The sequence below is a fragment of the Bos taurus genome, chromosome 3 (genome assembly GCF_002263795.3).
Source record: "Bos taurus isolate L1 Dominette 01449 registration number 42190680 breed Hereford chromosome 3, ARS-UCD2.0, whole genome shotgun sequence".
NCBI lineage: Eukaryota > Metazoa > Chordata > Mammalia > Artiodactyla > Bovidae > Bos > Bos taurus.
The window spans coordinates 106,079,394-106,151,283 of NC_037330.1; the positions used below are offsets into that span (position 1 = coordinate 106,079,394).

The 71,890-nt window shown below is 44.4% G+C and overlaps 1 protein-coding gene, 1 long non-coding RNA gene and 1 other non-coding gene across 7 annotated transcripts; 2 read left to right on the forward strand and 1 right to left on the reverse strand.

Annotated features, from left to right (window-relative positions):
* Window positions 1–16,682: 16,682 nt before the first annotated feature.
* LOC132344935 (uncharacterized) lies at window positions 16,683–31,614 on the forward strand. Its single transcript, XR_009494024.1, has 3 exons — window positions 16,683–16,822; window positions 24,834–24,982; window positions 30,518–31,614. It is a non-coding gene; the product is annotated as an uncharacterized lncRNA (long non-coding RNA).
* Window positions 31,615–43,557: 11,943 nt separating this feature from the next.
* On the reverse strand, window positions 43,558–56,387 carry MFSD2A (MFSD2 lysolipid transporter A, lysophospholipid). 5 transcript variants are annotated; one of them, XM_059883605.1, is made up of 14 exons: window positions 56,139–56,387; window positions 54,530–54,661; window positions 52,874–52,998; window positions 48,819–48,942; window positions 48,631–48,709; window positions 48,134–48,276; window positions 47,591–47,681; window positions 47,351–47,472; window positions 47,060–47,143; window positions 46,224–46,307; window positions 46,017–46,129; window positions 45,436–45,579; window positions 45,169–45,345; window positions 43,558–44,078 (listed from the first exon to the last, which is right to left on the reverse strand). In XM_059883605.1, exons 1-14 carry the CDS (start codon window positions 56,223–56,225, stop codon window positions 44,015–44,017), a joined length of 1,569 nt encoding a protein of 522 aa, XP_059739588.1. In that variant the 5' UTR covers window positions 56,226–56,387; the 3' UTR covers window positions 43,558–44,014.
* Window positions 56,388–71,598: 15,211 nt separating this feature from the next.
* LOC112446162 (U6 spliceosomal RNA) lies at window positions 71,599–71,705 on the forward strand. The gene has a single exon (XR_003034223.1). It is a non-coding gene; the product is annotated as a U6 spliceosomal RNA (small nuclear RNA).
* Window positions 71,706–71,890: the final 185 nt, after the last annotated feature.

Genomic DNA, 71,890 nt, shown 5'->3' on the forward strand with positions numbered 1-71,890 from the left:
GCTCAAGAGAGCCAAGGGAAGAATATACTTCAAAAAGGCAGTGTACCTGTACTAAATGCAGCAGAGTGACTAAATAAAAAGAAAATGGGTTGCTTCCATGTTCTGGCTATTTTAATTAGTGCTGCAGTGAGTACTGGGATGCATGTGTCTTTTTGATTCTGGTTGTCTCAGGGTATATACCCAGGAGTACGAATTGCTGGATCATATGGTAGCTCTTTTATAAGTTTTATAAGGAACTTCCATACTGTTCTCTATCGTAGCTGTACCAGTTTCCATTCCCGTCAACAAGGAGGGTTCCCTTTTCTCCACACCCTTTCCAACATTTATTGTTTACAATAGCCAGAACATCGAACAACCTAAATGTCCATCAACAGAGGAATGGATACAGAAGGGGTGGTATATATGTACAATGGAATATTAGTCAGTCATCAGTTCAGTTCAGTTCAGACGCTCAGTCGTGTCTGACTCTTTGTGACCCCATGAACGACGACACGCCAGGCCTCCCTGTCCATCACCAACTCCTAGAGTTCACCCAACTCATGTCCATTGAGTCAGTGATGCCATCCAACCATCTCGTCCTCTGTCTTCCCCTTCTCCTCCTGCCCTCAATCTTTCCCAGCATCAGGGTCTTTTCAAATGAAAAGCTCTTCAGCTCTTCGCATCAGGTGGCCAAAATATTGGAGTCTCAGCTTGAACATCAGTCCTTCCAATGAACACCCAGGACTGATCTCCTTTAGGATGGACTGGTTGGATCTCCTTGCAGCCCAGGGGACTCTCAAGAGTCTTCTCCAACACCACAGTTCAAAAGCATCAGTTCTTTGGTGCTCAGCTTTCTTTATAGTCCAACTCTCACATCCATACATGACTACGGGAAAAACCATCAATTCACTTCAGTTCAGTCACTCAGTCATGTCTGACTCTTTAACCCCATGAACCACAGCACACCAGGCCTCCCTGTCCATCACCAATTCCCAGAGTTTACCCAAACTCATGGAAAACCCATAGCCTTGACTAGATGGACCTTTGTTGACAAAGTAATGTCTCTGCTTTTTAATATGCTGTCTAGGTTGGTCATAACTTTCCTTCCAAGGAGTAAGCGTCTTTTAATGTCATGGCTGAAATCACCATCTGCAGTGATTTTGGAGCCCGCAAAATAAAGTCTGACACTGTTTCCACTGTTTCCCATCTATTTCCCATGAAGTGATGGGACGGGATGCCATGATCTTCATTTTCAGAATGTTGAGCTTTAAGCCAACTTTTTCACTCTCCTCTTTCACTTTCATCAAGAGGCTTTTGAGTTTCTCTTCACTTTTTGCCATAAGGGTGGTGTCATCTGCATATCTGAGGTTATCGATATTTCTCCCGGCAATCTTGATTCCAGCTTGTGCTTCTTCCAGCCCAGCGTTTCTCATGATGTACTCTGCCTATAAGTTAAATGAGCAGGGTGACAATACACAGCCTTGACATACTCCTTTTCCTATTTGGAACCAGTCTTTTCTTCCATGTCCAGTTCTAACTGTTGCTTCCTGACCTGCATATAGGTTTCTCAAAAGGCAGGTCAGGTGGTCTGGTATTCCCATCTCTTTCAGAATTTTCCACAGTTTATTGTGATCCACACAGTCAAATGCTTTGGCATAGTCAGTAAAGCAGAAATAGATGTTTTTCTGGAACTCTCTTGCTTTTTCGATGATCCAGCAGATGTTGGCAATTTGATCTCTGGTTCCTCTGCCTTTTCTAAAACCAGCTTGAACATCTGGAATTTCACAGTTCACATATTGCTGAAGCCTGGCTTGGAGAATTTTGAGCATTACTTTCCTAGCGTGTGAGATGAGTGTAATTGTGCGGTAGTTTGAGCATTCTTTGGCATTGCCTTTCTTTAGGATTGGAATGAAAACTGACCTTTTCCAGTCCTGTGGCCACTGCTGAGTTTTCCAAATTTGCTGACATACTGAGTGCAGCACTTTCACAACATCATCTTTTAGGATAAAATAGTTCAACTGGAATTCCATCACCTCCACTAGCTTTGTTCATAGTGATGCTTCCTAAAGCCCACTTTACCTCACATTCCAGGATGCCTGGCTCTAGGTGAGTGATCATATCATCGTGATTATCTGGGTTGTGAAGATCTTTTTTGTACAGTTCTTCTGTGTATTCTTGCCACTTCTTCCTGATATCTTCTGCTTCTGTTAGGTCCATACCATTTCTGTCCTCTGTTGAGCCCATCTTTGCGTGAAATGTTCCCTTGGTATCTCTAATTTTCTTGAAGAGATCTCTAGTCTTTCCCTTTCTGTTGTTTTCCTCTATTTCTTTGCGTTGACTGCTGAGGAAGGCTTTCTTATCTCTTCTTGCTATTCTTTGGAACTCTGCATTCAGATGCTTGTATCTTTCCTTTTCTCCTTTGCTTTTTGCTTCTCTTCTTTTCACAGCTATTTGTAAGGCCTCCCCAGACAGCCATTTTGCTTTTTTGCACTTCTTTTCCATGGGGATGGTCTTGATCCCTGTCTCCTGTACAATGTCATGAACCTCAGTCCATAGTTCATCAGGCACTCTGTCTATCAGATCTAGTCCCTTAAATCTATTTCTCACTTCCACTGTATAATCATAAGGGATTTGATTTAGGTCATAACTGAATGGTCTAGTGGTTTTCCCTACTTTCTTCAATTTAAGTCTGAATTTGGCAATAAGGAGTTCATGGTCTGAGCCACAGTCAGCTCCTGGTCTTGTTTTTGCTGACTGTATAGAGCTTCTCCATCTTTGGCTGCAAAGAATATAATCAATCTGATTTTGGTGTTGGCCATCTGGTGATGTCCATATGTAGAGTCTTCTCTTGTGTTGTTGGAAGAGGGTGTTTGCTATGACCAGTGCATTCTCTTGGCAAAACTCTATCAGCCTTTACCCTTCTTCATTCTGTACTCCATTGCCAAATTTGCCTGTTACTCCAGGTGTTTCTTGACTTCCTACTTTTGCATTCCAGTCCCATATAAAGAAAAAGACATCTTTTTTGGGTGTTAGTTCTAAAAGGTCTTGTAGTCTTCATAGAACCATTCAACTTCAGCTTCTTCAGTGTTAGTGGTCGGGGCATAGACTTGGATTACCGTGATATTGAATGGTTTGCCTTGGAAACGAACAGAGATCATTCTGTCATTTTTGAGATTGCATCCAAGTACTGCATTTCAGACTCTTTTGTTGACTATGATGGCTATTCCATTTCTTCGAAGGGATTCCTGCCCACAGTAGTAGATATAATGGTCATCTAAGTTAAATTCACCCGTTCCAGTCCATTTTAGTTCGCTGATTCCTAGAATGTCTAGTATGCTACTGATCTCCAGTATGTCTACTGATCTAGTATGTCTAGTATGCTACTGATCTCCAGTAGCATACTGGGCTCCTACCAACCTGGGGAGTTCCTCTTTCAGTATCCTATCATTTTGCCTTTTCATACTGCTCATGGGGTTCTCAAGGCAAGAATACTGAAGTGGTTTGCCATTCCCTTCTCCAGTGGACCACATTCTGTCAGACCTCTCCACCATGACCCGTTCATCTTGGATGACCCTACACAGCACGGCTTAGTTTCATTGAGTTAGACAAGGCTCTGGTCCATGTGATCAGATTGGCTAGTTGAAAAATAATGCAGTTTGCAGCAACAGGGATGAACATAGAGATTATCATACTGAGTTAAGTAAGTCAGAGAAAGATAAAAATTATGGGTAAGCTGTATGTGGAATCTAAAAAAAAAAAATGGTACAAATGAACTTATTGACAAAATAAAAAGAGTTACAGATTTAGAAAATAAACTTATGGTTTCCAGGGGATAAGAGAGAAGGGATAAATTGGAATATTGGGATTGGGACACTACATATAAAATAGATAATAATAAAGACCTACTATATAGCATGGGGAACTCTACACAGTAACTGTGTATGGTCTATATGGGAAAGAATCTAAAAGTTAGTGGATGTATATATATGTATAACAGATTCACTTTGCTGTACACCTGAAACCAACACAATATTGTAAATCAGCTACACTCCAATATAAATTTTTTAAAGTAAAAAAAATAAAAGAGGATGGGTAAGTGTCCATTGGATTTAGAAATACGGTGGTCGTTGGTAATATTGTCAACAGCAATTTTGCAGAGGTAGTAGGCAGAGACTAGGTGTGGGATGACAAAGTGGGAGTGAGAAAATGGAGACAACGGTGTAGGTCATTCTGGAAAATTCTGCTCTGAAAGGAGGCAGACGAAAGGGGTATGAGTGGGACATTCATTCACCTGGTTCTTCCAGGGCTTCATATTCAACTCTTCTTTTTTTCTCATGTCCTAACTCAAAGCCAACAGACTGGTTCCAAATAGGAAAAGGAGTACGTCAAGGCTATATATTGTCACCCTGCTTATTTAACTTCTATGCAGAGTACATCATGAGAAATGCTGGATTGGAAGAAGCACAAGCTGGAATCAAGATTGCCAGGAGAAATATCAATAACCTCAGATATGCAGATGACACCACCATTATGGCAGAAAGTGAAGAGGAACTCAAAAGCCTCTTGATGAAAGTGAAAGAGGAGAGTGAAAAAGTTGGCTTAAAACTCAACATTCAGAAAACAAAGATCATGGCATCTGTTCCCACCACTTCATGGGAAATAGATGGGGAAACAGTGGAAACAGTGTCAGACTTTATTTTGCGGGCTCCAAAATCACTGCAGATGGTGACTGCAGCCATGAAATTAAAAGACGCTTACTCCTTGGAAGGAAAGTTATGACCAACCTAGATAGCATATTCAAAAGCAGAGACATTACTTTGCCAAAAAAGGTCCGTCTAGTCAAGGCTATGGTTTTTCCAGTGGTCACGTATGGATGTGAGAGTTGGACTGTGAAGAAGGCTGAGTGCCGAAGAATTGATGCTTTTGAACTGTGGTGTTGGAGAAGACTCTTGAGAGTCCCTTGGACTGCAAGGAGATCCAACCAGTCCATTCTGAAGGAGATCAGCCCTGGGATTTCTTTGGAAGGAATGATGCTAAAGCTGAAACTCCAGTACTTTGGCCACCTCATGTGAAAAGCTGACTCATTGGAAAAGACTCTGATGCTGGGAGAGATTGGGGGTAGGAGGAGAAGGGGATGACGGAGGATGACATGGCTGGATGGCATCACTGACTCAATGGACGTGAGTCTGAGTGAACTCCAGGAGTTGGTGATGGACAGGGAGGCCTGGAGTGCTGCAATTCATGGAGTCACAAAGAGTCGGACACGACTGAGTGACTGAACTGAACTGACTGAACTCAAAGCCTGTTGGCTCGGATTTCAAAATACATTGAATCTCACCACTTAATCACTTTTTCCACTGCTGCCTATTCAAAACCACCACTATCTCTTGCTTGGGCTATCTTAAGAGCTTCTGAATTTATCTCTTAACTGGTCTGTCCCTCACACCCCTTCTCTGTATAGCAGATCTGTAAACTAAAGAGGCAAGTTATCTCTTCCCTACATACGTTGTTCATACCATACTGGGAAAGGCATCAGATAATCTCAAAAAGAGGGGAAGAAGGAGGTACACAACAGAGCCAATTCTGAAATGTTTGTTGGATTAGTCCTTTGCCCAACTGCCTGAGAATCATTCTTGTTCACTGTGGTTTCTGGCTCCAATGTCTGGGTTCTTGTTTCCACCCTCTGAATCATCCTTCCTTTCCCAAAAGAAAAACTGAGTTTGCAACCAAGTAGTCTTCTCAGCCTGCTTCTTGCCTATAAAAGGGTTGCAAAGGCCTCTTTTCATTTTGTGCCTGTTAGTCTAAGCTGATAATGCTGCTGGCAGGGCAGTTCTCTTAAAGGCGCTGTGGGGTTTTAATGCATTGATTTTTATCCCACTCCTTTCAACAAAAGCCATAACTCTTTGAGATCAGCTCTTCTCTACCTTGGGCTCACTAAAAGACTACTGTGAGTGAATATCCTGAAGATACCTGGGGAGACTTCTTTCTATCTGACAGGTTCTGTTGGACACCTCCTTAGATCGTTTTGTAGTGTTAACCTTTAATTTCATTTTTAGATAATGTTTTCCTAATAGTGTCTTGGATTTTATTTTTGCAAAGAGACACTATTTTTGTACCCCCACACCTCGTGGTTTGAAACATCTGAGTTCACTGATCAGGGATTGAACCCAGGTCATGGCAGTGAAAGTACCAGAGTCCTGACCACTGGACCACCAGGGAATTCCCAAGAGATACTTCTTAATTTTAGAATAATTTACCATCTGGAGATGCCAACAATGAAAACCAATTTTAAATTTGAGTCCAAGTCCTGGTCCTGAGTATTCAGGAAGCCTTTGTTAAGATGTAGTTCACATTCCATACGATTCATCCATTTAAAGTATACAATCCAATGGTTTTTAGTTCACTCATAGAGCTTTTACAACCATCACCGCTGTGAGTTTTAGAACATATTCATCACCCCAAAAAATAACCCCATACCCATTAGCAGTCATTCCTCATTTCCCCACAGTCCTCAGTGTCCACCTATAGCAACCACTAATCTCCTTTCTGTTTCTATAGATTTGCCTGTTCTGATTCCATTTCATATAAATGGAATCATACCATACGTGATCTCCTTTATTTTGCTTTGCACATGTGCTCAATCGTGTTCAACTCTTTGTGACTCCAAGGATTGTAGCCCGCCAGACTCTGTCCATGGAATTTTCCAGGCAAGAAATACTGAAGTGGGTTGTCACTTCCTCCTTCAGTGAATCTTCCTGACCCAGGTATTGAACCCGAGTATCCCGCATTGGCAGGCGGATTCTTTACCAATGTGCCACCTGGGAAGCCCCAGTCTCCTTTACAGTTAAGTTATTTTTCAGTTTCTCTCTCTCCTTTCATGTTTCATCACAGGCAATTCGTAGAAAGCAGGTAACACCTTCAATATTCTACCTAGAAATCTCCTTGGTTGACTCCTTGAGTTCAACAAAGACATTTCTTCTTTTCTGAATTACTTCACGTGACAGTGTTGCCAACCTTTCTGGGAAAGGACCCCCTTTCCGCTCTGTCCTTTGTGTCCTCCAACAATTCTCTTCAGGTCCTTTAGGTTTTAGCTTACACTCTCACTGAAGCTCTTTGAAAGCCTTTGACCGCAGGCTCCTCCAGCCCCTGCCGGGCAGTTTCAAAACCAGCGCCACACATTTTGGGCGTTTGTTATGGCAGCACCCACATCTAGCTGCACAATGTATTGCTGCACAATGAATCACCCCAGACTGAGTCCTCTAGCAAGCAGATGCCAAAGATGGAATTGGAAGTTCAAGGGTAAATGCCTGTAAAAGATAAAAATGAGAAGCCAGAGTAGACAGGGAGAACCTTCACATCATGACACAGGACTGGCCCATAAAAGGAGGAGCGGCTAAGAAGAGCCTCAAGGGCAGTGCAGACAGCACTGAGAACACCCTGGCCAGGCTGATTTCCCATTAGCTGAACACTATGCGAGGCACAAATGGCCCAGCGCTAGGCCTACTGGGCTCAGCCATGGACTAAGAATAACCCAGGGAGACTCTGCCCTGGCACGCAGGTTGTGGCAAACCCCAGCAGTACTGCAGCTGGAAGCTGCCAGCCACCTACACTCCTCACAGCAGCATGGCTGCACTGGGTCTTCCTTGATGTGCATGGGCTTTTTCTAGTTGCAATGAGTGGGGGCTATTCTCTAGCTGCCGTGTGAGGGCTTGTTGTGGTGGCTTCTCTTGTTGCAGAGCATGGGCTTTAAAGCATGGGCTTCATTAGTTGTGATGCAGGAGCTTTTTTTTTTTTAGCTCCCTGGCACGTGGGATCCTTCTGGACCAGGGATCGAACTTACGTCCCCTGCATTGGCAGGCGGATTCTCAACCTCTGGACCACTGGGAAGTCGAGCAGTTCTCTATTTGAGTATAGATCTAAGAGGTCATGACATGACTGAGCAACTGAACTGAACTGAACTGAAGAGGTCATGGACACAGTCCATCCCTTGCTGACATAGTCTGTTCCTTGCACAGCTCAAGGATCCACTCTTCCACACAGCTTTGGAAAGCAGCTTCTCCTCCAAGGCTCTCCTAGGCCCCTCTTCCTGAGGGCGGACAGAAGAGGGAGGTTAATGGGATGAACTATAGCCTCCATTGCTACAGAGCGTGGAGTTGTCTTTTTAAAAAATGTTAATTTATAGACTCTTATTGTATATTGCAGGTAATAATCCTTATTCAATTTCATGCACTGCGAACATTTTTTCAATCTACTTTTTGCTTTTGTTATCTTTTCACATTAAAAAAATATTTTTATGAGCTATAATCTAACTTTTTCTTGATTTTCTGAATTTTTCTCCTATTTAAAAGGTCCTTCTACTCACAGTCATAGAAATCAGACTTTGGTTGCCATGCTTGGGGGGAGGGGAAGGAGGGAGAGGGAAGGTTTGGGAGTTTGAGATTAGCAGATGCAAACTATTATATTAATATAAAGAATGGATATGTATAATATAAAGAACAGGGTCCTACTGTCGAGCACAACACAGGAAATTATATTCAATATCTTGTGATAAACCATAATGAAAAAGAATATGAAAAGTATACACATATATATGCATAACTGAAACACTGCTGTACAACAGAAATTAACACATTTTAAATCAACTATACTTCAATAAAATAAAAAATAAATGAAAGATCTTTCTAAATCTTAAATTATATGTTTAGACTCTAAAATATTATTAACATTTTTTTCTTATCTTTGAAGTTTCATGCATCCAGGCTTTATTTCTGAATGTAGTGAGTTTGGGAGTCCAATCTTATTTTTTTCTTCTCATGGATGGCTAATTGTGCATTTATTAAATCACTTATAGCTTCCTGCCTGAGGAAGGATGACTGTTTTTTCATTCCTAAAATTTTCATGTACACTGAAATGTACGTCTGAGTTCAATCTTTTTCTATGCTAACATAAACTTTTTTATAACCTTTTAAAAATTATTTTTGTTTGATGATCAGAACATAGACTGTGACCAGTTTGCACATAATTCTTAATCTAAGTATTGAAAATCTCTACAAATTACATGGTTGCAATAATTTCTTGAACAATTTTACAATGACATTCCAGCTTAAAATTTGATGTCAATTGTTTCATATAAAGAGGATATCAGGGGAATTCCCTGGCAGTTCAGTAGTTAGGACTCTGGACTTCCACTGCAGGGGACCCAGGTTCAATCTCTAGTTGGGGAACTAAGGTCCTACAACCTACATGGTGCAACCAAAAAAAAGAAAAAGGATATAAAATATCAGTATCTTAAAATACTAACAAACTATTAGGTATAAAACTCCATTAATTAATAGTTTAATATCAAACATACTGCCTACACCATAAAAGTTTGGAGTATTTTATATCATATTAACAAAAAAAAGGAAAACTGGAATGACACCTGCAAAAGATGTCACAAATGGCATACAGTTATCACAGGGGGACCCAAGACGAAGACACAGTTGTTGTTTTTTAACTTCTTATTTTATACTGGCATATAGCTGATTAACAATGTTGTGATAGTTTCAGGTGGACAGCAAAGTGACATGTGACCATTTTCCCACAAACTCCCCTCCCATGCAGGCTACCACATAACACTGAGCAGAGTTCCCTATGCTATACAGTAGATTGCCCATTTTAAATAGAGCAGAGTGTACATGTCCATCCAAAGGAGCATCATTTTAAATAGTGGCACACAGTTTTAAGGGGTGATTTAATATATCTTACTTAGAAAATTTACCTAATATTAGAGAGTATGTATTTTCATTGATCATGTCCATGGAGCTGCTGTAAATATTGACCATACTCTAGACCATTCTCTAGCCTTGTTGAAAAATCTCAAATACCAAAGAATCAGTATTATACTTACCACATTGGGTGTCTAAATCTTAATTAGAGGACAATAAGAGCAACAACTAAAAATGCCCTGTTTGTTTGGAAAATTTTAAACATGCTGCTAAACTCATAGCAACCCACTCCAGTATTCTTGCCTGGAAAATCCCATAGATGGAGGAGCCTAGTAGGCTACAGTCCATGGGGTCGCAAAGAGTCAGACACAACTGAACGACTTCACTTTCACTTTCAAACTCATCAAAGACATCAGATAAGAAATCAGAAAATGCTTTTAGAATGAAATGACAAAAAAAAAAATACATTGATACTTGTAGGATATATTTCATGCAAAGCCTTGAGTACTAATGTTAGAAAAGAAGATAAGGTACAAACTTAAAGAGCTAAATGTTTAAGTCAAGAAGTTAGGCAGAGAGTTCGTTCCCTGGTGGTCTATTGATTAGTGTTCTGGGATTTCATTGTCCCTGGTTGGGGAACTGAGTTTCCACAAGCCAAAGGGTGTGGCCAAAAAAAAGGGAGAGAAAGTTAGACAAAGAACAACAGAACTAACAAAAAGAAAGTGGAAGTAATGAGTTAATAAAAGTAAGAGGAGAAACTAAGCAAAAAGCAAATACATGTGATTTTCAAAGACTGACATAGCCAAAAGTTGATTTCTTGAGAAGAATAACAAAATAGATAAATCTTTGGTGAAATGATGATGAGAAGGCACACAAAATTTTTGGAGTAAAAAGAAACTACGGAAGAGATTGAATGTGTAACAAATTTAAAAACTACCTACCACCACCCACCCTTTGGACAACACAATTCACGTCCATTGAATGTGAATCCTTTTCCCAGGATTCCTAAAATCTCATCTCATGATAGCATTAGCTCAAAGTTCAGGATCTCATCATCTAAATGAGGTCTAGCTATAGATGAGTCTCTTTGGGCATGGTTCCTCTTCATCTGAATATCTATAAAAAAATAATCAAGTTGTCTGCAACACAAACACAGCAGATAGTGGTGTTATGGGGATAAGACAAATGCAATAAATACTTTTGTTTAAAAAAAAAACAACAAAAAAACTTCTGTTCAAAAGGGAGAAACAGGAGACATATGACAGTGGTCCACAGCAGTTCTGAAATTCCAGTCAGGTACATGCTTCCATTTCCTTGTTTGGGACCCAGTCCTGCTTCTGTGTGGAATAGGAAATGGCAACCCACTCCAGTATTCTTGTCTGAAAATTCCCATGGACAGAGGATCCTAGCAGGTTACAGTCCATAGGGTTGCAAAGAGTGACTGAGCACTCATGCACGCCTGCTTCTGGGGAATGATTCTCTGTAGCTTTAGGCTCTGCCTTCTGGTCTGGTTCTTCACATTGACTCATCCTTCCTTTTTCCTGAAAAGTGCCTTCACATCCTGCTTCTTGCCCACAGGAAGTTGGGTGTTTCAAGGGCTCTTTACATTTTGAACTGTACTCTTTACTTGAAGCTGATGTTATTTCTAAAAATGCAGTTCTCCTGAACATTTGTGTTTTCTGGGAATTTTATTTAAGTTCTCAAAAGTCACATCCACAAATGTCTTCAAAATACCTTGGTCTGCCCTTCTCTACCTTGATCTGAGATTCAGTATGCTATAGGAAACACCCTTAAGATTCTTAAAAGCTCTCTTGTCTAGTTAAAAAAAAAAAAGTCTAAGAGGCATTCTAGCATTCTTAGAAGTGATTTTGTTTACTTGAGAGAAGCTATAAAATATGTACTTAAACTTTCTGAAGTCTTAACAGAGAGTCTTACAGATGCACTCTTGACTTCTTCTTTATTTGAAGAGCATTCCTCTTTTGAGAATTTTTAATGGCAGAAAGACTGTCCTGTGTCCTTCATATATCCTCCAAATTTTTCTAAAAAGCTGACTAGTTCCCTTTTAACTTACCTCTCTCTTAGCTTATCATTGACAGCTTATCGTTGAAGCTTGTCGTTGACAGCTAAAATAAACCAGTCAGGCTTGGGACAGTCTACCTAGAAACCTCCTTAGCTAAATTCACCCAAATTCACTACATTTTCTATTTTGTGTTTTACCACTTCTGAACTTTTTGCTGCTACATAACAGGAGTTGCCTTTTCTCTGACTTCCAATCACAATTTCCTTTCTCTCCTTCAAATCTTCACTAACAGTCTCCCTGAGGCCCTTTCAGCTTCCAAAAACCTCGTGGTCCCAAGCCATTGCCACATGTCTTAGGTTTTTGTCATAGAAGGATGACACTTTTGTTATCAATTTCTGTTCCAGTTATATATTACTGCATAACAAACCACACTAACGCTTAGTAAATTAAAACAATAATTTGCTATCTTTCGTGCTCCTGTGGGTTGTCTGGGCCCAGCTGGACAGTCCGCAGTTGGGCAGTTCTCTCAAGTGATTACTGGGGCCCGAGCCACCTGAAGGCTTGACTGAGCTGGATATGGCCAGTCAAGGATGGCTCATTCACATAACTGGGAATTCATGTTGGCTCTCTGCTGGGAGCTTATTTGGGGCTGTCAATCAGAGTGCCTATAGATGATCTAGCTATATGGCTTGGGATTCTCACACCATGGTGTCTGGGTTCTGAGGGGAAATATTTGAAGAGAAAACATTCCAAGAGATCCACATGGAAGCTGCAATATTTCTTATGATCTAACATTGGAAATCCCAAAATGATACTTTCTCTGCATTCTATTGATTAAGTAAGTCAGCCTTTTATTCTACTGATGAGTCATTAAGTCCAGTCTAGGTTTAAGGGGAGAGATAACTCTCATCAGCAAAAGAAGGAATTAATCACATTCATCTATGGAGACTATCTACAAAATCAGCTTAAAGATTGTTTTGTCCATTTCAAAAAATATTGTTTATAATTATAACTGTATTAAACTTTGATAGACTGGACATTTTAAGTCTTCCCTTCCAAGAATAGGACATGTTTTTCTGTTTGTTTAGATTTTGCTTTATACCTCAGTTGTATTTAGTAAGAGAAACTTCCTGTTTGGGATGAGAATGTAAAAGAAACAAAGCATTGTGTATACTTGGAATATATTGTATTCCCTTGAATCCCTATATGAAGCTACATTATCCAGACTTATAATTATTATGTTTAAGAAATTTTTATAATTATAGAATAGACCTATCAGTAACCTTGTGGGAATAAATGTCTTCATGAATTTAAATAATGGATGATGACTAAGACAGTGGCTTAAAATCAGGAAAATGCAGTGATTTCTGGATTTTCATTCATTCATAAGTTGACTGAACTGAGAAATAAGCCACTGTCCTCTACTACACCTGACTCCCCGTTTCCAGCCCACAAAATTAAACCAAAGTCAGATTATTGGTCTTAGATGTACTCTTTGAGGGCAAAGATAGGTAATCTCTACCATGATTAATATCATTTAATGAGTACCTACTCTATGATAGGTAATGGCCAGGTATTTTGCATCTATTATCTCATTTAAGATTAAATCACACCATTAAAAGTAAATCTCAGAGACAGACCTAGGTATAAATACATGAATTTAATATATGATAAAAATACAGCACAAATAAATGAGAATATGACTGTAGCAGACAGGGTCCCACCACGGGACAGAAACTATACATTATTATGAACAGGAAAAATTTTACATATAGATCCAGTAACTATAGCAGGAGATGAAATTACAGGAGATTAAGTAGTAAGAAATAAAGAGAGCACCTAAATAATACAACAATCTCAACTGTCGGGAAAAGCGACTACCTCTAGGGCAATGCTTGCAGAAGAGTATTCCTTGCCCTCCAAACTGAAACCCAGAATGTGTTGACAAAGTAGTGTCCTCTTCACTGGATGATGAAGTGGCACCAGTGAATTTTGCTGGAAATATACCCAAGAAGGTGCCAGGGGAAGTTGCTATATACTGCGCATTGCAGGCTGCTGCACAATCCAGGAACCAGGTGCTGGAGAAGTTATGTGCTGCAAACCTGGTATCACAGAGATTGCATACTGCAAGAGCCTGATAAGAAAAGGAAGCAGGAAAAATCTTTTTTCCTCCAGTATTCCCCTGGCATCCTCTACTGACTAGCTTAACATTATGCCGGATGTTAATAGAGAATGGAGAAATATTTAAAGGGATCATCATAATTTTTGCTGAGCAGGCAAGGGAGGGTAGATTTGGAACTATGAGGCAATACATTGAAAACTGGCACAAAGGCTAATTGGATTGTTTAGTAGATAGTTTTTGATAAATTGTCTCTCTATATGGAGAAGGAAATGGCAACCCACTCCAGTGTTCTTGCCTGGAGAATCCCAGGGACGGGGGAGCCTGGTGGGCTGTCATCTCTGGGGTCGCACAGAGTCAGACATGACTGAAGCGACTTAGCAGCATATGGAGAAAAATGCTAGATTTCTCTATTTAACACTGTATTTAAAGGTGAGTTCCAAATGGGTTAAAGACCTAAACATTAAAGGTAAGAGTATGAATTAAATAGGAAAAAAAAGTAGGAAGGTAGTTTTGTAACCTAGAGGCAGAACAGAAATCATTTTTTAAACGTAAAAAAAGTGTAACCTGAGGTAAAAAAGAAAATATCAGTGGATTTGATTACATTAAGTAGAGATTTTTGTTGTTGTTGCTGTTCAATAAAGGACTGTATAGACAAAGTTCAAAGATAACAAAACGGGAAAAGAGGTTTGTCATGTCTGATGCCAATAAGAGATTATTAACTAGGACAGGATTTGGCAAACTTCCTGTAAAGGACCGAACAGTGAAAATTTAAGTCAGCTTAGTAGAACAGATGATCTTTGACATAACTGTTCATCTCTACTCTTCTAGTAGAAAAGCAGCAGTAGATAAGTGAATGAGTGTGACTGCGTTCTAACAAAACTTTATTTACAAAAACTGGAGATGTGCTAAATTTGGTCTGTGGGCCATTGTTTACTAATTCTTGATCTAGAAAAAAACAAAGAAGTCCTGAATGTTTGCTAAAAGTACAACAACTTCAATTTTAAAAATGGGAAGGGATATGAGTCGGCAATACACAGAAGAGGCAACTCAGAAGGGTAGCAAGCATATGAAGAAATGTTTAAACTAAATTATAAGGAGAAAAAATAGAAATGAACAATGAAATATTGCTTCACATCTAGTCAAACAGCAAAAATTCGAGACTAATAATGAGCTTCATTGGGGAACTAGGAACTCTTCATGAGGGGAATAAATACAGGTGCAACCATTCCAGAGCACAGTATGGTGGCGCATAGTCCGGTACTGTGAATGTCTACCTAATGACCCAGCAAATCTGCTCCCGAATCTATAGTGCAATGAAGTTCCCATACAAGCTTGTAAAGAGTCAAGAACTTGGCTGTTCATTCCAGCATTATTTGTGATGCAGAGGAGTGGAGATGATCTGAGTTTCTGCATTTGAAAAGTAACTATGTAAAATGTTTATCATGAGTACTACATATAGCAGTTGGGAACAATGGATCAGATGTGTACTCAATAACATGGATGGATCTTAAATTAAAAATAGCATTGATTTTAAAAAGTCAGAATAAGTTATACATATAAAACATGCAAATTTAAAATATGTGATCACAAAGCAATATACATTTTGCAAGAACACAAAGACAAAGGTATGTATTAAACCCATTACAGAGGTGTCTATAGGGTGGGAAGGAAGTGGGTTATCTAATGAAGTGAAGTGAAAGTCGATCAGTCATGTCCAACTCTTTGGGACCCCCATGGACTATACAGTCAATGGAATTCTCCAGGCCAGAATACTGGAGTGAGTAGCCTTTCCCTTCTCCAGAGGATCTTCCCAACCCAAGGATCGAACCCAGGTCTCCTGCATTGCAAGTGGATTCTTTACCAGCTGAGCCACCACGGAAGCCAGCTGAGCCACAAATGGAATGAAAGGGAATATAAAATATGCATGAGAAGCATTGCATGAACCAATGATGATAATGTGCCACGAAATGAAGAAAATGATGAACTGCATCTGAAGCTAATATTAAAATATCAGACAATATAAGAGGACAATGAGTGTCAAGAGGAAGAGGAATGTCAGCAGGGCTGTGAAATTCCCATTCGATTCTTCTCACTTGGGATTAGCCATCCACACAGCAAGCATGTGAGAGAGTGCTGGGTAGTGTCCGTGTCAGCATGAACACTGAATAACAGTGCTGGAGCTTAACAAGGTTTGAACCTCTGTGTTCTTAAATTCTGAATGTATATGGATGACAAGTACGTGTAGGTTTTATCTGAATCAGCGGCCATGCATAGTATCTGATGTGCATGGTGTGATTCCATTTTCATTACAAAATATTGTTATATATTAATGTATGCATACAAAGGAAGCTGGAGGACTTTGCTCTAAACTGTTGATAGAGTTAACCGAGGGCTGGGTGTGGGCAGAGACTGGTCAGCAATTTAATAAATCTCTTTCCTCTTCCACTGGGGCCCTCATTAGCTTACATTTCTTGGCCCCCTTATAGAGACAGATGGCCTTGTGCCTGGGATCTGGCCAATGGAATTGTGGACAGTTCTCCATGCTTTTTCTCTTTCTGTGAAAGAGCAACTTTGGAAGCTCTGTGTTGAAGATGGAGACACCAGATGAAAGGAGTCGGGTCCCTGAGTCATTGCTTAAGGGAGTACTGCTTATTGATCAGTGAGAAAATCCTGTTTTGGAATTCTAAATTAAAAAATAAACTTTTATTTTATTAGGCACTTGATATGTGAGGATTTGTTTAACTACCACTATACATTAGCTTATAAAACAGGGTTTAGGAGACTTTAACTTGCTAAGGTCTGCATTTCGGATTGTTTATATTTAGTAGAATTTTATATGGCATTTATAATTAGCCTTGTATATAATATAGATGCTTTTAAAAATAATGCTCTGTAATTTATAATCAATTATTTCTCCTTATTCTCTAAGTCCGTGAATTTGGGGAGAAAATGCAAAGTGGATGGAGTTACCAAATGGCTGATTGTCTAAGATGTGTAAGTATAGAAGTCAGCTTGCTATCCTTCCTGGTTTTCTTCATTGAAGTATAATTCACATAGTAAAAAATTCATCCAAGTGTAAAATTCAGTCATTTTCAGTATATGTATCAGAACTATCTAATTCCTGAACATTTTCATCACCCCAAAATGAAGACCCATGCTGGAACTTCTCTGGTCAGGGAACTAGGATCCCATGTGCTGCTTGGCTAAAAAAAAAAAAAAAAGCCCCATACCCATTAGCAGTCATCCTCCTTGTCTCCTACACAGCATCTGACAAACACTAAACTACTTTCTGTCTATGAATTTACTTGTTTTAATTTTTTTAAATTAAAAGTGCCCGGTGTGGCATGCAGGATCTTGTAAGTTTCCCCCAATGAGGGGTGGAACCCGGGTCCCCAGGAAGCACAGAGTCTTAACTTCTTGACTACTGGGGAAAGTCCCTGAGCATCTCATACAAATGGAATCATACAACATGTGGCCTTTTGCATCTGGCTTCTTTATTAAGCAGAATGCTCTTGAGGTTTATCCATGTTCAGCATATATTACTAGTAGTTCATTCTTTTTTATGGCTGAATATTATTTCATTTATACCACATTTTGTTTATTCATTATCAGTTGAGGGACATTTCTGTTTCTTTCCACTTTTTGGCTATTATGATAGTGCTACTATGAACATTTGTGTACAAGTTCTGGTATGAACGTGTTTTCAACTTCCTTGGGTATTAGAAGAAAAAAGTATTAGTTACTCAGTTGTGTCTGACTCTTTGTGACCCCATGGACTATAGTCCTTCAAGCTCCTCTGTCCATGGAATTCTCCAGGCCAGAATAGTGGAGTGGGTTGCCATTCTGTTCTCCAGGGGATCTTCCTGACCCAGGGATTGAACCCAGGTTTCCTGCATTGCTGGCAGATTCTTTACTGCCTCAGCCACCAGGGAAGCCTTAGGAGTAAAGTTGCTGGGTCACATAGCAACTCTGTGCTTAACTTTTTGAAAAAATGCTGAACTATTTTCCACAGCAGCTGCACCATTTTACATTCCTACCAGCAATGGATCATGGTTCTAATTTCTCTGTGCTCTCTCTAAAACTTGTTGCTTGTCCTTTTTATTATAGCCATCCTAGTGGGTGTGAAGTGGTATTTCATTGTTGTTTCCATTTTCATTTCTCTGATGATTAATACAATTTAATTTAAGCACTGTTCTAGTGCTTGTGTGTGTGTGATTGCGGTGGTGGTGGTCATGGTGTGATAATTACTTTGACAGAGTATTTATGGATTATATGTTGAAGAAAACATGAAACAGAGTCGACTCCATTCTCTCTCATATTTTCCATTCACCTGTCCTCACCCACAACAAACCAAAAGACACCTAATCAACTCATTTTTTCTTCTTCATGTAGCAAGGTGGCTAGATGGGACACAGTTTGGGAGTCAGTACTTCTAATAAATGAAATTCATTAATACCCTTCTCTCCACCTCCACATATCTATTTAAATCTGTCTTAGTTGGCTTGAGCTGCCATAACAAAATACCACAGACTGGGTGACTTAAAAATAAACCTCACAATTCTAGAGACTGGCAAGTCTAAGATCAAGGTGCCAGACAATTCAGTTTCTCGTGAGGGCTCTGGTCCTGGCTTGCAGACGACTATCACCTTGCTTTATCTTCACATGACCTTTCTTCAGTGTATGTGTGTGGAGAGAAAGAGAATGAGAGTTCTCTGGTATCTCTTCTTATAACGACACTAACACTATTGGACAGGAACCCACCCTCATGATCTCAGTTAACTCTAATTACTTCTTTAGAGGCTCCATCACCCAATACAGCAATGCTGAGTTTAGGGATTCCACTTACGAATTTGAGGGGGACACAAATATTCAGTTTATCCATTGACCTCCTAGGAACTTCTTGAGAAAGCTTTGAATACTATTCACTATTTGATTTATACACATACAAACTCACCTGATGGATTGGTTTAGCCCTGACTGATTGGAGGGAAAGTCAACTGTGCACTTGAGGGAAAATTCAAAAGAAGGCTGTATGAGGCTGACACAAAAAGCCAAATCCAGCAACAGGACTATGAGAGGGGAGTAACAAGTCACTGCACTACATATCACCAAGGGTACCATTCACATCATAATCTATGTAAATGGCACTCCCTGGAGTTTTTTGTAGTGCAAAATCTTTAAGGCCATATTCTAGGTGGTGGTTCTGCATACAAGGTATCAACAAGTACTGGTACCCTTCCTGAAACCTTTTCTAGTCCAGACACCACAGCATAATGCTTGGGGAGAAACCTACTATATGTAGATGCTGAAAAAGCTGAATCACTCAGTATCATCTTGTTTGGGGGACCTCTTTGATACAAAACCCTTCTACTGAATTTAGTGTTCTTTTTGCTATGGGATTCTTCTAATTGAACTTAGTGTGAGGAATTAACTGCCAAATACATTTCTTTGGCTACAAGCAACAGAAACTAACTCTGGCTGACTTAAGGAAGCAGAAAATGTAAAAATTCACAAAATCAAAAAATACTCTGGGGGCTTCCTTCGTGATCCATTGGTTAGGAATCTGTCTGCCAATGTAGGGGACATGGGTTCAATCCCTGGTCCAGGAAGATGCCACATGTTGCAGGGCCCATGCATTGCATCGACTGAGCTCTAGCGCCTAGAGCCTGTGTTCCACAACAAGAGAAACCACCACTGCAATGAGAGGCCCATGCACCAGGACAAAGAGTGGCCTCCCCTCCACTCTGCAACTAGAGAAAGGCTGAGTGCAGCAACCAAGACCCAGAGCAGCCAAAAATAAATTAGTATTTTTTTTAAAAAGATAATCTCAACAGTTAACTATCAAGATAATCAGGAATCAGGGCAGTTCTGGATTGGTAAGTGACAGAAACAGATAGTCTCTTCAGGACAGTGTGTCAAAATGAATCAACTTTAAGAGTTTTCTGTCCTCTTGTCTCCCAGCGAGATATTCTTCCAGAGAAGGAACTTCTAGGTGGCCTAGTCGGGACTGGACCCCATCCCCCCTCTCTCCAACTAGGGAAGAGCAGAGAACAATGACTGACAGCCCCACCAAGCCAGCATACAGTGGGGGTGGAAGCATACTCCAAAAGAAGGAGATAGAATGCTGATAGAGGAAAACAACAGATGTCCTCTGCATTCCAACCATGGGTTGCCAAGCAACGCCCTCCCACTTTTTTCATGCCATATACAATTTTTTAAATGCCTCTGCCTAACATAATGCAATTGTCTCACATACAAACAAAAAATATACTCAACTCCTTCTGAAAGGAGAGAACCCATGTCCAGTTATGGCATCCATTTCTCCCCTGGTTCCATTATGATTTTGCAACTTAACAAAACGACAAATTTAACCATCACACTTCACATCGTGCATAAGTCTAAGGGATGAGAAAAAGAAAAAGAAGGATAATTACTTTCAAAATACATCTGACTTTCTCCATATTACTCTATGTCAGCTTGAGAAGGAAAAACCCAGCTTTCTTCCTGTGTTTCTCCCTGACTCTCACACCACTACCACACTCGCAACATTTCTGACACCAGATGTATGAGGTTTATCTCCACAACAAGCAATTCTCTGTGATATTACCTGGGTGTCCTACTGCTGCTGCTGCTGCTAAGTCGCTTCAGTCGTGTCTGACTCTGTGCGACCCCATAGACAGCAGCCCACCAGGCTCCCCTATCCCTGGGATTCTCTAGGCAAGAACACTGGAGTGGGTTGCCATTTCCTTCTCCAATGCATGAAAGTGAAAAGTGAAAGTGAAATCGCTCAGTCGTGTCCGACCCTCAGCGACCCCAAGGATTGCAGCCTTCCAGGCTCCTCCGTCCATGGGATTTTCCAGGCAAGAGTACTGGAGTGGGGTGCCATTGCCTTCTCTAGGGTGTCCTACAATAGGTGTCAATTCTGACACTATCTTCTTGAAGTTAATGTCTGATCCCCCAGTTTAAGGGCTCAGTCCTACAAGAAAGACTGCCCCTCCCCCACATACTTCAGCCACCAATTGCAAGTCCAGGTTGTCACCTGTGTTTCTGACCAACTGGCTATCAATTGGAGGTATGCATGCCTTCCTCCAATCCAATTGTGGTGCTGGAGAAGATGCTTGAGAGTCCCTTGGACAACAAGGAGATCAAGCCAGTCAGTCCTAAGGAAATCAACCCTGAATATTCATTGGAAGAACTGATGCTGAAGCTGAAGCTCCAGTAGTTTGGCCAACTGATGTGAAGAGCCAACTCATTGGAAAAGACCTGATACTGGGAAAGATTGAGGGCAGGAGGAGAAAGGGGTGACAGAGGATGAGATGGTTAGATGGCACCATTGACTCAATAAACATGAGTTTGAACAAACTCTGTGAGATGGTGAAGGATGGGGAACCTGGTGTGCTGCATTCCATGGGGTCACAAAGAGTTGGACATGATTGAGCAACCAAACAACAAATGGCTTCCTCGTAAGATTCAACCAATTTGCTAGTATGGCTCACAGGACTCAGAAAAACCATTTGCTCACCTTTTACTAGTTTATTATAGAAGGTACAATGAAGGACACAGATGAACACCTGCAAAGCAGAGATGCACAGAGCAAGGCACCAGGGGACGGGCACAGAGCTTCCATGACCCCTTTGGACATGCCAATCTCCCTATACCTCCACATGCTCACTGACCTGGAAGCACTCAGAACCTCATACTATTGGGGTTTTTAAGGAGGCTCCATCACACAGACGTGATCAATTATTAACTCCAAGCCTCTCTTTCCTCTCTAGAGAATGGAAGGTAGGACTGAAAATTCCAGGCTTCTAATCATGACTTGGTCTTTCTTGTGACCAGCCCCCATCTAGGAGCCTACTCAGAGTCATCCCATTAGAACAAAGGCCCTGCTATCATTCAGGAAATTCCAAGAAACTCTGTGTCAGGACCTGGAGTCAAAGACCAAATGGTAGACAGAAGATGTTCCTAATGCTCCTATTAATTATAAATTAATGGATTCCTTGAAAATAGGAAATTACAAAGGCTTTAGGAGCTCTGTGCCAGGAACCAGGGGGTAGAGAAAATTATATATATTTTTCTGTTGTCTCATAAAATTATACCTCAATAAAAGAGAAAAAAAATTCATGACACAGCAAGAAAGAAAATTCAAGAAGAGGCAACAGTCCTCACTTAATGGAACTGGTCATGATATTTGTGATTCCTCTCCTCTCCCACCAGTCCAGATTGTCTTGTCATTGGCTGGCATCTTTGTTGGGCTAATACTTTGCCAGATGGGTTGTGGTAGTCAGCCTTCAAGGTGGCCCCCAGTGATTCTCACCCCTGGAGATCATGTCCTTGTCTAGTCCCCTCCCACACTGAACATACCTTGGAATATTTTATTTTATTTTATTTTTTGGCCTCGCTGTAAGACATGCAGGATCCTAGTTCCTCAACCAGGGATTGGATCCATGCCCCTCCTCCCCACAACAGCAGTTTGAAGTCTTAACCACCGGAATGTCAGGGAAGGCCTAATCCTAGACTATTTTAGATTCCTGGAATTCAGTCTTCCCCAGGGTAGCTACGTCATCTGCCTTCATGGTTACCACTCTGGTTTTCAGCTGTCTCTTTACTTTGGACCCTGGAGATTACTCTTTCTTCTTACCAGGTCATTTATGCGTTTCCTTACATTTTTTCCCCTTAAAATTTTGCCAGCGTTTCTAAGTGTTAACCATCTGAACATTTTCAGGTTATTTAGTGCTCCTGATTGCTGATATTGGAAGTTGCCACGTGTTCACTTTTCTATCTCCCCAACTAGACTGCAAGCTCCACAAAGACAAGGAAAATGTTTTATCCATAACTATGTTCTCATAATTTAGTACTGTGCCTGGTATAATGTCTATTCATTACATGTTTGTTAAATGAGCAAATGTAACCAGAGAAGGAATGGATGCCGAAACTGGACATGGATTGGCACCTTTTGGAAGGAGCTGCACTTTTTGTTTGCATGTGAGATTATTAATAATCAATTAATTAATGAGAAGGCACACAAAACTTTCCACACTTAACAAAATTCTCTATCAGAATTGTTTGTTGTGATAATTAAACCTTGAGACTTGCTTTGTAGATATAATTGTTTGGTCTGCAAACATGGTGGTCATTTGAGTTTTACTTCTTGTTTAAAAACTGTTTATTTTGTTGAAGTATAGTTGATTCACAGTGTGTTCATTTCTGCTGTAGTTTTACTTCTTTGTACTTTATTTAACCTTGAAAGTCTCCAGAGGAAGTGGAATTTGGTTATGTTGACCTAGTTATAACACAGACCAGACATGGACTTCTCTATGTCAGGGTAAAAGAAACAAAACTTACTTATCTAAATATAGTATTTGCATTGGTTTTTATAGAGCTTGCTCTTTAATGAATGGATATTTTAGTGATTGACTTGAAAATTTGCACTGTTTAGAATAGCTTTTCCATAGTCTATGGAGTTTGACTTGATCAATTTCATGATCAAAAGAGAATTCTTGATTCTTTTTTTCTATACTTGCCCCCATCTTCCCTTTCTCTGAAATTTTATCTAGTGGTTCAGGCCAAAATCCTAGGAAGCTACTGTGACTCCTCTTTTCCATCCCATCCTATAGCCCTCATCCCACACCCAATTCACTAGCTGTCCTGCTGACTCTCCTTTTTAAAGACTCTAACCTCTTCTCTGAAGTCCACCTACCAAGTCTAAAGCCCTATCATTTCTTGCTTAGCCTACTACAGAGCCCCCAGCTCACCTGCCTGCTTCCATTTATGTCCCACTAGCAAGAGTCAGAGGGAACTTTTCAAAATATAAATCAGATCAGATATCCAGTCATGGGCAAATTTGAAAGGCAACTGGAAAACATATCCTCCTATGGCTACATTGCAGGAAGCCAGGGACAGTTGCAAAAAAAAAAAAAAGTGTGATGTTCTATCTCTAGCAAATAATGGAAAAAGAGGGAGGCAAAGCTGCATGAGAACTTTATGGGAAGTTATAAATTGCAGAGATTAGCCTGATCATCTTGGCTCTCCTCCATCCTTCATTGGTATTCAGCTAGCACAAACAACCTCTAAGCAATCAGCATGAGAATGCTGGGAAAATGGTCATAATAACCTGATGTTTTCCAGATAGATCCCTGCTGTTCTTTTCGCTTCTCTCATTACAAAGTTGACCTTTGATGAGCTAGTGAAAGGCTAGTTCCTATGATGGCCCAGGGTTGGTGCTCTGATGTTATGCCATCACTCCACAGGAATGAATATGGTGGATTTTGATCTTTTTCTATGATGCCTTCCAGAAGGACCAATGGCCAGAAATACAGCGGGCAGAAAAAGGTTTTCTGACTCAGGCCAAAATAGAGACACACTTACTGTGACGCTAATGAAGCTTAGCTTCATCCTTCCCTTCCTGTGTGAGACCCTTCCAAAGCCCCGGACCTAAATTTTATTCATATTTAATGTATCCTTTTTCCTTAAAAAGATCATCCCCCCACCCCTTTTTGCAACCAAGTTCACAAGCCCTCTTCTCAGGTTTTGTGAAGCTACCAGGGAAAGGAGATTCAAGATGTCGATGATATGGGTTGGGGGAAAAGAGCAGCCAATACTGTGTCCCTGGAACCTTCTATTTTGCTGACACCCTGAGAGACCTTCTGTCCCAACCATTCCAAGCTACTCAACATCCACACCCTTAAGTCAGCCATCCCCACTGTTTTTCCTTCCCAAGAATCCTGAAAGATTGCCAGCTGTGTGGTTATCCATGAGACCCTGTTGAAAAAGATGATCCTAAATATCTTTATTATACAACTCTATGTCAGAACTTCGCTGGTGGTCCAGTGGTTAAGACTCTGTGCTCCCAATGCAGGGGGCCTGGGGTTCCAACCCTGGTTAGGGAAGTAGATTCCGCACGCAGCGACCAAGATCCCCAGGACCACAACTAAGACCCAGCATAGCCACATTAAAAACAACAACAAAACACTTCTATGTCAGCTTCATCATCACTTCTCCACAGAACAGAGAGAGACCAGTTTGCAATAGTTCCTCTTGGCCTCGCCTCTGCATCATCCAGGATACAGACTGTGATTCTCTAAAGTCCCGGCAGGATGTATTTGAACTTCTTGGAACGCAGCACACTTTCTGATTTATTAAACTTAACTCCAGGTAAGATCTTTTGCTTTGATTTCTATGCCCAAATCATGGACAATCAAAATACTCTGGATATGCATGGACTCTGATAGCTCCATCTTTAGGCAAAACTGCGCAGAACGGCTTAACTTGTGACAGCTCTTCCCAGGTGCAGCATCCTTCCCCTTCATCATTTCCAAAGCAGGACACTGAAGTCGCACTGAGTTGCATTTATAAGAACAATTTTTTTATTGTTTAAGAACCAACATTTTTAAAAGGCAGCAGTAAAGGAACTTTCCTGGTGGTCCAGGGGTTAATACTCTGCTCTTCCACCTCAGGGGGCGCAGGTTCGATCCCTGGTTGGGGAACTAAAATCCCACATGACTTGCGGTCATAAAATAAAATAAAAAGCACTCGGTAAAACTATATAATCCTCAGACCCTACAAAGCCCATCTTCATCTCTTCCATACTTTAGTGAATAACAAACTGAAGACTTCAAGAGACCTTATTCTGTCCATGGGGTTTTCTAGAGAAGAATACTGGAGTGGGTTGCCATTTCCTTCTCCAGGGGACCTTCCAGTCCCAGGGATCAAACCCATGTCTCCTGCGCTGGCGGGTGAATTCTTTTCCTCTGGGCCCCAAGGAAGGCCCCTAGTTTCTATTTAAAGGTCACGCTAATAGAAGACCAATATATTTCTGACTGAAACTAACCTTACCTGATATTCTACACCTCCTATTTGTTAAGTACCACATTACCCAGGAGGTTTACCAGCATTTTATGGTAAATGAAGCTTTTTTCTTTAGGTTCTGGCAACTACATCATATGTATGGTGTTATAAGAAGGATGGATTCCATTAAGACCCCCACTTGATGACTTTAGATATCCATGCTGCATATTCAGAGCTGGGGAAAGCTGAATTGCTCTGCATAACAGAGAAGGACACATTGGAGAGCAGAAGGGGATTCTAGAAGGAGGAACGTATAGGAAAGGAAGAGCGATAGGAGCTAGCAAAATTCTGGAGGATTGGATGTACACAGGGTTAAATGTGAGCGAGAAACCCGTAAAATGGTGGAATAACTGAAAAGAACGTTAAAATTGGAGCGTTCCCTTTTTCACTGCAAATACTTCCCTGAACCCCACCCCCACCCCAGTTTTAAACGTGCTTCTCAACTTTTTGTAAAAGTTGGAGAAAGAAGTGAGGTCATGCATGTGGAAGAGATCAGGAACCCAGTAGGATAACCTGAGAATGTAAACCCTAGGAATTCACAGGATTCTTAAGGATGCTGTGGATTTCCTCCACAGGGTTTAGAATCGGAGGTTAGAGGCAATTTTTTGTTTGTTTGCTTTGTTCTTTATTTTTTTGGTAGAAGCGATTTTAAGTAATCTCAGAGGGTAGCAAGTTGGCCTGAATGCTTGGTCTCTCCTTTTCTCATCTCAGCAGGTGTGTCTTGAGACAGGGCAGAGCTCTGGGCATCACCCTTGTCTTGGCTCAATTTGGGCCCGTCTTCTAAGCAGATCTTCCTGCGGCCCACTGGTCTACACTGATGGCTGGCCCTCAGGGCTGCTGAGCATAGCCTTGGAGACCATAAAGTGTGTAGGCGCCTGTCCAAGGAATTTTCCAGGCAAGAATACTGGAGTGGGTAGCCACTCCCTTCTCCAGGGGATCTTCCTGACACAGGTCTCCTGCACTGTAGGCAGATTCTTTACCACCTGAGCCACCAGGGAAGCCCCCCAGTTCACACTCCACTTTCCAAACCCTGCACGCTGGCACAGAGCTGCACCCACTCAGGGAAGGGGCACCCTTTACTAAATTCCTCTGCTGCTGCTGCTAAGTCGCTTCAGTTGAGTCCGACTCTGTGAGACCCCAGAGACGGCAGCCCACCAGACTCCCCCGTCCCTGGGATTCTCCAGGCAAGAACACTGGAGTAGGTTGCCATTTCCTTCTCCAATGCATGAAAGTGAAAAGTGAAAGTGAAGTCGTTCAGTCGTGTCCGACTCTCAGCGACCCCATGGACTGCAGCCTACCAGGCTCCTCCATCCATGGGATTTTCCACGCAAGAGTACTGGAGTGGGGTGCCATTGCCTTCTCCGAAATTCCTCTAAGGAGTCCCATTAGATTAGATTAAAGGTGGCCTGCTGCCACTAACTGGGTCAGAACAGGAAGGGGAAACCTACCCCTCCCATACTTGTCCCTGTCGCCTACCTTCCCCTAGAGGTTTATATAATTCTCCCCTCTTGGGTTTCACTAATTGTTCCTGACTTAGCTCTCTCACCTCCGCTACCCTCGAAATTTGCAAGGCCGTCTCTCTCACAATGGAATAGGACTTCTATTTGCAATGCAGAACAGTTTTATTTCTTTCTTTGATCTTTGGCCTCCCCAACTGTGTTCACTTAAGCCCGCTGGGAATAATGAGTAGGCCTATTGAAGGGCCAGGTACTTCTTAATGGCTTTTCCTTTTCCTACAAAGACACAAAGACCCTGCCAAAGCTTTGAAACTAAACCCTTAGACTCCTCCCATCTGTGCCTGTGTGTGTTACATCAAAAGGAGCCTAGTAAAAAGAAGGGGACAAAGAAGGTAGTTTTCTTTTTCTAGTTAGAATTGTTTGCATTTTCTGATTTTTCTGAAATGACTACACAGAGGCTCAGGGAGGTTATATAACTTACCCGAGGTCACACAGCCAGTAAGTGGTGACCTGGACATTGATCCCATCCCACAACTTCAGATTGCAGTTTCTTTCTACTATAATTGGACTGTCCCTGGTAGATGAAGGCTGGCTGCCAGGCCTGGAGAAGAGATTTTTCAATAAAGAGAGAGACATATTATTGCCCCTGAGCTGGTGATGAAGGAGGAGACAGAACAGGCTCCATCTTGAAAGCAGGACTTGTCTAGGGCCGGACTGTGGACTTTGAGCTATATGCTCAGTATCTATGGAAACGACACACCAACTGGAAAACCAGACCCCCACCCCCACCCCATGGAAGAGCCCCAGGGCTCGTACCTAGACTCTCCGTCGCCTAAAAGAAACCCTAATTGTCAGGCGAGTGTATTCTCCTCGGTTCTGTCTCGTCACAACAAAGATTTGGAGTGATGGACATTAAAACCCTCGGGATGTCACAGCTCTCAGGTCTTGGACAGAACGTGTTATAGCTCTCAGGTCTCGAACGGACCATGTTATAGCTCTTAGACAAATCACTGTTACAGCTCCGTATTACAGCTCTATTTTATTTAGATAATAACAGGAAAATCCATCCTCGAGGCGTGAGGGCATGTCGACCCAAAGACGCGAAGAGAAGAGCGCCCAGGCGCATGGCGCGGGGAGGGGGCGGCAGTGGGGGGTGGGGGCTGGGGATAGGGGGAGAGAGAGCCCTTTGGCTCCTCTTTTTATATGTTTTTCTTTTCCCCCTGGGCTGGCCCTATGTAAACTCGGTTAGCCAGGAGTGTTGTTCTACCTGAGGTCCTGACTCCGGTCCTCGGACCTTCCTTTGTTCTATTTTCACGGGCTTTTCTCTTCCTTATCTTTTAGCCGCCACCATTCTGGACTCCTTTTCCCTATTCTAACTACCTAATACTAATTATCTGTGTAACCAAAAAGAATCATAAATTCTATTATGCTTATTGGGGTATGACCACAGGTCTATTGATAATTGTCCCCTGTTAACTACCTAGGCTTAAGGCACACCAATCCACAGGTTTAAGGCATATGCATCACGGGTTAACTTTAATTGTCTCTTTCTTTTCCTTTGTTCAGACTAGTTTCAGGGAATTGGGGGAGGTGGGTTTGAGCATATACACTTAGGGAATATAAGGTTTTCATAAAAACTAGTTGGGGTCCTTGGCTAAAAGGAGACTGCCTTGGGCCCACCGGTGTAATAAATTGCACCCCACTATCTGCATTGTCCTTTGGAGTGAGTTTGTTTCCGGAATGCGTGGCTACAAAAGTGAGAAAGGATCTAAATATCTTTACAGTCAAGACAGCGAATGTGTCGCCTCCAAGTGATTGGAGAGCAATCACTTCCAGATTTTAGCCAGGCTGATAGGGTCTCTCTCGGGGAAATCACTAATTAGAATTAAGAGCGGCCAACTCAAATGTGGGAGGTCGCTTGAACAGAAAAGTATGTTTCAGAGCTATGAGCTGGCCGTCTTCTACCTGTTAGTGGGGAAAAAAAGCTGAGCAAAGATGTGCAGAGAGACATATAAGACAAAGAAACGGAATAGTCTTTAGTTTCTGGATCCAGTGAATTCCTGCTTTGTGTGGGGAGGTCAAAGAACTTGGGACAAAGGTCACTACATCTCCAACGAGCCATTTCCAAGCTGTAGATAGGTTGCCATTTCAAAATTTCATTTATTTATTTTGGCTGTGCTGAGTCCTCGTTGCTGTGTGGGCTTTTCTCTATTTGTGGCGAGCAGGGGCTACTCTCTAGTTTCAGCGCGCAGGCTTACTGTGGTGGCTTCTCCTGTTTCAGAGCACGGGGCTCTAGGCCCATGGACTTCAGTAATTGCAGCTCGTGGGCTCAATAAGTTGCAGCTCCTGAGCTCTAGATCACAGTCTAGTTGTGGCGCAGGGTTACACCTCAGCATGTGGGATCTTCCTGGATCAGGGATTGAACCCATGTCTCCTGCATTGGCAGGCAGATTCTTTACCACTGACCCACCCAGGAAGCCCTCAATTGCCATCTGTCACACATTTTCATGTAACAAGGGGCCAAATAGCTTACTGGCTAAAACACGCTGTGACTTCCTGGGCGCCTTGGGTAAGTTTCTTTCTTTTCTTTTTTTAAAAAGAAGTGTATTAAAAAAAAACAATTTAGATTTGCTTTGTTTTTTTCTTCAGTATTTACTTATTTTATTGGTTTATTTGGCTGTGCTGGGTCTTAATTGTGGCACATAGGATCTTCGGTGTTAGTTGTGGCATGTAGGGTCTAGTTCCCTGACCAGGGACTGAAGCCAGGCCTCCTGCATTGGGAGCTTGGAATCTTAGCCACTGGACCACCAGGGAATTCCCTTGGGTAAGTTTCTTAATATCTGTTGCCCCAAATGTAAGATAGAAATAGTACCTTTCTCATATGGTTTTTGTGATGATTCAATGAGCGGATGTACAAAAAGTCCTCAGAATAATGACTGGAACATAGAAAGTAGTATGTAAATATTAGCTATTATTCAAATGTGTTTTCTTCTTCTTTCTCCCATTTTATATATGGGAAAAGGAAGATCCCAAAAGATAAGGATTTTGCTCAAGGCCATGTAGCAATCACCTAGGCTGGGCCTAGAACTAAGGACTTCTGATCCTAGCGCAATATTTAATTCATCTCCTTAAATGTCCTGCAACCAACCACCAGGTGCAGAGTTCCCTTGGGAAAAATGTCAGACTCCAAGTCCTGAGGGTGTTATGAAAGCTCCCGGCCTCTGCTCCTGGTTGGAGAACCAGGCTACTGCACATTGCCCTGCCCAGTTTGGTCTCCATGGCTGTACAATTGAGGAAGAAGAGGGCTTCGTAATGAATAATATGAGATTTGGGGAAGTACCTTGCAAAGAATCCTGCAGCCAAAAATATGTCTGCTAATGTTTAGGAAATCAAGACGTACAGAAATCATAAGGAACCAACACCAAGGAGCTTAGCTACCGGAGACACGAAAGTGGGTGAGTCACAGGAGGATATCTGAAGTCACATCCCAGATCACCTGCTGCCTGCAGAAGCTATAGCTTGGTCACCACTGCTAGAGTAACAAAAGCTTCTCCTTTCCTCTGCCTTGCAAATCTCACATGCACATCTCTCATTTGCAAGACCCAATCTAGAACCATGCTGTCAAAGGAATCTGGGAAATGTAATCCTAAATCTTCCAGCCTCCAAAATATAAGGGAAGTGAGGATGAATCTTAGAAGGAAGTTAGAATGATACTGGGATGCCAACAACCTGGTGTGGTCTATCCCTTTGGCCAGTCAGTGAAATTCATACACATTTTCTGTCTATATTTAACTTTCAAATTATAGTAATGTTCTCCTTAATACAATGCAACTGTTATAGGCTGAACTGTGTTCCCCCAAAATTCATATGATGGAGGCTTCTGCAAAGGCTCAGTGAGTAAAGAATCCACCTGCAACGCAGGAGACACAGAAGATGTAAGTTCAACCCCTGGGTTGAAAGATTCTCCCAGAGAAGGAAATGGCAACCCACTCCAGTATTCTTGCCTAGGAAACCCCATGGACAGAGGAACCTGGCGGGCTACAGTCCAAAGAGTCAGACACAACGGAGCAACTAACACTTGAATGTGGAGCCAACAGAATTGACTGATGAATCCCAAGTGGAGTGTGAGAAAAAGGGAGGTGTCGGGAATGATTCAGATGTTTTTGGCCTGAACAACTAGGAGAATTAAACGGTCACTAAACTAAAATAAATCTGGGAAAGGAAAAGGGTGGGGATGTCTGGGCTGAGGAGTAGATTCAAGGTCTTAGTTTTAGAGATAAATTTTGAGATACCAGCTAGTGATGTAAAGAGACACGTGAAGTAGAAATTGAATCTACAAGTGTGAACTCAGGAAAGAAGATGAGCCTGAATGAATAAATCGGAAGCTGTCAGTGCACTTAAACCCATGAGACCGGAGGAGATCATGTAAGCCAGTGATTCTCCAATAGGATAATCCACCCACTAAAGAAAATTTTGGAAAATTGCCAGAATTTTTTTTTGGGGGGGAGGGACTGGGGGTTAGGTAATGTCATGGTGATTAGGGTGGGGAGCACTCTGGGGCTTTAGTGGGTGGGGCCAGAGCTCCTCAGCATCCTGCAATGGACGGGACAGTCCTGCACAACAGAAATTGTCCCATGTTCCATACGATTTTCAAATGTCCTATCAGACATTCATCTGATGAAAAATATGCTTATTATTTATCTCAACATAGAGCCTAAATTGATTCTCCACATAAACACAGAGTATTCAACATTTTTTTTCTTTTTTCTTTTTAATTTTATTTTATTTTTAAACTTTACAATATTGTATTAGTTTTGCCAAATATCGAAATGAATCCGCCACAGGTATACCCGCGTTCCCCATCCTGAACCCTCCTCCCTCCTCCCTCCCCTACCCTCCCTCTGGGTCGTCCCAGTGCACCAGCCCCAAGTATCCAGTACCGTGCATCGAACCTGGACTGGCGACTCGTTTCATACATGATATTATACATGTTTCAATGCTATTCTCCCAAATCTCCCCACCCTCTCCCTCTCCCACAGAATCCATAAGACTGATCTACACATCGGTGTCTCTTTTGCTGTCTCGTACACAGGGTTATTGTTATCATCTTTCTAAATTCCATATATATGCATTAGTATACTGTATTGGTGTTTTTCTTTCTGGCTTACTTCACTCTGTATAATAGGTTCCAGTTTCATCAAGTTTCCCAAGAACACCCTTTCCACGTAATTGATGGAAGAGGGTGTTTTGCCTTGTTCAGAAAATCAACCACACAGCTTTTCTCTGTATTTGAGATGCCACTCCAGTTCTGCTGGATCATGTGCAGCTTCGGCAGACACAGTGATTCTGGGAAGCAAGCACCTGATGGTTCCATTAGGACTTCTGGTGAAGTTGTGCAAAATTTTTGCATATAAATAAATATATAACTTTTTTTGCATATAAATAAATATATAACACTTTATGCATTAGTTTTCCTCTTGTTTCTCCTTGTAACAGGAAATTCAATTCATTATTCTGAAATTATGTGTATAAATTGCTATGAGTTTTCTCCATTTGTCCCTTCAGACCAGATCTCTGTTATTCTGCACTCTGCTCTCTGCCCCAGAAGGCGGACTTTCATACATGACATCAACCAGCTTCCTTGCCCAGTGGCTTCTGGTTGTGTTCAACCAAAGGGAGCTACCACTCCCTCATCTTGGTCCTTCAGGCCCAGGGATGAGACACGCCCTCCACTGCTTCCTCATTTCTTGTTGGTTCCCTTAACTTTGCCCACATCTTTGTCAATAATCCCTTCATAAAACTGAACTCAGTTGGACTCGGCTTGAGTGTGCCATCTGTTTCCTGCCAGACCCTAACTGATACAGTAGCTACATTATTTCTGAATCTTATTTCAGGACAGTAAAGGGCAAATTACAAAAGATTTGTTATAAAAAGGAAGTGGATCCAGAATGTGGAACATTCTACAGGGCATTTGAGCTGGTTTCTGCAATAAGTCAATCGTGAAAAATAAAGGGAGGAGGACTGCTTGCTCGTGGTGAATAATACTGAAAGGATACAGTAACAAAATGTAATGTGGAGACCTATTTGTATCCAAATTTGAACAAATTCAAGGTAAGGAGATATATCTGAGACATTAGGGAAAGTGTAAATTATGGACCTGATATTAAATGATACTAAAGAACTATTTTAAATGTGTTAGGTTTGGTTATGGCATTGTGGTTTTGCAAGGCAATGGCCCATGTCTTTAAGAAATGCATACTAATTTTGCTGGAATTACAAAAAAAAAAAAGAAGAAATAAAGAGAGAAAAATTAAAAAGAGATTCACAATGAAATAAGTAGGAGTAAAATGACATGGTGCCTGGGATTTGCAAAGAAAATAGAAAAGGAAAAAAAAGGGATAGATAAAGCAAATGGGCAGAAGTATTATTAAGTATTGAACCCAGATAATAGACACATGATGGAGAAGAAATGGCTACCCACTCCAGTATTCTGCCCAGGAAATCCCATGGACAGAGGAGCCTGGCAAGCTACAGTCCAGGGGGTCACAAGAATCGGACACGACTTAGCACCTACACCACCATAACCAATAGTTATATAGGAATACAGTATTCTCTCCATTTTTATTTGTATGTTTGACATTCTTTATGATAAAACAGTTAAAAAGTAAATTAAATTAAAAGGGGCATTTGATCATTAGGGTTGAGAACCATCAACCAAAGCAGGTAGTGTAAAGAGGTCTGAGACTGGGTCCTGAGCACTTCAGGTAGAGGTTGGGAAGATGGAAGGAAAGTCAGGCAGGGAAGAAGAGAAGAGAGAAGGGTGTCCCTGTGAGGTCAAAGGAGTTCAAGGAGGAAATGAACATCTGGGCTGTAGATGAGCAAATACGAAGGCTACTGAGCACTGGACTTAACACGGAGGTCCTTTGGTGACCTGATAAGTGCAGTTTTGGTGGAATGGTGGGGCAAAGCCTGAATGGATTAGAGTCCAGTCATCCCCATCTCTCAATACAGCTCTTTTCCCTGCTCCCTGTATAGCACTGCCTGCAGCTTAGGGTAAGTAGACTGGAGTGGGTTCAAGAGAGAATAAAAGTGGACAAAGTAGAGGGGTAAAGTCAGTCTTTTGAGATGTTTTGCTATCAAGTGGATTAGAGAAGTGAGCTGGTACTTAGGGGAAAAAAAGTGTGCTGTCAGAGGAGGGATTTGGTTTGATCTGGTTTTTAAGACAGGAGATAACATGATGTGTTTGTAAGCTGCTGAGAAGGAATCATTAGATAGGGAGAAGAGGAAGATGTGAGAGAGAAAGATAAAGCTATTGTAGAAGGAATGTCCTTGAATAGGAGAGTGCATGTGCTGGTGGGTGGGTTGATGTGGTTGTAGAATGCAGAATCTTTTGATTGCTCTTCCAGTGAAATAAGAAGCAAGATCATGAGTTGAGAGTGAAGATGGAAAGAAGGCTTTGGAGGTTTGAGAAGATAGAAGGTGTGAGATAGTCAGTTGAGAGTAAAAAAGCAAAGGGATTGGGGAAATGAGTAGCATTACAGGCCCATTTATTGTGAAATTAGTCAACATCATTGTGTCTTTTTCTCAACCACCTTGAGCCTAGGGTTTGGACTGAAACAGAAGCGTATCTAGGCAAGATCTATAGATCCCTTCTATAGAGGGGAAAGGGGCAAGAAAATAACGATAATGATGAGACCATGGACCGCAAGAGGTAAGTAGGCAACGTGAAGGGCTATAAAAAGGTGGTAGGGTCAATAGGCTGGAGGTCCTAAAGAGCTTAGAAAGTTAATGGATTCGGGATATTTAAGAGAGTCAGAAATATAAGCATGATGGTCAAAACATGGGATGCTTTAAAATAATGAAAATACCAGCTGGAACATTAGATGGATGAAAAAAAAATTTAATTAAATATGTGCAGGTTTCTTAGAATTAATATGTGAATTTAAAAGACTACTGGATACAAGATCAATATACTTAACAAATGTATTTCTACAAACTAGCAAGAAACAACTGGAAAAATGAAACTTAAAAAACGATACCATTTTTAACTGCATGAAAAGTATTAAATACCTAGGAATAAATCTATCAAAGTTGTGCAAGACTTTAACACTGAAAACTATAAAACTTATCTCAAGAGGAAATTCCCTGGTGGTCCAGTGGTTAGGAGTTTGTGGTCTTCCTGTCTAGGATTTAAGTTCAATCCCTGGTCAGGGAACTAAGCTCTCACAAGCTTCATGGCCAAAAACAAAAAACAAGACCTAACTAGAGAAAAATTAAACACAACCTCAGTAAATGGACAGATGTTCCATGGTCATGAATTGGAAGACTCAATATTGTTATCAGTTTTTTCCAAATTGGTCTATAGGTTAATTGCAATTCAATTAAAATTCCATATGTATAGTATGTGTGTGTACGTGTGATTTTGTATAAATTGATAAAGTGAGAGCAAAACTTATATGCTAATTAAAGGACCTTGAATATCCAAGAACTCTTGAAAAAAAGTTGGAAGACTTTCATCAACTTCCAAAAAGTTGGAAGATTTTGAGATTTATAAAGCTATAGTAATTAATACAGGGAGACTTTGGAGCGACAATAGATAAATATGATCGCTGAAACAGAGTAAAGAGTCTAGAAATGGACTCTTTTAAATAGGAGATGGATGGAGGGAGGTTGTGTTTTGTGGATTTGTGGGGACAAACCAGAAGGACCTAGTTCCAATTAGGATGAGGAATTTCTCTTTTTAACACCTTTCTTTACAAATAAAATGGGCTTCCCTGATAGCTCAGTTGCTAAAGAATCTGCCTGCAATGCAGGAGACCCTGGTTCCATTCCTGGGTCAGGAAGATCCTCTGGAGAAGGGATAGGCTACCCACTCCAGTATTCTTGGGCTTCCCTTGTGGCTCAGCTGGTACAGAATTCACTTGCAATGCCAGAGACCTGGGTTCGATCCCTGGGTTGGGAAGATCCCCTGGAGAAGGGAAAGGCTACTCACTCCAGTATTCTGGCCTGGAGAATTCCATGGACTGTATAGTCCTTGGGGTCGCAAAGTGTCAGACACAACTGAGCAACTTTCACTTTCTTTCTTTACAAATAAAACAGACCAACTTGAACCATCATAAATTGTCTACCAATGGCATGTGTAAGCAAAATGCAGCCAGCCAGCCATAAGGCAGGAATGTTGTAGGGGCATCCAAGCAACAGGTGGAAGTTGGGTTGGACAATCTGGGTCTCTTCCCTTGTGGCTCTTGTGTCTGGGTCCCTTTAAGGAATAGCAGGGAGTGGAACTGCCTAGCACCTGGATATTAACAGAAAAGACCAAACCCATCTGCTGGGAAACTAACTCAGGAACCTGAGCCCTGGTAGAAGTAAAGGGGAAGGGACTGACACAGAACAAGAGTCTGGGTCCTTAAGAAAGTGACCATTTGGTGGGAAAACAAAAATGATACTGAGTGGGGAAATGAGGACTAGATTCCACTCTGCTTCTGTCTTGATTGGCTGTGTGACCTTGTGTGACTCCATCGCCCTCTCTGAGCCTGGGGGCTACCCTGGGTGGTTCCCTGCCTTCTTCAGTATAGATATCCTTTGAGGCTGCATGGGAGTTCTAAGGTGAAGGTACTGGGATAAGTGACTGCTGTGACTCCAGTGGGAGACAGAGAGACTTCAGGCCTCTTCCCTTGTCTCTGATGAACCACTCTAAGAGCAGGCAGTCCTGTGCCCTCCTTGCTTCTCTGACCTAGATCACCCCAGCATGTCCCATACTCCCTCCAAGCTATCCAGGCCATATTGGATCTCCTTGGAGCAGGGACCTAGTGTACCCACCCCAGGTCATTTTCAACAGGATCTCTGTCAGACAGAAGGTAATTTCCTGGATGGGTGAGCAATCAGAGCTCACTCAAGGCTGGGCCAATTTAGGGTTTGGGCCTCACCCCGGAAAATGAACAATGTTTTAGGCCATAGCAATCGTTCCCTTCCTTGATTGCCCTGGAGCTGTGAGCCCCACCCTGCCACGCATAGCTTCCCTGGAGAAAAAGAGGGAGGCTCTGGATCTCATCCAAAACACCCAGTCAACCGTTCCCTGGCTCTCCACCACTTCTGTCATTGCTGCTTCTTTCTTCTTCCCTCTCCTGCCTCCCTTCTTAGGGTTGCTAATAAATTTTAGCAAGTAAGGAAATTCACAAACACGGAATTGGCAAATAATGAGGATCAACTGTATGTTTTAATTAGGGGATCCTAGAGGAACCTCTGACTCAGCCTGTTAGATAGAGTCAGGGAAAATTCTCAAAGAGATGGGACTTTGGCTGTGACCTGGAATACAGAGAAGTCTAGACAGAGGGGCTGTGACCATGTCTTGTGGTTTGATATAGAGCTGCTGCTGCTGCTGCTGAGTCACTTCAGTCGTGTCCGACTCTGTGCACAGACAGCAGCCCACCAGGCTCCCCCGTCCCTGGGATTCTCCAGGCAAGAACACTGGAGTGGGTTGCCATTTCTTTCTTCAATGTATAAAAGTGAAAAGTGAAAGTGAAGTCGCTCAGTCATGTCTGACCCTCAGCGACCCCATGGTCTGCGGCCTTCCAGGCTCCTCTGTCCATGGGATTATTCCTAGGTATTCTGTCACTCTCATGAGTGTGATCTTCTCTTTCATTATATCTTCCAACTCAGCACTGGTCAACAGAACTTTCTGCCATGCTGGGTATGTTCTATAATTATATGAATTCAGTAGCCACTAAGCACATGTGGCTACTGAGAACTTAAAATGTGACCAGTTGGACTGAGAAACTGAATTTTGTTTTTATTCAGTTTAATTATTTTACTTCTAAATTCAAATAGCTACACATGGTAGTGGTCATCATGTTGAAGGATGCAGTTTTAACTGTTTCAGTTTGTATATGTAAAGGGTATTGATTTTTGTATATTAATTTTATAACACATTTCCTTACTGACTTTTTTTGTTTAGATTTTCAGCTGATTCACTTGGGTTCTCCTGGAATACAAAACTACTATCAACAAATAAAGATAACTTTACCTACTCCTTTCCGATTTTTATTTCTTTTCTTATCGCATTGTATCGGTTCATATCTCCAATGAAAGGTTAGATAGTAATAGTAGTGATTGTGTGTATCCTTTTCCTGATTTAGTGGAATTTCTAAGAAATGTTATTAATATTAATAGAAAGTAACACTATTTCTTTTTATATGAAAATGATACAGACAGGTGACAAATTATTTGTTTTGTCCCCCAAGTTTGCTCCATCTCCAGTGTTCCCTCTATTACCTAGCAGAAGTGCCAGTCTGTTTCCCAAGTTAGAAATCGAGGCATTGCCTTCATTTCTCTCTCCCTCTCTCACCATTTCTCTGTCAATTTTCCAGGCCAATCAGCTGCCGAATCTGCCTTCTATTTCCACTGCCAGCAATACCACTGTTTCTTCTATTTCCAGTGCCACTGTGGTACTTTTCACTACCCAGGAGCATGACAAGAGCAGCCTCTTCATTAGTCATCTTGTTTCCACTTTCACTTCCTTCAGTCTTCTCTCCACAAAGCAGTTGATGCGTCTTTCTAAACTCCTGATCTATCACATGGTTCCCCCACTTGAAAGACTCATCAGTGGCTTCTGTCTGCTCTTAGGATAAAGACCAAAACACTTAACGTGGCTCACAAAGCCTGGTACCACCTGCGTCTGTCTTCACTTTTTTTTTTTTAATGTAAATCAATTTTCTGTTTAAACCTCTTCAATGACTTTTGGCTGCTCTTAAAAATAAAATTGAAACTTTCACTGTGGGCTGCAGGGCCCTGTATGCCTCTCCAAACCCAGCTCACACCACCTACCCTCTCCTTCATGACTTTCTGGCTGCACTGTTCCTACCTCAGGGGTTATATGTTAGCTGTCTCCTCCACCTGCAAAGCTTTCCCCCAAGCTCTTCAACTGTCTGGCTAATTCTCCTCCTTTGTGATTCGATTCAAACATCACTCTCTCAGAACATTCTTTCCTGAACACCTGTTTAAAATAAACTTAAAATAAAATAGAGACTTCCCTATCAGTCCAGTGGTTAAGATTTCAACTTCTAATCGAGGCGGTGCAGGTTTGATCTCTGGTCTGGGAGCTAAGATCCCACATGCCTTGTGGCCAAAAAACCAAAACATAAAACAGAAGCAATATTGTAATAAATTCAATAAAGACTTTAAAAATGATTCACATAAAAAAATCTTAAAATGACCTCTGTATCAGTTCCCTCTATTAGCACAACCTGCTTATTTCTTTCATGGCACATACTGCAGTCCGAAGTTATTTTATTTGCATGTCCATTTATTTGTCATTGGCCCCACCAAGAATGTAAGCTCTGTTTTGTTCACCATTCTATCCTTAGAGCCTAGTCGATGTATGACACATAATAGGCTCATTATAAATATTTGTTGCATAAATGGATAGCCAGGGTCCTAGAATCACTGTGGACAGTGACTACAGGCACGAAATTAAAAGACGCTTGCTGGCCTGACCCAGAGCTGCCCCTGCTCAGACCCCACCTCCCAGAGACTGGTGAGTGGGAGTGCTCAGTCAGGGGTGGGGGGACCCACTCAGTCAGATGGCAAAGGCCCCCAGACTGAGGCTTATACGACTGCAGACCTGCTCCAGCCTCGGCACTGACGGGCTGTGTAGCCTTGAACACGTGCCCTCCTGTCTCTGGGCCTTACTGTTGGACTTGATCATCCCTAAGGACTGATGCAGGGGAACCACTGACTGAAACCACCTGCCCTGGCCAGGGAAGATATTAGTTTAAAAAAAAAAAAAAAAAAGACGCTTGCTGTTTGGAAGGGCTTCCCTGGTGGTTCAGAGGGCAAAGTGTCTCCCTGCAATGCGGGAAACCCAGGTTCGATCTCTGAATCAGGAAGATCCCCTGGAGAAGGAAACGGCAACCCACTCCAGTATTCTTGCCTGGAGAATCCCATGGACAGAGAAGCCTGGTAGGCTACAGTCCACAGGGTCGCAAAGAATTGGACATGACTGAGAGAGAAGAAAAGCCATGCCAAACCTAGACAGTGTATTAAAAAGCAGAGACATCACTTTGCCAACAAAGGTCAATATAGTCAAAGCTATGGTTTTTCCAGTAGTCATCTATGGATGTGAGAGTTGGACCATAATGAAGGCTGAGCACCAAAGAAAGGGTGCTTTCAAACAGGTGGTGGAGAAGACTCTTGAGAGCCCCTTGGACAGCAAGGAGATCAAACCAGTCAGTCCTAGAGGAAATCAGCCCTGAATATTCACTGGAAGGACTGATGCTGAAGCTGAAGCTCCAATATTTTGGTCACCTGATGCAAAGAGCCAACTCATTGGAATAGACCCTGATGCTGGGAAAGATTGAGGGCAGGAGAAGGGGATGATGGAGGATGAGATGGTTTGATGACATCACTGACTCAATGGACATGAGTTTGAGCAAACTCTGGGAGACAGTGAAGGACAGGGAGGCCTGGTGTGCTGCAGTCCATGGGGTCGCAAAGAGTCGGACACGACTTAGCAACTAAAGAACAGAGTCCTAGAGCCAGTCAATGATAGCTCTGGAAATCCTTCTTTGCTGTGTTAAAAGGTATTTTCCCTTTCTTCCAGCAGGTGGAGCCAAAGCCACACCTGGTCCTTAGCAGGGGTCTGTGGAGGGGTGTGTGGTTGGCCTGGCTGAGGACAGTGAAGAGGGAGGGAGAGGCAGGGTTTATAGTGCTGTTGGATCCAAGTGTGAAGGAAGTCAAGGCGGCAAAGTCTCCCAAAGGACAGGAAAGTAGGAGCTCTCCAGAAGAGACGTGGAGCCAAGCCGTCTCTGAGATCCCAGATTGTTTTCCCACTTCCCCCACCTATCCCGCCTCCTAAATCATGCCCTCAAAAGTCAGAAGGGGTTTTTGAGGAGAGCAATTTTCTATGAACATGAAACTGGAGAGGCAAGGGCTTTCAATTCCAAATCCTCATTGTATAGTTGGGGGAAAGAGAGACCAGGGAAGTGGGTGAGCGGGAGTTGGGTGTAGCTGACAAAGCCCTCGCTCATTAATTCATTAAAGTCTTAGCTCATTAATTTGGCTCCACACAGCCCACCCCTTCCCTCCTTGCCTGGTGCCATGATGAGAGCATTGATTCCCAGAGTTGCCCTAAAGATGCAGGAGGCAGGAATAGCTTATGAGAGGCACGCTGGAGCCAAGACATGCTGGAGTACCAGAGGTCAGAGGTATGTTCCAGGGCCAGGTGGCCTGCGTATAAACCTAGAGCTGGGAACTTGGCAGGGATCTTGGATTTCCTTCTGAAGATGTGTTAGTCACTCGGCCGTGTCCAACTCTTTGCAATCCCATGGACTGTAGCTGGCCAGCCTCCTCTGTCCATGGAATTCTTCAGGCAAGAATACTGGAGTGGGTTGCCAGTCCCCTTTCCAGGGGATCTTCCCAACCTAGGGATAGAACCTGGGTCTCCTGCACTGCAGATAGATTCTTTATCATCTGAACCACCAAGGAAGTGTCAAGTTCTAAATGACTTAACCCTCTTTTTAAAAATTTGCATTTTAAAAAGATGGTAGAGATAAGGGTTCCTGAGAGATCAGGTAGAACATTTGCATCTGATAATGGGGACTCAAAAGAAGTTTCTAACTTGGAGAGCTATCTTGGTTATCTTAAATAGCTTGCAGAAGGAATCAGATATGGTTTGAGGAGATCAGAAGCCAGTGAAGACACAGGTATAATCATCCAGGTGAGAGAAGAAGCTTCCCCACCAGGGAAGCTGAGAGTCCTAGAATGCTCCAGCTGTCGAGATTGGACCAGAGCAGCCTCTAACTCTGAGGGCAGCTCCAAAGGCAGCAGTGGGACCTGGCTTGGTGGTGGCAAAACTATTGGTTCACATAACAGCCTAAAGCAGTGGTTCAAGAACACAGGCCCTATAGTGAGATGACTTCCCTAATGGCTCAGATAGTAAAGCGTCTGCCTACAATGCAGGAGACCAGGGTTCGACCCCTGGGTCGGGAAGATCCTCTGGAGAAGGAAATGGCGACCCACTCCAGTACTCTTGCCTGGAAAATCCCGTGGACGGAGGAGCCTAGTTGGCTATAGTTCATGGGGTCTTAAACGGTCGGATACAACTGAGTGACTTCATCTATAGTGAGATAGCCTGGGTTCAAGTATCAGATTCTCCACTTACTAGTTTTTCTGCACCTCAGTTTCCTGATCTGTAAAATGGGGAAGTTATGAGGACTAATGAAATTTATATTTATTAGGCATGTGTAACAGTGCCTGTAGAAGTGGTTGTGTAGAGCTTCATCCAGTAAATGGAGCTCCAATTCAAAAAAAAAAAAAATGGAGCCCCAAACCCAAAGTAAAAACCAAGCCTAAACAGTTTAACCATGTCTCTTCTCTGGGCCTCATTTATCCATCTACATAAAATAAAGGGCTAAATGAAAAAAGAAAACGAAATTTTAAAAAATGAATAATAACAATAAAATAAAGGGCTAGACTGATAGCCTCTAATCTTGCAAGTGCTGTTTTCTTGATTTTTTTTCTTGGCGGGGGGAGCTTGGCCTGAGTGTGTTACACGCGATGACTTGCTAAGACAAGCTCCTACCAGCTTGCGAGGGCCAATTACTAAATTTTCAGGATAGAATAACCGCTGGTAACTTGAAATTGGCTACAGTGGGAACATTTACACTCTAGAAATAGGCAAATGCTACAAACTAGGCGTTTCCCACTGCCCTCCTCCCCGATACCAGTGGTGAGATCCTTCCCCTCAAGCAACACATAGACTGGCCTTCCAACACTGTCATCAGTGATAGAGAATCACAGGTCTCTCGGGCCCCCAGGGTCCTAATCACAGAATCCGCCCCTGCACAGCCAGCCCGCGTGCTCAGGCACGCACAGGGCGGGAAGCAGAGCGCACAGGCCTGAGCAGAGCAAACTGGCTGTTCTCAGACTCAGGGTACAGTGGGTAGTGGTTAAGATACTGGAGTCTCACACACCTGGGATGTTATCCCAGTTAGATCTCTATTGGCTGTGTGAGTTTAGCCAAGTTTCTCTCAGTAGTGGGGCTCAGTTTCCTCACCTGTAAAATGGGGACAGGGGACTTCCCTGGTGGTCCAGTAATTAAGACTGTGCTCCCACTGCAGAGGGCATGGATTCTAACCCTGGTTGGGGAACTAAGACCCCACATGCCACATAGCCAAAAAATTTAAAAATACTAATAAAATAAAATGAGGACAGTCCTGACCCAGCAAAATGGTTCCCAGAATTAAGTGAGAACACCATTAAGGTGAGAGGAAAACTTCCACAACTGGGCCTGGTACAGACAGGTATTTAGTAAACGTTAGCCAATGCTGTTGTTACACCCCCACACACATTCTGGCTCCCTCTTACTCTCTGCATCCTGGAACAGAAGGGCTCAGTGAGTTGCTGAGAACAAAGGCAGAAACAGGCAGCTCAGTTTTCCAGCTTTTATGAAAATTAATAACATTAATAGCTTACAGACATATACATACATACACACTGCTATATACATGGTCATTAAGTTATTAATTAGTCTCTGTATACAACGTTTCTACATTAGTGTTCCAGGCTAGGCCCAATCAGTCCTTGGCATATTCACAGTAGCAGTCCCTGGGCTTGGCCCCTAGGGTGGTCACAGGGAGGCCGGCGGCTGATGCCCGCCCCATGATAGGCACAGGAGGTGTCCTGGGTCACTTACTATGAAGTCTTTAGCTCCCTTCCTGGCATCTGGAGACCAGCTATTCAGGGAGCAGCCTACGATGAAGTCTTTAGCTCCCTTCCTGGCATCTGGAGACCAGCTATGCAGGGAGCAGGCAAGCGGGCCTTGATTCCTCGTGTGGCCTGGTGACCCAGGCCCTGTATATAGTGGCTTCGGGCCATCCAGTAGGTACTAGAGGATGCTGGCCAGTTCTGTAGAGTCTGTGTCAGAGCAGCCTGAGCTGCTGGCCTCTTCCCTGCAAGAACCAGAGGAGACGGGTTGGAGGAAGCATCCTTACTCACCTGCTTGTTCCCCGAGGGATCTTGGCTCTGCAGGCTTAGCTGACTGCCAGGTTAGTCTAAATCACAGGACAGTGCTTGTTCACTCCCACTCTCAGCCCAGAAACTGCTGAGGTTTGTTCACTGTTCCTGCTGTCCTCAAGGCACCCCAAGTTCCAGTACTACATCCTGGCCTGGGCGGGTTGATGAGCTGGCATAACTCACTCCACCCTGCTCTCTGGTCTTCACACTGAAGTCCTGCATGCCAGGAGAGCCATGAAGAGTATGGGCTCTGGAGTTAGAATACAGGGGCTCAAACCCCAGGTCTGCCCCTTATCACTTGTCACACTTCTGATTAAGCCTCACTTTCGTCATCTGCAGAGTGAGAATCACAGGAATCTCTGATGCCCAAGGCTGTTAAGATGACCACAGGAGATCATGAGCACACTCTCTAAAATGTAAACCGCCTTAGGTGACAGGGATTTTTTTTTGTATCATTCACTAGACCAAGGCCTGGCACACAGGCTTCCCATATACGTACTTGATGAATGAATAAACGTAAAACCAACTCAGCATAAGCAGACAGCAAAGGGCTCAAGAAACATTAACTAGGAGACTTTCCCAGTGGTCCAGTGGTTAAGAATCCACCCTCCAATGCAAGGGGATGTAGTCTTTAGCTCCCTTCCTGGCATCTGGAGACTCATCGATTCGATTCCTGGTTGAGGAACTAAGATCCCACATACTGAGGGGCACCTAAGCCCGCATACTGCAACTACAGAGGTCCCATGCCGTAACTAGAGCAGCCTGCATGCTGCAACAAAGATTCTGTGTGCTGCAACTCGATGCAGCCAAATAATAAATATTTTTTAAAAATAAAATAGTCAAAAAGAAGAAAAGATACATCAACTGCCATTGTGATGAACTGGCAGAGGGGAAGGGCAGAGGAGAAGCGGTGGAGGGGAAGATGTTTGGGAGGCAGATCCGAGCTTGGCAGCTCCAGGAGGTGCTTTTCAAGGGCTTAGACTGGATGATGCTCTTTTGTCCACCAACCATCCCTTGCCCACTCACCTCAGAGCCTGCAGGGCCTTCTTGTTCTGCCGCCGCTTCTCCTCATCAATGGGGTACAGCTTGAAGAGCAGCAGGCCTATGAGGATGAGGACTATGGGAGCCATGGTCACCAGCATCTTCAGCGTGAACTTGACACGTGCCGGCTGGGAGCAGCCACGGGTCTGGTACCCGGTGAAGCTGTGGGGCCCAGTGGTTAGGGGAGTGGTGAGGAGGGGGCACCTGGGGCCTGCCCCTGCCCAGCATTACCCAGACCCCCACCCCACTCACTCCAGACTGAGGGTGGAGATGCCCAGAGAGACTCCAGAGGCAAACTTGGTGAAGAAGACGTAGAAGGAGAAGAAGATGGGCTCGGTCCCGTGGATGTGGGGCTGCTTCAAGTGGAAGTCATCAATGACGTCGGGCAGCATGGACCTGCACACAGGGGTGGCGGCCATGAGCACCCTCCCACCTAGCAACGCCAGGCCTCCACTAGCCCGTGTGGTCCAGGTCAATAAGAGTGCTCCTCTGGGAGCTGGCAGTTCTATAGTACACACACACAGTTCAGTGATGAGATGGCAACTTCACGTGAATCAAAAAAGAAGGCCTCTTCCTCTGAGATGAAGTAGCCCCACATGTAGCTGCTCAGCTGGGCAAGTAAAGTACAGGGTTTGAACCCCCATTTCCCATCCTGACTAGGTGTGCTCAAGCAGTTCACAATCTGTACAACTGTACCGGGAGGACCTGCCCCACTCCCAACCTGGACCTGCAGAAAGAGAAGTCCCCACAGATTCTCCCTAAGGAGTTTCAGAACTGGGGAGCTGGGAGGCTGGGGAACATACCAATATATATATATATATATATATACTTACCATGGTAGTAAGAAGGCAGCTGCAACGCTGATGCCAGCTGCCACAGCCACCACGTATGTGACAATCAGATTACTCTCCATGAGGGCCACCAAGATGAGAAATGGCACTGCTGACTAGGAGAGTGGGTGTAGGAAGATGAGTCAGCTGGGGGGCTCCCAGCAGTAACCCCCAGGCCAGCCCAGGCCCTACCCTTTCAGCCCCACTCACCGAGATTCCAATGTACACAGCTGTCTTTTTGCCAAACCGGGTTAGGAACCACTGCCAGATGGGGATGGTGACTGTGGCTGAGAACTGTGGAGGGGCAAAGGGGTGAAGAAGTGGGTTAGAGCCCTGGAATCCCTCTTGCCCTTCCCAGGACTCCAAAGGTGTTGCTAGCCCTGACCAGGAGCAGCCAGCTGCCATCCCCTGGATTGCTCCACGGCAGCTGATGGCTCTTCAAGGAGCTAGGACAAAGTCCTGATCTTATCTGCTGCCCTCTGAATACAGAACTCTGAGTTCTGGCCTCCACATCTTTGCTTTCGCTATGCTTTCTACTTGAACATCTAACCCCAATGCTTTCTTTTTTCTCCAGTGTTACTAAGATATAATTGACAAGAACATTGTACTAGTTACTAGTTCAAGGTATACAATATAAAGATATTTTTAAAATATTTATTTGGCTGTGCCAGGTCTTAGTTGCAGCACGCAGGATCTTTTTTTTTTTTCCCCCATAGTTGCAGCATGCAAACTCTTAGTTACAGGATCTTCTGTGGCGGCATGTGGGAGCTAGTTCCCTGGCCAGGGACTGAACCCAGACCCCCTGCGTTGGGAATGTGGAGTCTTAGCCACTGGACCACCAGGGAGTCCCAATAAAGATTTGATATATGTACCCAAACTCTTTCTTTCATAGTCCTACCTAAGCCACTGTAGGTCAGATCCAAATGTTCTGAGAAGCCTCCCTCATCCCTCACGATCTTGGCCAGTCTGGGAAATATCCTCTGGCTATCCAAAGAACCATCTCACTGCCTAAGCCCCTTCAGCCACCCTTGGGACCCCACACGCACCATGATTGCCAGGAGCAGATTCTGGAATTCGTTCCGAAAGCCCAAGGTGTAGGTACAAAACAAGGCAAAGTTCCCCTCCACCAGCTGGGGGCCAGGACGGTGTGGCAGGAAGAAAGACAAAGAAACAGGTGCTGATGGAGCTGAGCCTCGAAGACTCTTTGCATGCTCGGGGGACCTCTGCTCACCCCACCCCCCATCCCACCTGTCCCTCAGGCCCTGTCACATTCTAAGGCCTATCCCATCCCCTATTGCACTCCCCCATCAGGCCGAGCATATCAGAGCCCCACTCACCATGAAAGCCAAGGAGGTGAAGAGGAAGCCGGCAATAAGCTTGATGTACGGCCCATGGCTCATGACCAGCCGGAGGCCCCGAAAGAAGGGCATCTGCTTGGTCTGCTGAGTCTCGTAGGATTCTGGGGGCCAGAGGGGACAGTGAGCAGGAGCAGAGGCCCCTCCCAGAGTCTAAGGCCCAGGCAGAGGGACAAAAACTGCCCCACGATGGGGCCTGTACCCCTCCCTGGGACCCCTCACCTCTCTGTTCCCGCACGCCCAGGATCAAGATGACAGCACAGATGACATAGATGGAGGCAATGACTCCTGCCGCCAGCAGGTATGCATTTTGCTATAAAGCAGGTAAAGATCACATAGAGACACAGTCAGTCTGATTTCATCCCAGCTCCCAGCAGCTCTACTCAATGACCTTTGATCAGTCCCTTCTCTGGGGGCCTCTCTGTCTCCATCTGTGAAATGAGAAAGTTAGCTTGGGCCTACTGCTGCTTCCCAAGGCTGGAACAAGCCCAGATGAACTCTAAAAAGGCCAGGATGTGGAGTCTGAAAGCCCACAGTTCAAATCTTCCGAAACCTAGTTTCTGCAACTCACTAGCTATATTACATTGGACAAATTATTTAGCCTTTCAGTGCATCAGTTTCCTTATCTGCAAAGTGGACATATTAAAACTATATGTAACAAATGCCCAACAAATTACCAACACTAGCCATTATTACTATTCTGAGGATAACTGCAAACCCCATCATTCCTCATCTTCCCCCATCCCTGCCCTGCCAAGAACTCACCGTTTCTTTGATCGAGGTGGAACTCTGCGTGCGATTGACTGTAGAAGCATTGGCATCTGGGATACAAGGCGAATCTGCTTGGCCCACGATCTGCCCCTGGATTGCTGTGCCCAGCACTGTACCTAACACCTCCACGGTCATCCCTGAGTAGAAAAAAAGGTCCTTTGGAAGGGCCGCATGGCTTGTGGGCCCCCAGGGAGGAACGTCAGATGGATAGAAGCCCCAGAAGCTCTAGCCCCGAGAGATGGAAACAGCTCCAGATGGAATGGTTATAGATGGCATCTTGGCTTAAACTTGTGGCTTTGCTGTGTGACCTCTGCCTGGTCCTTGTACCTCTCTGGTCTCAAGAGAGCAATCAGTTATTTTTCAGTATGGTTTCACACCTTCTCCCAAGAGCAGAGAGCTGAGCCCAAAAGGGAAGAAACATGGTAGGAGAGTCAAGGAGTGGGGGACTCTGGGTGCCTGGTGGGTGGGATCAGTGGGCGGGGGAAACTTACGATAGGCAGTGGCAGAATCACGCTCACTCTGCTCCGTGCTGATGAACATGGTGAGAGCTGAGTAGGGAACGTGGAAACACTGGCATGGAAGAGAGGCCCTCGGCCAGTCAGACGATGGACAGACAGATGTGGCTTTGGGCACCAACCCCGGAGGCCCCAGGGACTTCCTTCCCCCTGCCCACACTCACCGTGACCAGCGTTTCAAAGAGGCAGTAGAAAAGCAAGTACCACAGGGTCTGGCCCTGGTGGAAGTCGGGCACGAACCAGATGAGGAAGTAGGCGATGATGGCCAGGGGGGTGGAGAAGGTGATCCTGAGGAAGGGGAGAGTCTGAGTGGGAGCTGGATGCCAAAACCCTAGGATTCGGGCCCGGCCTGGACTCTTCAGCAGCCCCACAGGGTGCTGGTGGGAAGGAAATTCCTCCCTCTGGATCCACCCACCCCAGGGTCTCTGGGAAGGTACTGATGGCCAACCCTGGAAGGGCAGACTGAGACAGGGTTCTGGCCTACAATTCCGAGCATGGAGCAGGAGGTCAGACCCTTCTGAGTCTTGACTGCCTCTCCCCAGGGGTTAAGGCTCTAGACACAGGGGCTTTCTATGGGCTGGGGGATGAGAATGGAGGCTGAGACTTTGGGGAGAAGAAGCAGCCCCAGTGCTGGGGTTCTCACCATTGTGTGTACACACGGGGTGAAGGGAGGCTAATTCCAGGGGAAGATTTCCTTCTGGAGCGGCCACAAGGGAGGACTGGGCCCCGTGAAATAACTATAAGCAGGGTTGGGGGTGGCAAAGGTCTGCCTCCCCACATGTGAATCCCATGGTCCAGAAAGATCCCACATGCTGCAGAGCAACGGAACCCATGCCCCACTACTGAACCTGTGCTCCGCAACAAGAGAAGCCCTCCACCATGAGAAGCCCATGAACTTCAGCTAGAGAGAGGTCCCTGCAACTGGAGAAAGCCTGTGTGCAGCACCCAAGACCCAGTGCTGTCAAACATAAAATAAATAAAATCTTAAAAAAATAGAAAAGGCAGCTGAGAACCAAGGCCATGGAGACCCATGGTTAGAAGGGCCCACAATTCAGGGATCCAGTTCTGGCTCTACTACTAACTATTAATAACTTGGTCTTGGGCAAGTTATTTACCTTCTCTGAGACTCATTTTCTCATCTGTAAAATGAGAGTAGTAAGAACACCTACCTCACCTTCAACATTTACTCAAGAAATATTCAAATGCTAACTCTGAGCTGAGTGCTATTCTAATGACTTGGGATGGATCAGGAAACAAAACAGACAAATCACTGCCCTCATGACATTCACATGCTAGTTGGCAAACGAAAAAAAATAAACATAAGATATGTACTATCCAGCCTTAAAAAGGGATGAAATTCTGAAACATGCTACAGTATAAACCTAGAAGTGACACAGAAAGACAAATCTGGTATGATCCCACTTAGATGGGTCAGATTCACAGACAGAAGACAGTTGGTTGCCAGGGGCTAGAGGGAAAGAAGGAATGAAGAGTTAGTGTTTAATGGGTACAGAGTTTCAGTTTGGAAAAAGTTCTGGAGATGGTTGTGCAACAGTGTGACCATACTTAATGCCACTGAATTGTACACTCGAAAATGGCTAAAATGGTAAATTAAAAAAATTTTAAATAGTGTATTTTATCACACACACGCACAAAAGCTACATAACGTATTAGATGGTAATTAAGTGTTATGGAAAATAGAAAGCAGGCTGAAGAGGATTAAGAGTATGGGGGTACAATCCATAGCCAAGTGGCCTGAGTTGCCCTCATTGAGAAGGTGACCTCTGTGCCAAGATGAGCGGGAGTTGGCCTTGCAGAGCCTGCAGGGCAAGGGTGCTCAGGCCGGAAATGTGCCCCAGCAGGTCTGGGGAGTACCAAGGAGGTCAGGGGGCTGGAGTATGGGAGATGGAATTAGGAGATGAACTTGGAGAGGAAAAGGGATGCCTGGGCTCTGCAGGCCACTGTAAGGACTTGGGCTCTGCGTCATTGGGTTGAAGTAGTTAATATTAAAATGTAGACCAGCGCTTGGGACACAGCGCCGTGATTATCACACCAGGAAAGCCCAGCAGGAGACTTCAGGAGCTGCAAAGCCCTGGGCTGGGACTCCGACCTCAGGCCCAGCCCTGCCACATCTGCCACGTGGCCCTGCCGACACCCTGCCCCTCACTGGCGGCCTTGGGAACTCCAGGAAAGCGTTTGTCAAAGTCTTCCTGGTCTGAAAAGGAAGACCTAAATGCTGACTGAGGGCAGGGGCTGATCTGAGGCCTAGGAGGAGAGGGGCGTCCCAGGGCTCATGAACCCCTGGAAGGCCCAGCCTCTTCTTACACTGGAAGGAGAAGCGTTCCCAGGTCCTGACAGGTATGGATGGAGAGTTGGGTCATGTGTATTACATGGCAGCCTTCAGCACGCACTCAGATGGGGGTGGGGGACCACGCAGATATTGCCAGGAGGTCCCACCCAGACAGCTGAGGACATGTCCAGAGACATGCGTCAAATCAGAAACCAGCCCTAAGGGCCCTCAGCTACTTCACCAAGTGGGCTGCCACACCTGCCCAGGCAGGCAAGATGGCCTCGGATCCTACCTCCCACAGAGAGGGCTTCCTCCCCTCCCCCTGCCTCACCCCACCCCACCCCTCCTCTCCTGTCCCAAATCCTCCCAGAACAAGGGCTGCTCTGGCAGCCCTCGCCAAAATACTCCCGTCCAAGCAGCCGGCCGCTGAGGAAGCTGAGGAACCAAATGTGACTGAAAGTAACCCGGGTTACTGCTGCCTCAGGCTGGCCCGAGTGGCTGCCTGCCATTGGCTGTGCCTCATGAGGAGATGTGGCAGCGGAGCCCCGCCCCCCACCAGCTGCCAGGGAGGCGGGTACAACGGACTGCGGGTACAGGCGGGTACAGGGCCCCTGAGGCAGTCTCAGGGGCTGGCTCCCTGGGAGCCCCAGCATCCTGCGCAGGTAAGGCAGGCTCTCCTGTCCCCTGGCCACAAAGCCTGGATCAAAGGCCTCGACCTGGGCCTTCGCCAGGGGCTGGCGGGGTTTTGGAGGGAGGGGGGCCTCGTGGGAAAGGAAGCTGTGGGTGGGGGGGCAGGGACTGTGGGAAGAGCTTTGAAGGCCTTGAAGGCCGGAGACCAGGTATGCGCGCCCCTGGGGCAGGAAGGCGCCCACTTGAGCGTGGATGGGCCAGAGATGAAAGGGGTATGTCCTCCTCCCCCCCAACCACCAAGCAGGATGTCCTGGAGGGAACCAGAGCTCCGGCCTGTTCGCCTGTCCCTTGTGCCTGCCTTTGCCGTCTGATCTGTGGCACCACCTCCCCCAACCCTGCCTCACAGTCTGAAGCTGAGGAGTGTAGGCTTTGTATCAAAGGAAAAGGTCGTTCTCAGGGCCCAAGAAGCCAGAGGTTATGCACTCCCATTCTCGGTTTTATCATCCACCCATACCCCACCTCCAGGAGCCACTCTGCAGGGGTGCCCAGTTATATATTACTTAATGTGTCAGGCACTGTTCTAAGTACGTTATATGCTGTGTGTGTGTATTAGTCACTCGGTCAGGTCCGACTCTTTGCAAACCCATGGACTGTAGCTCACCAGGTTCCTCTGTCCATGGAATTCCCCAGGCAAGAATACTGGAGTGGGTTGCCATTCCTTTCTCCAGAGGCTCTTCCCAACCCAGGGATTGAACCCACATCTCCCGCAATGCAGGCAGAGTCTTTACTGTCTGAGCCACCAGGGAAGCCAAGTACATTATATATTACAAAATTTAATTTTCACCACAACCCAGTGAGGAAGATATAATTATTATCTCCACTGTGCAGATGAAGGAACTTGAGGCTGAGGAGTTAAACTGTCTTGCCCAAGGTGGTACAGCTATAAGTGGTCAAGTTGGTATTAAAACTGAGGCAGGCTGGCTCCAGAATGTAACCTTTCAACCGCTATAGGAAGTGATGGAGTGGAGAGGTTAGAATTCCAGTTTCATGGAAGGGAAAGGACCTTGGGGAGGAATGGGGCCTGAGACAGGGGAATCTTCTCAGTCTAACAGCTAGACCAGCCTGAACTGGCAAGAGTTCCAGTGCCCATGACTGGTCCAGCTGAGGCCCTGCTGAGGCTTTTGCCATCATTCCTTCTTCTCACCTCCCAGTCTGACAAACCAGAGGGAAGAACCATGGGGTAGCAGACACACCAGAGGCCCCGCCTTCTACCACCATGAAGGAGCATCTTCTACTCACCAGGGCATGAGGCGGCCCAGGCGGGTCCAGGGAGATTTGCTAATGCAGAAGCCCACCAGGGGGTCTGTGATGGCATCCCAAGCTCGGCCCACGAATAGGATGATGGAAGCAGAGAAAGGATCCACCTGGGATGAGTAACAGGAAAAAGATGACTCCCTCTTCCTTCATCTGATGGGCAACCTCAACCCTCACTGATGGGCAAAAGCGGGGGTCCCTCCCCACTTCAGCCAGGCCATTAGGACCCTGTACTGCTCCTACCCAGGCCTCAAGCATCATCACTTGCCTTGTTAATAATGATAATAACAGTCACCCAATAGCAGTGGTACTGTGTGTCTCCTGAGAAACTTTGCCAGGTCCCCCCTCTTCTGTCCTCCCCTCCACTGCCTTTGAAAACTCATCAATTAGACTGAATCCAGATTGCATTTCCTTGTCTCCCTCTCACAAGCCCCTAACCACCTGATGCCAGAACGAGCATTTGAGGGACTTCCCTAGTGGTCTAGTGTCTAAGACTCTATGCTCACAATGCAGGGGGCCCAGGTTTGACTCTTGGAGGGGGAATAAGATCTCACATGCTGCAACTAAGTGTAACTAAGACCCAGTGCAGCCAAATAAAAGCAGAGATAGCATTTTCTGGGTCACCACAGTGGCCCTCAGTTTTCCCATCTGTATAATGGTGTATGATCCCTATTTTACAGGGTCGAGCTCTATCTTGGATGTGGAAAAAGGATTAAATAGAGTAGGCTGTTACCATCACTACCCATTAAAGTTATACCTCTGCCTCCAGAACTTCTCGGCTTATAGACAATTTTTCTGGACTCTTCTTTATTCAAGGCTCTGCTATTACTATCACTATTACTATTACTCCAAGAAGATGGAGAGGACTTTCCTCGTCTGACTTTTCTAACTTTTTACATTTTGACAGGGGGTTAGTCGTATTTGCACCCAACTTAGGACCCAGGGCATGGGAGTTGCTTGGAAACTAGCTACTTAAAGGGAGTCATTTGTCCTATCTGGGGCTCAGGGTTCCCCATCTGTAAGCGGATACCACTAAGATGCCTTGTTTGCAAAGTCAGAAGTTACATGCAAAAGACAGCCGGTGTGTGCACCCTGAGAGCCTTGGCAGTTTGGCCTCCCACTCTTGCACCAGACAAGGTGAATTCTCAGGATGCCAGGCTGCTGGCCGAGGAGCCCTGTGACACCCTAAGTACCCTGTGAGGGCCCCTCTGTCCACTTGCATGCCTCTGCTCCTTAGGTGAAGGTGGGATGCACCTCATCCACAGGCCTGACAACATCCACCAATCTCCGAGCCAAGCCAGCTGACTGCCGTCCAACTGGGGACATGGTGTGCCAGTCTCTTCTAAGAACGTCAGAGCGGGCTTTATTCTCTCACACCATTGCCTACCCCTCCAGGCTCTGTTGCTTTTGCCAGGCAAGGAGGAGTTGCCTGACCTTGCCAGCTAAGACTCCTGGGGCTGAGAGACTCCCCTTCTGGATACTCTCCAAAGCCTTATTTCTACTCCACTGTGACTCTGAGAGGCAGAAGTGGAGGGGTGCCTAGTCCCATTTCCCAGTTGAGGGGAAAAACTCTAGCCTAGAGTCCGTAGTCTCTCCCACCTTGGGATGATGGAGGAGCCCTAGGGAGTTCAGCTCACTCACCTGAGCTACATCCAACAGGTAGATCTGCAGGAAGAACCCCAGGGCACATCCCGTCACCTGATACGGGGCTCCCCCAACTGCATAGCATAGTTTGTTGCAAATGGACAACTGTTTTTTCTTCTTTGGTTCCTTCTGGGAAGAAGAGCAAAGAATGAAGAGACCTGGAGACGAGACTGGCCTCCATTGTAGAACTTTCCAGAGCCAAGACCATCCCTCTAACCAACTCTGCCAGGAAGGATAATTCTGCCTTGCCCTGTTACCACCCAGGGAAGAGTTCACTTCTCACAAGAAAAGAGAGGTCTTCTCTGTTTTTAAAAATCTGGAAAAGGCGAATTCATACTGAAGAAGTAGCCCCTAAGCCACCTCACCCCAACCCCAGATCATCAGTGCCCCATCCCTTAATGACTCCCCCCCCCGCAAGGCCTCAATCATGTTTCTTTCCAAGTTGAAGGGGGAGTATGCTCCAGCAGTGAACCTGTCCCCACCTGGCACCAACTGCCACAACCTGAAAATCCTCTTGCTGCCAAAAGCTGCCTAAGCCCAGGCCTGGCTCCCGCCATAGTTCAGAGGGTAGAACCCACCTGCCTACTGGGTGAGAGCTCTAGAGATCTTTAAGGGCCCAGCCCAGTTGGCTGTAGGCACAGCTGTTCCTTCCATCTGTCCCAGAGCCTCCCTGGCCCCTGGAGGCAGCCAGACCTTCAGGCAAACCCAGGAGATGCCCTCCCCTACCTCTCCCTGTCCCCCTCCCCCAGTGCCCAGGGGATCTTGTTGTGGGGACTGGGGAATAGGGGGTAGGAAAGCCTCTAGGTGCTGGGTTGGGCCCTCTCTGGGTGGGGCACTAGGGAGGTTAAGGTTGCCCAGGGAAAGTAGATTACTCATACATTGCAGCAGCATTAATTGCTTACCCAGGCTCCTTCCAAAGATCGGTTAATAAAATTAAAACGAAAAGGCAGTCACCTCCCAGGCAGATATATTGCCTGGGATCCCTCTCTGGGGCCGCCTGATGTCACTGGGTCCTTCATTACGTCCAGAGAGCTGGGAATGGGGCCGAAAGTCAAGACAGGCAAAGCGCAAAGTGTACGCGCGGCCGATACCTACACTCACACAGAGCCTACAGGATGCGGCTCCTTTAAGAGCAGAGCTCTTGTTTTATGAATGAACTTGATCCGCCCTCGCCCTCGCCGAAGAGTTGAGAAGCTAGCGTAGGATGTGGGGGTGGGGAGTAGGCGGATGAGAGATGGGGGACCAAGGTGGGTTTCCCAGATTTCTGGGGTCTCCCTGCCGTCTAAGGCAGCAAACTTTAGCGGCTGATCACAGAGGAACGGAAACCTGCTAGGCAGAGCCGGGCACCACGTGGAGCTGCCTGTAAGGCTGCTCTCCAGAAATGCCCAGAGCTGGGGTGGGCAAAAGGGGGGCCTGGCGCCTACAAACCTTTTCCATCACTCCCCGCCTCCAGGGCACCCCCAGAGCTCTCTCCTGCCTCTGAGTTCTTCTGTCCCTGGCTTAGCCCAGTGTGTCCCAGAACCAGGCTTATCCCGCGACGCCCCCATCTCATCCTGGCCCCCCATCCCAGACCCTCCATCTGGGGTTGCGGGGACCTCACCTTCACCTGGACCGGGCGTTCACCGGCTTGGAGGATGCCAGTGGGCAGAAGTCCCGCGGCGGAGCCGCTCTCGGCGCCCTCTCCTTTGGCCATGACCCGCGGGCCACGCCGCCCGGGGACCGGGAAGCCGGGATGCTCCTCTGCTCCGCGGGCCTCCGCTCCGCCCGGGCTCGCGTTGTAGTTGTAGCCGCCGCCGCCACTTCGGTCGCCGCACACAAGTTAACCCGGCAGGCGGCTGGGCGAAGCACTCACTCCCCTGCACGCCCCCCGCGCCTCTTAAAGGTTCGTCCAGCCCTCTCTGATCTGGCCAATCCTGGAGCTTTGCTACCCCGCCTCCAGCCAATCCTGGAGCGCGCCGGTCCTCCCGCCTGCCCAAACCACCCGGCCTGCTAGCTGGTGCCATCCAGCCACGTTCTCTAGTCCGGAACCCGTATCCGGCTGCGCGTGCTCCGCGCAACATCGGGGGAAGGCCTGGAGACCCACCTGACACGCACGAGGAAACTGAAGCCCAAGGCTAAAAGTGACCTGCCCACGGACCCCCAGAGTGAGTTCTCCCAGAGCGAGATCTACACCTCATGACTTCGAACCCGCAGGTCCAGGAAAAGTAGGGGCTCCAAAGCCCACTGCCGCCTTTTAACTTCTGGAATCAAGTCGAGTCTCCTTCTGCTCTAAACCTGGAGTATGTAGCGCTGGCACTTTCCTAACCGACGCCTCTCTCTCTTTCCCCAAGATGGACTATTTCTTCTTATGGACAGAGGCATCTTTGCGGTCCTCCTGATGGGGGAGAAAGACAAGCTGAGGTAACCAGGCAACGCAAAGGCAACGCTTTGCCTTGGGCAGAAACCCCCACTTTGTGGAAAGGCGTGGAGACCACAGCCGTTAGCACACAATGATAGCAACAGCAGCATTTTATGGAGAACTTCCTCCAGGCTTGACAGGATCTCCTTCAGCCCTTTAACCACCCTGTGAGGGTGGTACTATTATTATCTCCGTTTTACAACTAAGGGGAGGAAAACGCAAATGAAATAGCTGTAATGTGGCAGAGCCAGGGCTAGGTTTTGCCCCATTTCAAAGCCTTCCCTCTTCATTGCACCGCCGCTATCCCTCTCAGCAAAAATGAAAAGGCTGAACCTGTCTCCCCAACAAGAAGCCCTGGGATATAGGAAGCCCTGAGTTGAAACAGTCAAGGAAAGATTTGAAAGAGTGCTAAATAATCTGCTCCTTGAAAGAAGGTGGGAGGGGAATTCCCCGGGCGGTTCAGTGGTTAGGACTCTGAGGGCACTCCATCACTGGTGGAGAATTAAGATCCTGTAAAGCCTTGGGGTCTGGCCAAAAGAAAAAGAAAGAAGATGGGGGGCCAGACAGATGTCGAAAAACAGTCTTTTACCACCGGTGTGTCCCTTGTGTCACCGTCACTCCTGGCTTCCCAGACACTCAAGAGGCCAAGAGGGGGCCAGTTGGCACTGACCAGTGAAGTGATTGCTCAAAGGCCACTCAATCCTTTGCCTGTGGTTGCTGTGTCAGGTCCTTTTTTCTTTCATAAAATCTTATTGCCAGCAGGAGAGATAAGGTCTCGCAGCCCCATGATGGCCACACCAAGCTTCCTCATCTGCCTTAGAAAATCCCCATCTTGGCCACTGCTGAGAGCCAAGGTGAGGCAGCTGAATTGGTGCAAAGGGCCTGGACTGGCCCCCATGGCTCTGCCATGAGCTGCGTGACACTCTTCTATGTCTGCCCTTCTCTGGGCTTGAGTCCACAGCCCTAACATCCTCAGCCCTAGGGGATTACACTGCATCAGAAGTGATTTAGACCCCAGTCAAACCTTGAGCTCTCAGAAAGTAAGAATCACATCTTTTTCACTCCTGTTTCCCCACTGACTAGCTGGGGGCCTGATTCATAGTAGGAACTTAAATATGTATTCAGTGATGCCTGCTCAGTCTCCCTAAGGGACAGCACAAGGGGAGCCCATTCAGAAAAGCCCCAGGCTCCTCCATTTACTAGTTGTGTGGTTGATCCTGGGCAACCCAGTTAACTGTCCTACATTTATAAGGTAGAGATATTAAATGACCACCTGTTTTGAGTATGAAACCAGAAAATTCAGGGGAAGTGCTTAGCACAAATGCCTGGGAGCCAAGGCTGGGCTGGTCCCCTCTCTTGGCTCGATTCCAGTCTGAAAGTGTAGCAGTGTAAGATTCCAGATATGGCCTGACCAAGCGAGAACAATAGGCCTATTATTTCCCGCAGTCTGGACACGACACATTGTTAATGCAGCCTAAGACTGCTGGGCTTCAGAGTCTTTCTCTCCCATGACTAGTTCCCATCAGGTTGTGGTCAATTAAATTATTCAGATCCTTTTCGCTGGAACTGGGGTCAAGTCAGGTCTCTCCCCGACCCTCTGCTTTGTGTAGTGTCTCCCCCTTCATGAAGCTCACAGGACAACAGTGTCTTCTTGCTTATTTCAGCTTGTTGAAATTGTTTTCAGTGCTGGTTCTATTGCCTCCTGTTTCCTCCCCCTTTCGGTTTATTTTTCTGTTTTTGTTTTGTTTTTTAAATTTTGGCTGCACCATGTGGCATGCAGGACCCTAGTTCCCCTGTTGGGAATTGAACCTGCGCCCCCTACATTGGAAGGTGGAATCCCAGCTATTGGACCAATGGAGGAAATTCTGCTCCCTCTCTAATTTTAGATCCAGGCTGCTCCTCTCCACTTCAACTACACCATCTGGTCTATTGATCAGGACAGAGTCCCACAACGCTCCACAAGAGACACTCTTCACCACTGACTGAGTTAGGGTCCTGCTATTATACAACAGCTCCCAATTGCTGGGCAAGCACGGTGCCAAGTGCTTTATGTATATACCATCTCATTTCCTCACAACATCAGTGGGTAGTTGATGAATCTGAGGCTAAGAGAGGGAAAGCAGGGACCGGTTTTACACGCCCAGAGTCAAGCCCCTTTTTCTGACCATGTGCTTGGCTGTAAATTTGTCACTCAGAAATGCTGGCTTCCGGCTACACACAGTCCTGACTACGTGCCTGCATGGCCGTCTTGGCTATTGTCTCTCCTACCCTCTTTCCCCCTCACCACCAGGCCTGGAGCCCAAGGGGCTTTGCTGAGGCTCCAGGCCAAGATGGGCAAAAGGCAACCTTATCAGCTCCATTAGCCTCAGGAACCTGGAGCAGAGACCTGGACCCTTTCTTCACAGCAACAGTCTTTTCATCTAGGATAGTAGTGAGAACAAGGGCTTCTCCTTGAGGAGCAGAAAGGCAGCTCCCCACTCAGTGATGAAACTACCCTTGTGGCCATCCTTGACCTTTTCCAGATGTAGCCTAGTCTCACAGCCAAGGGCAAATACATTTCAGAGCTCCCCTTGTTGATTTCCACTTGTCTGTGCCCTCACAGTGCACCATGCCCAGCTTGAAGGGCTTCTTCATACCCTAGCGTACTCCCCTGAGGGGCTTTGGGGAACGCCGCTGGGTCCCCTGAGCTTCTTTGGAGACAGAGAAGCAGAGTTAAATGCAAAGATTCGAAGGACAAGTCACTGGCTTCATAGACTATCTCTACCATACAGTTTGTGCATATGTACGAGCTCAGTTGTTCAGTTGTCTCGGACCCTTGCACCCCCATAAACTAACCCGCTGGGCTTCTCTGTGAGATTTTCCAGGCAAGTATACTGGAGTGGCGGAGAAGGCAATGGCACCCCACTCCAGTACTCTTGCCTGGAAAATCCATGGACGGAGGAGCCTGGTAGGCTGCAGTCCATGGGGTTGCTAAGAGTCGGATACGACTGAGTGACTTCACTTTCACTTTTCACTTTCTTGCATTGGAGAAGGAAATGGCAACCCACTCCAGTATTCTTGCCTGGAGAATCCCAGGGACGGGGAGGCCTGGTGGGCTGCCGTCTATGGGGTTGCACAGAGTCGGACACGACTGAAGCAACTTAGCAGCAGCATACTGGAGTGGCTTGCCGTTTCCTTCTGCAGGGGATCTTTCTGACCATACAGTTTACTCTTGGGCAAATTACAAAATCTCTTTGAGCCTCACTTATCTCACCTGTCAAATGAAGATAATAATTCTATATATCTCACAGTGTAGTCATGAGGATTAAGTAGGGTCCGTAGAACAGTGTTTGGCCTTGAGTAAGAACTTAAGCAGAAATCCCTGGTGGTTCAGTGGTTAAGAATCCACCTGCTAAAGTAGGGGACATGGGTTCAATCCCTGATCCAGGAAGATTCCACTTGCTGTGGAGCAACTGAACCTGTGTGCCACAACTACTGAGCCACACACTGCAACTGCTGAAGTCCACATGCCCTCAAGTGCATGCTCCACAACGAGAGAAGCTGCTGCAATGAGAAGCCCTCTCCCCACAACTAGACAAAGCCCGTGTGCAGCAACAAAGGCCCAGCATGGCCAAAAAATACATAAATAAAATTTAAAAAAAATTTTAATGCCCCAGAGAGCTTCTTAACTCCATTCAAAAAATAAATAAATAAATAAAAACAAAGAGCGTGGATTGCCTTTTAAAAATATTTGTCATCATTATCAGCATCACCACAGTCACTATCATCGATAGTATCGATTAAAGTGGTGAGACCACACCAAATAACATCATTAAAGTCAGAGGGGAGAAAATTTGATATAAATGGCTAGGGACTAGATTTATATCTGGTGATTCAAGATGGTTTTTCTAACCCAGTGGGGTGCTGCCAGGACAGGCTAAAAGATTGTTGCTAAGTGAAGGTGTTGTCAGGTGCCAGGGTTGTCAAGTAGAATAACAATGTGTTATCCTGTGGTAAGATCTCTTTCGTCCTTAAATGGCAGATCTACCATCCTGACTTCTGGAAAAAAGGAGCCCAGCCCATGCTTTAAAACACACTTATCTCAACTTATGAGGTCCTGCTTAGTCACTCAGTCATGCCCTACTCTTGCAATCCCATGAACTGTAGCTGACCAGGCTCCTCTGTTCATGGGATCTCCAGGCAAGAATATTGGAATGGGTAGCCATTCCTTCCTCCAGGGGATCTTCCTGATCCAGGGATTGAACCCGGGTCTTCTGCATTGCAGGTGGATTCTTTACTGTCTGAGCCACTAGGGAAGCCCATACTTATCTCAAGAGCCACTCTTAAGTTTATACCTTGGTTGGTGCTTATGGCAGAAAGTGAAGAGGAACTAAAGAGCCTCTTGATGAAAGTGAAAGAGGAGAGTGAAAAAGTTGGCTTAAAACTCAGCATTAAAAAAACGAAGATCAGTCTCAGGCCGTATCAGCCTGAAGGCGCCCGATCTCGTCTGATCTCGGAAAAAAACGAAGATCATGACCTCCAGTCCCATCATTTCATGGCAAATAGATGGGAAACAATGGAAACAGTGAGAGACTTTATTTTCTTGGGCTCCAAAATCACTGCAGATGGTGACCGCAGCCATGAAATTAAAAGACGCTTCCTCCTTGGAAGATAAGCTATGACAAACCTAGACAGCATATTAAAAACCAGACAATACTTTGCCAAAAAAGTTCCATCTAGTCAAAAGAAAGAAAAGTGAAGTTGCTTAGTCGTGTCCGACTCTGTGACCCCATGGACTGTAGCCTACCAGGCTCCTCCATCTGTGGAATTTTCCAAGCCAGAGTACTGGAGTGGGTTACCATTTCCTTCTCCAGGGGATCTTCCCGACCCCGGGATCAAACCTGGGTCTCCCGCATTGCAGGCAGACACTGTACCATCTGAGCCATGGTTTTTCCGATAGTCATGTATGGATGTGAGAGTTGGACCATAAAGAAGGCTAAGCGCTGAAGAATTGATGCTTTTGAACTGTGGTGTTGAAGAAGACTCTTGAGAGTCCCTTGGACAGCAAGGAGATCAAACCAGTCAATTCTAAAGGAAATCAGTCCTGAAAATAATTGGAAGGACTGATGCTGAAGCTTAAACTCCAACACTTTGGCCAGCTGTTGCGAAGGGCTGACTCATTTGAAAAGACCCTGATGTTGGGAAAGATTGAAGGCAGGAGGAGAAGGGGACAACAGAGGATGAGATGGTTGGATGGCATCACTGACTCAATGGACATGAGTTTGAGCAAGCTCCGGGAGATGGTGAAAGACAGGAAGCCTGGTGTGCTGCAGTTCATAGGATTGCAAAGAGTTGGACACAGCTGAGCTGAACTGGATAGTGGTGGTCTGAGGTCTGAGGCCAGGAAATGGCCAGGCTGAAGAGCTTAGGGCTGGGCAAGCATTGGAGTAGCCTGAGGCTATTCTGCACCCAGTCCTTTTGTTTGATGAAAGGGCAGATGAAAGGGCAGAAAGTAGAAAGGAGAGACTCCTGAGGGTCCCAAGAGAAACTCTTCGTGTAGAAAGTAGCTTTTCAAGTCATCTGAGGCTACCAGTTGTGAAGTAGAGTATCTCTTGGCATATCAATAAATAAGGATGTAACAGCCATCAGTGATTTGGGGCCTCCAGATGTGAATAAGGGCTCCCAAAGGGAAAACAAAGCCTGAGATCCAGCAGATGGTGCCACCGCATTCCCCCTCACCCCTTCCCTATGATTGCTGAGGAGCTAGGGGATGGGGTGGGGAGTAAGAAAAAAAAAAAAAAAAACAGGACGCAGGTCCCAGATATTTGAGATGTGTATGAATGAAATGACTTTAATAATCTCAGACTCTCGCATCTTCCCATATATAGAAGAGTGCTAATTTCCTTAACTTGAGATATCTGGTTTTCCTTAATTGACAGTAATCTTTGATGTTCAGACTGCCTGCCCCACTTTGTTACAAACTTCTATATATCCTGACTCCTTCCCCCCAGCTCCTTGGAGCAGTTTCTCAGGACTACCAGAGACACTGCCTTCTAGGCTTGAAGTCATAACATTCTCACCAAATAAAACACTTTCTGCTTTCAGGTTGTGACTATATTTTTTAGTAGACAGTTTTGGCAACCAACACGAAGGGACCCAGAGCAGATTCCTTCTCCTCCACCTGAGCTCTACAGGAATCTGGAGCCTTGGTACCAGCAGAGGCCCCTTGTGCCCATCCATCTCCTTGGGAGTTCAGATAGATTTGATTGAGTCTCTTCTGGTTCTAGGATCTCTCGTATTGGTTGAAGATCCCTAGTTTTATTTGGTGAGGTATAGCAGGTCCTTGCCCCCTCTCACTTGAAAGTTCCTGGGCGGGGGGCACTCAGTTGAAAAACACTGAGGCCCACCCACAGTCTAGATACTGAGTGGGACTCGGTTAAAAATACCGAGGAATACCCCCTCCCAGTTGTAAGACACTGAAAGGGGTTAATTAACAGATAAAGAGGGAAATACCCATCCAGTTAGAAGATACCTTGAAATACCCACCGAGGAATCCCCAGATCTTTGTTGAAAGACACCGAGCTTGCTACGTTGTAGGAGGCTGAGCAGTCTGTGCTGAGTAGTTAGGTAAGAGCCTGATCTGACTCTTTTCCTCAGTTTGGCTGCTTTAATAGAATTTGTTGGGGTAAAAGTGAAAATATTCCATGAAAGCTTTACTCTGAGGAAAAGGAACATAGCTCCCAGCCAGTTATAGTTTTTTCAGGTGACTGAGAAATTTATGGGAGTAGAGGAACCAGAGATCAAATTGCCAACATCCGCTGGATTATGGAAAAAGCAAGAGAGTTCCAGAAAAACACCTATTTCTGCTTTATGGACTATGTCAAAGCCTTTGACTGTGTGGATCACAATAAACTGTGGAAAATTCTGAAAGAGATAGGAATACCAGACCACCTGACCTGCCTCTTGAGAAACCTGTACGCAGGTCAGGAAGCAACAGTTAGAACTGGACATGGAGCAACAGACTGGTTCCAAATAGGAAAAGGAGTACGTCAAGGCTGTATATTGTTACCCTGCTTGTTTAACTTATATGCAGAGTACATCATGAGAAACACTGGACTGGAAGAAACACAAGCTGGAATCAAGATTGCCAGGAGAAATATCAATAACCTCAGATATGCAGATGACATCACCCTTATGGCAGAAAGTGAAGAGGAACTAAAAAGCCTCTTGATAAAAGTGAAAGAGGAGAGTGAAAAAGTTGGCTTAAAGTTCAACATTCAGAAAACAAAGATCATGGCATCCGGTCCCATCACTTCATGGGAAATAGATGGGGAAACAGTGGAAACAGTGTCAGACTTTATTTTTTTGGGGCTCCAAAATCACTTCAGATGGTAATTGCAGCCATGAAATTAAAAGATACTTACTCCTTGGAAGGAAAGTTATGACCAATCTAGATAGCATATTCAAAAGCAGAGACATTACTTTGCCAACAAAAGTCCGGCTAGTCAAGGCTATGGTTTTTCCAGTGGTCATGTATGGATGTGAGAGTTGGACTGTGAAGAAGGCTGAGCACCGAAGAATTGATGCTTTTGAACTGTGGTGTTGGAGAAGACTCTTGAGAGTCCCTTGGACTGCAAGGAGATCCAACCAGTCCATTCTGAAGGAGATCAGCCCTGGGATTTCTTTGGAAGGAATGATGCTAAAGCTGAAACTCCAGTACTTTGGCCACCTCATTCGAAGAGTTGACTCATTGGAAAAGACTTTGATGCTGGGAGGGATTGGGGGCAGGAGGAGAAGGGGACGACGGAGGATGAGATGGCTGGATGGCATCACTGACTCGATGGACGTGAGTCTGAGTGAACTCCGGGAGTTGGTGATGGACAGGGAGGCCTGGCATGCTGAGATTCATGGGGTCGTGGAGAGTCGGACATGACTGAGCGACTGAACTGAACTAAACTGAGAGGCTGCGTCCTCATACTGAGCAGTGGTCCCACAGAGAAATCCTCTCATTAATTAAAAAAATTGCTCACCTGGGGGAAACAAATAAGAACTGGACATTCAGCGACTCAAGCACACAAAGGCTCAGTGGTCTTTAACTGCCAGAGATAGACTCTGAGACACATAAGATAAGCTAAAACAACTCTGGGGTGACTCTGGGAGGAGTTATGCTCACAAGCAGCACACAGGCCCACCACACAACTTCGCCAGGAAATTTTTATCCCTGCCAAATTCAAGTTAAAATGGGAAATAGAAGTACTCAAAAGCAAAGCAAAGGGCATCAGAAAGTCAACCTCTGACTAACACCCTAGCCAGATTCATAAGGAGCTCATACTTGCAAATACCTAATTAATTGGAGAAATTATACTTTAATTGGAGAAATTATACTGAAGGAAATCTTACCCTAAAAACTGAGGGGGTCCTTATTTTGTATGCAAAGTTAAAAACTGACTTAGTAAAACTTTAAACAAAGGGAAACTCACATTTCCCTGTGTCTTGGAGTTGTAAACGTTTCTACCTGATATTCCTAGGTTGTTCTGTGTTCCTGGGTTAGTTTGCTTGTGTTTGCCCTATTTCTTGTTGTTCAGTCACTCAGTCATGTGTGACTCTTTGCGATCCCATGGGCCACAGCACACCAGGTTTCCCTGTCCTTCACTATCTCCAGGAGTTTGCTCAAACTCATGTCCATTAAATCGATGATGCCATCCAACCATTTCATCCCCTGTCATTCCCTTCTCCTGCCTTCAATCCTTCCCGGCACCAGGGTCTTTTCAAATGAGTTGGCTCTTCACATCAGGTGACCAAAGTATTGGAGCTTCAGCTTTAACACCGGTCCTTCCAATGAATATTCAGGGTTGATTTCATGTAGAATTGACTGGTTTGATCTCCTGGCAGTCCAAGGAACTCTCAAGAATCTTCTCCAGCACCACAGTTCAAAAGCATTAATTCTTTGGCGCTCAGCCTTCTTTGGAGAAGGCAATGGCACCCCACTCCAGTACTCTTGCTTGGAAAATCCATGGACGGAGGAGCCTGGTAGGCTGCAGTCCATGGGGTTGCTAAGAGTCGGACACGACTGAACGGCTTCACTTTCACTTTTCACTTTCATGCATTGGGGAAGGAAATGGCAACCCACTCCAGTGTTCTTGCCTGGAGAATCCCAGGGACGGCGGAGCCTGGTGGGCTGCCGTCTATGGGGTCGCACAGAGTCGGACACAACTGAAGCGACTTAGCAGCAGCAGCAGCAGCCTTCTTTATGATCCAAGTCTCACATCCATACATGACTACTGGAAAAACCATAGTTTTGACTAGACGGACATTTGTCTCTGCTTTTTAATATGCTGTCTAGGTTTGTCAAAGCTTAAGAAGCAAGTGTCTTTTAATTTCACAGCTGCAGTCACCATCAGCAGTGATTTTTGGAGCCCAAGGAAATAAAGTCTGTCACTGTTTCCATTGTTTCCCCTTCTATTTGCCATGAAGTGATGAGACCAGCAGAGAAGGCAATGGCAACCCACTCCAGTACTCTTGCCTGGAAAGTCCCATGGACAGAGGGGCCTGGTGGGCTGCAGTCCATGGGGTCGCTAGGAGTCGGACATGACTGAGCGACTTCACTTTATTTTTTCACTTTCATGCATTGGAGAAGGAAATGGCAACCCACTCCAGTGTTCTTGCCTGGAGAATCCCAGGGACGGAGGAGCCTGGTGGGCTGCCATCTATGGGGTTGCACAGAGTCAGACACGACTGAAGCGACTGAGCAGCAGCAGCAGCAGATGAGACCGGATGGCATGATCTTAGTTTTTGAATGTTGAATTTTAAGCCAACTTTTTCACTCTCCTCTTTCACCTACATCAAGAGGCTCTTTATGTTCCTCTTCACTTTTTGCCAGTAGGGTGGTGTCATCTGCATATCTGAGATTACTATTTCTTCTGGGAAACTTCATTCCAGCTTGAACTTTATCCATCCTGGCATTTTCCATGATGTACTCTGCATAGAAGTTAAATAAGCACAGTGACAACATACAGCCTTGATGTTATGAAAACTAAAGGTATACAAATTGGTGGCAGAATTTAGATAAAGGTATATAAAATTGGTATATTTATGTGGCATTTATATATGAAGGCTTCCCTTGTGGCTCAGCTGGTAAAGAATCCACCTGCAATGTGGCAGACCTGGGTTCGACCCCTGGGTTGGGAAGATCCCCTGCATAAGCAAAAGGCTACCCACTCCAGTAACCTGGAGCGACTTAGCAGCAGCAGCAGCAGATGAGACCGGATGGCATGATCTTAGTTTTTGAATGTTGAATTTTAAGCCAACTTTTTCACTCTCCTCTTTCACCTACATCAAGAGGCTCTTTATGTTCCTCTTCACTTTTTGCCAGTAGGGTGGTGTCATCTGCATATCTGAGATTACTATTTCTTCTGGGAAACTTCATTCCAGCTTGAACTTTATATTTGAACCAGAATTTAGATAAAGGTATATAAAATTGGTATATTTAGGTGGCATTTATATATGAAGGCTTCCCTTGTGGCTCAGCTGGTAAAGAATCCACCTGCAGTGTGGCAGACCTGGGTTCGACCCCTGGGTTGGGAAGATCCCCTGCATAAGGAAAAGGCTACCCACTCCAGTAACCTGGCCTGGAAAATTCTATGGGCTGTATAGTCCATGGGATCGTGAAGAGTTGGACACGACTGAACGACTCTCACTTTCACTTACTTTGTATATGATGGTCATAGCTCTTATTTACTTTTATTGTGGGATAGACAAGGCATATAGATTGCCACTAAAGAAGTATTAACTAAATGTACTGAGGAAACCAATAGAGTTACAAAATAAGTAAAAGTGGGAACTAACATGCAAGGGCTACAAAAATAAAAATAGTGATTTTGCTTTGGTTTAATTCATAAACACAGAAAGGTATTTTGCTGAATGCCTTCTACAAACCTTTGAAGACATGATAAATTAAACTCTAAAGTTGGAAAACTAAGCAACTGTCTTTGTCCTGCAAATGTCCAAGAACCAGAATATGCATACAGGCCACAAGGACCTGACACTGAGGCCAGTTAAGCAGGCAAGAACTAAAACCAGAGGGAAAAAGTGACAATTTTAAGTTCAAACCATTGAGACTGTTCCCTCGGCCAAACCTTACAGATAGCAAGCCTTTATCATTTGAGCAAGCAACTTTTGTGTATTCCAACTGTTTGTTACCTAGTATGTTTATATTGGTAATCCTGATTCTTAGCCAAAGCTTTTAAATGAAGCCATGAGATCCCTAGTTTGCCTATTTATGTCTGTGTACACATTATACATATAAGATATCTCTACTTTTAAAAAGTATTATTAGAACTGGATTTATAAAGAGCTGTATTTAATTTTAATAAAAAGAACTTGCATTTAGAAGAAACTGACCAAGATGACTTTCAGGTTCATGTTAACTAGGAAATATTCAATAGTAAGTTGACACCTGATATTAATGTTTAAGTTTGTCGATCTAGTTAATATAGGCATGTCATTAACAGTCATCGAAATTGAGTATAATACTGTATCATACCTATGTTTAATAAATAAGACCTTACTAGATCTCTTGATGTAACTTTAAGATAAATCTAAATGAGATAAGGACTCTAGGGTAAATTCTTTTTATATTTTAGAACTATTTAAAAATAATCTTTCCAACAAAAATAAAAGAAAAAACAAACAAAAAAATGATCTTTCCAGATACCTGGTAACTTAAAATTCTAGAGCTATGCCAATTTAAGCTAAGTGATGAAAATTTATTGAATAGCTAAAAGATCCTGAGATATCAGTTGTTCTCTATAAGAACACAAATGTTTTTAGAAATTATCACCGGTGTTTATGCTCACCAATCTATAGAATGCCAAGGTAAGACAGTTCATACTTACTTACTTCTTAGTTTTACTAAAATCAAAGTTTTAAAAGTCAAGGATTCTCAGTTCTAATGAGGTGAATGAAACTGGAGCCTATTATACAGAGTGAAGTAAGTCAGAAAGAAAAAGACCAATACAGTATATTAATGCATATATATGGAATTTAGAAAGATGGTAACGATGACCCTATATGCCAGACAGCAAAAGAGACACATATATAAAGAACAGACTTTTGGACTCTGTGGGAGAAGGCGAGGGTGGCATAATTTGAGAGAATAGCATTGAAACATGTATATTATCATATGTGAAATAGTTCACCAGTCCAGGTCTGATGCATGAGACAGGTTGCTCAGGGCCAGTGCACTGGGATGACCCTGAGGGATGGGATGAGGAGGAAGGTGGGAGGGGTGTTCAGGACGGGGAACACATGTACACCCATGGCTGATTCATGTCAATGTATGGCAAAAACCACTACAATATTGTAAAGTAATTAGCCTCCAATTAAAATAAATTAATTAATAAAAAAAAGTCAAGGTTTCTAATTTACCACTAGCACCACCTGGGCCTTCCCAGGTGGTAAAGAACCTCCCGACCAATGCAAGAGACATAACAGACTAGGTTTGATCCCTGGGTCAGGAAGATCCCTTGGAGGAGGAAACGGCAACCCGTTTCAGTATTCTTGCCTGGAGAATCCCATGGACAGAAGAGCCTTGCAGGCTACAGTCCATAGGGTCACAAAGAGTCAGACAGGAATGAAGTGACTTAGCACAGCACAGCACAAAATTTGAGGGTTCTGATTTAAGCAGGTAATTAAAGCTATTAGGAACAATACAGTACTACAATAATACAAACTTTTCAATATACAGTAAGAAATAGAATGTATGTTTCCAATTAAAAAAAGGCATGAGAAATGGAATTACACTTTGGGGAGGAAAAAGAAAGAACGAGCTGGTTGATTTTATTTAGATGGAAAATGAGAGACTGGATACAGAAGTGATGAGAGACTGTGGAAAGAAATCCTGAGGAAAAAGATTTGTACACAGTCAGGATTGACTGAGTTTGAATTGAAGTTAACTAAAGCAATGAATGGACTTTGTTAAGTGAGTTAGTGCAGGACGGGAATTTAATTTCTATTAAAAGTGCTTCTTTTTGACTACAAATTGTGTGAGTTTCTGTGCCCTTAAGTGGTCTATATTTGTTTTCCTTTAATTGTTTTATTATTTTGGTTGAATAAGTATTCTTTCAGTGACCTATGATCCTGTATTTTAAAACCTTTTTGATATATCTAACAAACTTCCCAAATATCAAAATCTAACTAAGCTTGTCAGCCTCCAGCTGACTCTGGGATGGATGCTTTGGGGAAAAAAAAAATGTGTAAGACAAGTCAGAGACACCTCAGAGACAAATGTTAAACGAAGTTTATTTGGTATTTCTAATTGAAAAATATTGTCAAGTGACTAAAAGTGAACTTTAGGTTATAATGTATGGATAAATATCATTAATACAGATACTCCAAAATTTATGTGAAATCCCTAACATCTATATGTCCTCATATAATGTTATCAGTCATAATTCTAGAGATTATACAAGTGTCATATGTTGCAGAAATATCCAAGTTTCCTAATTGCATTGTACTCAAATCTTATACCATGCTATTTTAAGTTTTGTCCTTTATAGATTATCATAATTTTATACTGCTTTTACAAAATGAAGATTTTCAAGAAGACTCATAAAAAGAACTTTTAAACAATGGTGTTTCTGATAGCCTTAATGCCACTGAACTGGATAACAAAACGACAGACTCTAATGGAAACCTGATTACTTCAGGCAGATCAGCAGGAATCAGTTACATGAGACTGAATGAATGGATAAATATGATTTATAACTTTGACTTTACAAAATATGCTAACTTAAATCTGTTTCCCAGGTAACCTTTTTTCTCTTATACTGTGATCTACAACAGGTTGATAAAAAATGCCTTGTAAATGGGGATGAGATATTTGTCTTTTTCTCTCTGCCTGATCCTGCCAAGATTTGGCTCTCCACCTGGCTTCCTATAAACCTGATGGTAATTACAACTGGATTACAACTAGTTACAATAATCATTGCTTTAATTTGCTTCTTATTTCCAAATTGTTTGTGCTTTTGTCTGTTACACTATGACTTTGTCAAGGTTACTAGCTACATTACTTATGTCTATTTTAAAAGATTGCTGTCTCACAGCATGCAGCCAGGCCTCCAACAAATGTAGTGGTGACTAGATGACAAAGCAATTGATCAAAAATATATTGTTCTGTATGCCATCAATAATTGTAATAGTATAATTCTAGGTGTGGGAAGAAGCAACAAAGGAAATCCTAATAGGTTAAATCCTTGATCCTAATAAATTAGAAGATAGAGGGCCTAGAGAATATTTTATTATTTATCAAAGAGCCTAATCTGAAAATGCCAAAGAATGCTCAGACTACCGCACAATTGCACTCATCTCACACACTACCAAAGTAATGCTCAAAATTCTCCAGGCCAGGCTTCAACAGTACATGAACCATGAACTTCCAGATGTTTAAGCTGGTTTTAGAAAATGCAGAGAAACCAGAGATCAAATTGCCAACATCCACTGGATCATCGAAAAAGCAAGACAGCTCCAGAAAAACATCTATTTCTGCTTAATTGACTATGCCAAAGCCTTTGACTGTGTGGATCACCATAAACTGGAAAATTCTTAAAGAGATGGAAATACCAGACCACCTGACCTGCCTCTTGAGAAATATGTGTGCAGATCAGGAAGCAACAGTTAGAACTGGACATAGGTGCTCGCTTCGGCAGCACATATACTAAAATTGGAACGATACAGAGAAGATTAGCATGGACCCTGTGCAAGGATGACACGCAAATTTGTGAAGCATTCCATATTTTTGAGTGAAGTAAGCCAGAAAGAAAAACACCAATACAGTATACTAATGCATATATATGGAATTTAGAAAGATGGTAACGACAACCCTGTATGCGAGACAGCAAAAGAGACACAGATGTATAGAACAGTCTTTTGAACTCTGTGGGAGAGGGAGGCTGGGGATGATTTGGGAGAATGGCATTAAAACA

Coding starts and splice junctions, on each gene's coding strand:
- MFSD2A (XM_024987806.2), bottom strand. CDS start 56,225: ATGGCCAAAGGAGAGGGCGCCGAGAGCGGCTCCGCCGCGGGACTTCTG. Junction 47,682..48,133: donor CCACCTCGATCAAAGAAACG/GTGAGTTCTTGG, acceptor CCTGCTTTATAG/CAAAATGCATACCTGCTGGC. Junction 44,079..45,168: donor AAGGCCCTGCAGGCTCTGAG/GTGAGTGGGCAA, acceptor TGGTTCTTGCAG/GGAAGAGGCCAGCAGCTCAG.